Genomic DNA, 64,820 nt, shown 5'->3' on the forward strand with positions numbered 1-64,820 from the left:
CCCCGGGATGCCCCAGGGGATGGAGCAGGGCCGCTGCGGGGTTCAGCTCCAGCCCATCTTCCGTCCTGTGCAGGGGTATGTCCCCAGGGGACGGGATGCCATGCGATGCCATGCGGCCAAGCTGGCTGCAGGCACCGGCCCTGCAGCCCGGCTCTGCCACTCACCCTCCTGCGGTGGCTGGAACTGCTGCACCTCTTCCATCCCCAGTGCTTGGGCAGCACCAGGGCCTTCTTCCTCCACTTTGTCCATCCAGGCCAGCTTGGGCACTCTCGGGGGTCTCTGCTCCATGTCAGTGACTGGATTCATGGCTCCTGGCAGGAAAGTTGGCTTGGAAAACCTCCGAGTCGGCAAGTCCTGCAGTTGTGCCTGGAAGGCACCTGCAAGTCTGAAGTAGTGGGAAGAGTACAGGAGTCTTGCACTCTGGTCTCGAGGGCCCCTGCCACAAGGACAGGAGTCTCCTTGTCAAGGATTGTGCTCTGGTCTTGAGAGCACCGGCAGCAGGGATGGGAGATGCCTCGGAAAAGCTCCGGGGCACCAATTCCCACGGTCTGTACTCAAGGGTACCTGCAGAAGAGAAGCCTCGGGAAGGCCACGGGTCAGCAAGTCCTGTGGTCTGGTCTCGAGGTCACTTGCAGGAATAACGCCTCGGAAAAGCTCCGGGTCAGACACGATCGAGTGTGCTGTGGGGGGGCTCCTCACGACACGGCTCTATCCCGTCTGGTCCCGTTGCGTGCTCCGAGCACTGTGGCGTGGCTGCGTCGCCGCCAGCACCTATGTCACCACGTGTCACAAAGGGCCCTTTGACACCCTGTCCCATTCCATCCCATGGCAACCATGCTGTCACCATGTGTCACCAACGGCCCTTGCACACGCTGCCACCTGCACTGGGGCTGCCCTCAGCCCACCCAAAGTGGCCCAGGTTGAAAGGATTCCCTCAGCCCGGGTGTCCAAGACAGCCCAACAGGATCTTTAGGAGCGGCTCAAGCCAGCAGCAAACGCTGCCCTGCTCTGCGGGCTCAGGGCAGCAGAAGGAGCCCCCAGGGCTGCCGACGCAGCCGCCGTGGGAAGGGCACGGGGCCTTCCACAGAAGCTGGCACGGCCTCCTTGGGACACGTCCCGGCTGGTGGCCATCCTAAACCCGCGGGTGTGACACAGACACGAGGCACGTGTGGGCCGGGGCAGGAATGCTGCTCGGACCCCTGGGGCCCGGGGAGCACTGAAATCGGCGGGTGTGGCAGAGTCCCCGCCCAAGCAGACCTGCCACCCCCCCTGAGGCCCGGCAGCGCTGCTGTCAGCTCCTGCCCCAGAGACCTGTGCCCCGGGAGGCTTCTGTGCCGGAGGGAGCCAAAGCCAACGCGCACTGGGGGCTGTGCTCCTTCTCCTGGGGCTGCGGGCAGGAGCACCTGCAGCAACTGCTGGCAACTCTTGGTAGCTGTCAGATGATGTTGCTCCTTCCTGGAATGTTTGGGGTTTTTTTTTTCCATAAAAGGGAGTGGCAGTAGCACCAGCGCACCATCAGCTGCTGAGTTTCCCAGGACGATTAGATTGTACAGAGACACTGTCATGTTTCAATGTGACCTTCTGTCTGTTCTTCTGGGAAAAAAAAAACATTAGCCCAGTCTCTGCTGTTCAACACTCCAGTTGCTGCGTGTCTGTCGGTGCTGTCGCTGATGCAAGGCAAAGATTACCTTCATACCCAAAAGAGTGTTGTCTGAAAAGCCACTGGCCTACATCTAATTTTAATTCTTTGTTTTCTGCGTTCTCTAGAGCCTGCTGATCATTTTCAAGGTTTTCTCCCTATCCCTAGGCCACATTCTCTGGACGTTCTGCTCTTACATCCTTTTGCATTTAGTGAAAGTTACCTGCAGTGACCCGTCGATCAAAGCCCTGGGAAAACTTGAACTCCTGGGCGAAGCCAGGCAAAACATCGATTTCCCACGTCTGAAGCCATTAACTGCCAAGCACTGTCCCCAGTGTCACACCCTGTCCCCTGTAAGATTTCCGATGCCATTTAAAAGGGGTTCCCAAGGGAAGCAAGTGAAATATTTTTGCAATTTCCGCATCAGCATTAAAATCCTTGACCAGATAAATCACATGTCAACCTCTCCTAGGTTACAATGTAAGATGTGCCCAAAGGATGTATTCTATCGCCATCTACATGAGCTGTTGAAACTAGGCTGGGCAGTGTTTCTCTTGCCCCCTGGCTCCGGACTGTCTTCTGTTAATGGCCCATCAATGCCCTGCTGCATGACTCATAGATAACTGCCTCCAGGAGCTATCTCTGTTTAATGGGCAATCAAGGACTCATCAAGTGATATCAGCCCATTGTGAGATGCTCCCCCCAGGGGGAGGAGCCAAGCATTCCCACCTGGATAGAATCTGGGATTTGGGACAGCACAAGCAGCCTTACCCACTGGATTCCCAGAGGACAAGAGTTATCAGACCTTTCTGCGGGAACACTGCTTCAACAAGACCACTTCATCTGGACTGCTACCACCACGCTGTCAGCTTGTATTCTGACTCTGTCAGTGATCCTTTGGACTATTGCATGTGCTCTATTTTATTTCATTTTCCCTTTTTTTCTCTCCTATTAAATTGTTTTTTCTGACTTGGAGTCTCTCGCTGGTTTCTGCCTTCAAGCCAGCACACAAACTTTCTAGGATTTTTAAATACCAAAGCGGTCATTTTTCACTCTGGATTTTTGCATACACTCCTGATGATTACTTTAGGCAGGAGCAGCAAACCCAAGAATGAGCCTAACAGGCTATCCCTGTGTTCTCATGTCCTGCACAGCACTGAGGACTCAGGAGCCTCAGGGTGCACAGGAGGCCACAAAGACTTTGGGATGCTGAAATGGACCAACCTGGTGCCTGTGCCCGGGCTGCACAGGGCTGAACGGCAACTGGATGACCTAACAACGGTTGAATGGACATACCATGGCCCATTGGAGACTCCTATTCCTAGTTCTGTGAGCTACAATATTCAGCTGTAACCAGCTGGTTTTTTCATGTTTGCCTGAAATCCAGGAGAGGAAAAGGGAAACATGGAGAAGTGCTCTTCCAATTCTAGTGACAGCTGTGCCTGCCTACCACCTGTGCCCATGGCGGGGTGGTTGGAACTGGACGATCTTTATGATCCTCTCAAACAAAAAGCGCGCAGGGATGCTGTGATTCCCCAAGTGGAGAGCAAAACCGAGCCATATAAGTCTCTGCTTTTCTTCAGCGCCTGCTGCTTCTTCCTTTGCTCCAGGCAAGTCCAGGATTTAGTTTCCAAGCGCACGCATGTGTCTTTAAGGTGCCTGCATGGAGGAGAGGGAGGGCCGCTGCAGCGCAGGGCTCGTGCCCCGTCAGAGCCTCTGTCTCACGATGGCACCAATGCCGCTGCCTTGGGACGCCCGACTGTGCAAGGCGAGCCTGGCCTCAAGGACGGCCATCGGAGTCAGTCAGGGGCACAAGCTGCAGCTGAAGCTGCCAAGCGTTACCATGGGGCTGGCAGGTGGAGAGAAACTTACTGTGGCCAACTCTGCTGAAGCCTTTTGCCAACCCTCAGGCAATTGTGCCCACGTTCTCCTCCCATTTGGCATCCCGGCTGGTGTGGATGCCTCATTGCGCACGTGCTGCTGTTCCTGTGCACACTCTGGTGCTGTTTCCGTGGGGTCCAGAGTGACTTGGGCAGCAGCGACTCCGCAGCCCCGCTCGAGGGGACGTCGCCGCCCTCCCCATGGTGGCAGCAGCTCTGCGGCCCCAGAGCTCTGCGTCAGGGTGGCCTCGGTCACAGCACCGCAGCCTGGGCAGCCACGAGGGCCTGGGCTGGCCGCCAGCCCTGCCTCTGCCCGCTGCCCCTTATTGGCAGCACCCAGCGGCCGTGCCCTGGCAGCGTGCCCCTGCCTGCCCTCCCTGTGCCCAGTCATCCCAGCCGGGACACCTCGGGGGAGTCCCCACCCTTCTGGTGGGGTGGTGTCCCCGCCTCGAGGGCTTCTACTGTAGGCCCGCCAGGTCTGCTTTGGGGAAGCACCAGGGCAGCCGGGTGGCAGGAACAAGGCGGCTGCCTGGGGGCTGCTCATGGCCTCTGACACCCAGTTCCTCAGGACTTCCCACCACCCCAGCCCCTCAGAGTCTCCCCCAGCCCGGCCAAGCTGCCTGGCAGCAGCGCCGCAGCCCCGCAGGAGCTCCAGAGGAGCCCGTTCAAGAGGCACCTCGGAGCCCTCAGCCATCCAGCCAGCAACACAGGGGCAGGAGGACACAGAAGGCGCTTCCTGGCTGGCACAGGGCGTGTGACCATCTCCGGGCACCGGTCTCGCAGCGATCCCCGCAGCTCGGGCCGCTGCCCACCCGCTCTGTCGGCAGTGCAAAGGCTTCAGCGGGACCACCACAGCCCAAGGGGCTTCTGGCCATTTTCCCTGCAAGGCTGCACGCCTGGGCAGCTCGCTGAGTGCAAGCACCCTTTTCCCCCATCTTCCCCTCTGCCCTGCATACCCTGGGCAGCAAAAGAAATCTCCCTGCATCCTGTCTATTATAACACGTCCTATATTAATACGGTAAATAAAAATTAGAAGAAGAAAAGAAATGTCATGAAAAAAAAGAAAATCCCCACTGGCTCAGGTGGCCCCAAGCAGACAGAGTGTCCCGGATCAGCTCTCTGCAGAGCTGCAGCACCGCAGCCAGCCGAGGCGCGACAGTCGAGGCCGTGTCCTCCATACCCGACGGAGCTCATCTGCAAGGTTCTCGAAGATGGAATATCGAGATCTGTCTTCAGCCTTCAGCATACAGAAGGTCTGAACTGCCAAGTTTCTGACGGCAGGGCTGCTGTCATCTGCCATATTGTCAAGGGCTGGAAGAGAAAGGAACAGAGCCACGGTCGGATCCCACAGCTGCGGGGACCCGAGGAGAGCCCCCTGCCAGGGCCAGCCCAGTCCGCTCTTGCCGTGGCCAGGAGGGAGCAGGGACCAACGGGATCAGCCCAAAGCTGCTGGACACCAATGCGCCACGTGTCCCTGCAATCGCTGTGTGCTCTGCCCACGCCCTCCTCGTCCGCACAGGGAGCAGAGCCCCCGCAGCCGGGCCAGGGCTTGCGGCTTCCCCTGCCGGCCCCACTGACAGCCCGCTGCCCTCACTCACCATTGTAGATGAGCTGGAGCTGTTCCCGCTGCCTCCTCAGGCTCCGCCCGCAGATTCCTGTGAACACAGAGCCTGTCACGGTCCCAGGGGCACAGCTCCCTGCCAGCGGCACAGCTGCCGGCCCTGTGGCCACACGGGCTCCTGGCCCTGGCGCTTGCCGCCTGCTGCCGCCCAAGGGCACGGCTGCGAGAGGGCGGCAGCAGCCCCGAGGCCAGGCGGGGCTCCAGGGCGCCGGGCCCGGACGCCGCTGCCGGGGCAGCATCCGGGGCCGGGGCCGAGCTACGGCGGGCTGGGGAGGGAGCTGGGGCTCGTGGCTCACCAATGAACCTGATGGCCGCCTCTCGCAGGGGCTCCTGGGGGCTCTCCAGGTATGGCAGGGCCTGGCGCAGGAGCTCGGCCGCTCGGCTGCTGTTCTCTTGCAGCTGGAGAGAGCGGCAGGAGGGAAGGGTTGGTGCGGGCTCAGCCCCTCGGACGGGCTCTCGCTGCACCCAGCCCCAGCCTCCCGTGCACACACAGCCCTGAGGCCCGGCCAGCAGCCCCTGGTGCCGGGCTCTGGAGAGGGCAGAGAGCCGGGTGCTGCCCGGGCCCGCCTCGCCCATCGGCTCGGGGCCACAGGAGCCTGGAGAAGAGCCCACACGGGCCCTGGGTCCAGCACTGGGCAGAGCACAGCTGCCAAGCCCACACACCGAGCACCACAGTCAGGGGGCTTCTCCAGGCTGAGGCTCGGGCTTCCAAGTCATTCTTACCAGGCACTTGCTGAACTTCCACAACTTGTTGCTCTTCACCAGTTTTTCAAGATCCCTCCTCTTCAGGAACTTGGTGGCACAAAGCAGCGTTTCCAGAGAAGCCTGTGGGGAAGCCGAGACGCGTAGATGGCACCACAGCCCAGGGTACAGGAGCCGCGTCCCTGTGCCAAGTCCTGGAGGGCCTGCAGCCCGCAAGGCGCCAGGGCAGGAGGCAGCCGAGCCCCCTCCCAGCGGGACACACCAGCAGCCCACGAGTCCTCACCTCTGCCACACGCTGGTTCTCATCACAACAGTGAAGAAAGAGTGGGACCAGGCTCTGACACACATGTATCTTGAAAGGCTTTTTTGCCTCTTCCATTAAAAACTCCTGCATTTCTTGAAAGAGCATCATGGAGAGGAGCTGCACGACGCTATTGTCCTGTATGAAGGAAGAAAAATAGTTGTCTGCTTCGCCTGCTCAGAGCTCAGCTGAGTGTAGGCCAGAAATCTGCAGGGCACCAAGGGTCCAGGCAGCACCCAGTGGCAGTGGCTGGGGCTACAGAGCCTTACGTGGTCAAAGAGTGGCAGGAGTGCCTCAACCAGCTGCAGGGCAAAGGGGCTGGGTATCAGCAGGTCCTTGTCCAAGACTATAAAGCTGAGTACCATGCCTGTCATCGCAACTATGTCTGCATCTGTGTCCTGCAGGAGCTCCACAAGACTTTCAGTCAGGCTCCCCATTTTTTCAGTCTGTGCGGAACACAAGTCTGTGAAACGCCACCCTGGTGCTGCAGGGCCCAGAGGCCAAAGGCCTGTCCTGAAGCCCTCGGGCAGCTGAACCGGGAGGCAGGAGAGCTGGGAGCAGCTGCCTCGGTGCCCAAAACCCAGCGCAGCCCAAGCGACTGCGCTCCCCATCCCCACGCTGCCCGCACGGCTTCAGCCGCTGCTCCCTTCTCACCATCGAGGGATCGTCAGCGAGCACAAGGAGTGCCCTGAGCGCCAGGTGACGCCTGTCCCTGGACTCGCTCTGTAGATTCTTTGACAGGATCTCCATTATGCTGTCACTGCATTCACTCAAGTCCAGGCACTCAAGGACCTGAAAGGCACAGGGCAGTGACAGGAGACCCGGCTGCCAGGAGCCCAGGAGCGCACAGGGCCGGGCCCAGGCAGCAGCAGCAGCAGCGCGGGGCGCGGGCACCATCCCAGGCAGCTGCGGCTACGAGAGGGCAGAGAGCTGGGAGGCAGCTCAGCCAGGCAGCGCTGGCCTTCAGGCTCACCTCCACAAGGAACGCCAGGGCGGGCAGATCCCAGCGTGTCTGCCGTGTGCTCAGCAGGCGGAGCAGGTAGCGAGCGATCCGGGAACACAAGGGTGTGGAGACGCAGGACATCTCCCTGGCAGGAGAAAAAGTAACCAAGACTGTGAGCTCGGGGGACAAATCTCTCCCAGGGCCGACTCACAGAGGTCTGGTCTTTCACCACCATTCTGCAAGGGGACCTGAGCCATTTGAGAGACGGCTCCTTCTGGGCAGCCTCCTCTCCCAGACTTTTCCAGCCTTTTTGGCAGACCCTCGGTGACCAGGCCATCTGGCCCACGACCACGGGGACTGTGCGGGCCACCCCGGGCACAGGGAACAAATGCCTGAGGCAGCGGGGAGAAGGGGGTCTCACCTGGCCAGCAGACCCACGGCATAGTGGTGGGTGTCGGCACAGAGCAGCGTGTCCCAGCCACACTCGCGTTCCATTGCCACCACCACATGCTCACAGTGCATTTCACAGAGCAGGGACTTCAGGGTCTGCACTGCAAAGCTGTGTGCAGAGCAAAGCCCCGGTCACGCTGGGAGCACTGGCTGCTGCCCTGGGGACGTGGCAGGCACAGGAGGACTGGGATGGAGCACCTGTTGGGGCTAGTGGCAAGGCCATGTTGCTTCTGGCATGCCTTCCAGAAGATATCGACCTCCTCTGGTATATCCAAAGTGCTGAAGAACACTTGGGAGAGCAGATGCACAAAGAGGCAGTCAAAATACACTGACACCATATGTGGGACACAGGGCACCTGGAGGATCTTCCACATCACCACAGTTGCCTGCAAAGGACAAAGCATCCCGAGACAGCGCTCGCTGCCGAGGTGTCGGGGGCTCCTTTTTAGGAGCTTAAATTCCCCGGCATTTAGGTGGTTTTAGAGTTCTGGCCTTCTGCAAAGCTCTGTGCTAAATGCAGGAAAAGACGGAGTCTTCAAGGTTACATGCTTCGTTTATTAGTTCTTATCTTACAATTTTCTCAGTGTCTGAAAGATGTTTGCCGCGGCTCGGACATCTGGTGACTCCCCCCGTCTCTGGGCTGTTCTTATCTTTTATACTAATTGCTACGTATTCTTTATTTACTATTTATTACCAATGTCTATCACTATTACTAAAAAGGTCATCTTTACTCTGACTCAATCCTCACTAACTACTTTGTGCTAACGTCACTGCAGAAATGGAGTGAGGGAACAAGAAGGAAGAAGAAAGGGACAACGCCCTAAATTCTCCATCTTGCCCCATTCACTTCAATGCTAAGAATCCCAAACTCACTGTTTTTTCACCTTGTGATATACTAAACTACTATTTTTACACTCTTGTGGCCTGCAATGCTTCCTGCAGTGCAAGAAGCCTCTCCCATGGACTGAAATCAAATCTAGTGTCTCTTTGAGCTCTGGGCTCTGGGCTGGGGTCCCAGACCCCCCTGCCCAGGTCCCTGACCCTCCAGGGCAACCAAAGGAATGCCCTGGACTCCAACATCTCCCCCTCCTGTTTGAACCAAGAACACCTTCTTGGCTATTCTGTCTATGGTTTGTCGTATGCATGGAAACAAACACGGCAAAATCATGAGAAGGATTACAAGCCCTACTAAAATATATATAACTGTCTTTAAAATTTCTTTCCACAATGGTGAAAGGTTAAACAAATTGAAAACTCCATCTATCTATGTCTCAGTTACTTCTCCAAGTTTGTTTACATTCTCTTGCAATTGCCTGATGTTCTCATGAATGGATTTGGAATGATCTGACAAATTCATGCAGCACATTCCCTCAAATTCCTCGCACTCATGCCTATGGGTCAGCAAAAGATCATCAATCACTGCCCTGTTTTGGAGACTTGCTCGTCTTACACTATCAATGTGTAACAACATGTCACTCAGTGTAAGAGAGACAGCTCGGGCATGTTTGCTTAACCAACAACTCACGTGATCCAATTGTGTCAAGGCTGCTCCTGACGCTGCCTGTGGTGAAAAAATTGCAACTGCAATTTTCTGAGCCTCGCTCCATGTGTGAACATCATCATCACAATTTGGATCATACATCTGAATCGATCTTTTCCCTCTCTGTTTTAGTTCTCTCATTAGTGTCATGACGGGTGTTAGCAATGAAAGCATTCTAATGCTGCATGGATCACTTGTGGCATTTGCTAGGATTGTGGGCCAGATTTTGTCCCCACAAATGAAAAAGTTTCCCTTCAGCAACTGATCTGGAACATGATTGGATGTTTTTTCCAACATCTTAGTGTAATTACACTAAGACGATGGATTTTTGTAAAAATTGATGTCTGGAGTGACGTCTGTAGCTTTATTTTGTGTCACTCCGGAAAGGCCGAATTTCACACAGAATTGCATTTGGACTGACTCAAGAATTTCTAGTTTCTGGGGTTTAAAAGGAGCCACAGGAAGGAATTTCATCCAAACATCCCATTGGTCTACTGGATTTACAATGGACTTTGAAATCACTGGAGGGATGTTTTCAGGAATTGGTCATTTGCTCACTGGCAACTCTACTAAACATGTTGAAAAAGGTTTCCCTTGGCTTTGAGTGTGTCAGGTAGATGGTATCTAAACCTGATGCATTGCTTAGAGTTTCCCAAACATTCTCTTTTGGTTGAGCCGCGGGCAAAACTGCCGCACTGCTTAAGGCAACTAAGGAGAGAATGAGGCACAAGGATAATTCTTTCACTTCCAATGCTCTCTTTTTCCTGGGAATCCCTAAAAATGCAACACTACCCAAGCCCCAAAGAAAACAAGTCCCAAAGTCTCTTTTGCACGTAGAATGAAAGGATGTCTGCTGTCTTGACACTGGCTTCCGTCTGCTTGCCTACTTTTCTTCCTCCAGTCTTGTGGTCTGTCTCTGTTTTCTGGACTTGGTATGATTTCACGTGCTTTGCTGCTAGTCTAACTGCTGTGAAAACACAAGCAAATCCCTTGCCTTAAGTTATTAATTTGAATGGCCTTTCAATTTGCCCTGTTTCTGTGTTTCTGATCAGAACTAAAGGATTTTCTTTCAGTTTCGCTCTTGGATTGACTGCTCCCATGAATGCAGAAGACTGCACAAGCTCACAATCTGGGCAAGCACTAATGATTTCCTTTGCTTGACTTTTGGAAATGTGAAAACTTCCCATTAGTGCTTGAGCATTCTGATGAAAGAATGCATGAGTCAATTTTGCTTGTTCAAAAATGTTTGGTAAAGTCTTTGAAATTGTCATGGTCAATTTGTCTGCATGTGCATTGCCTTCTACTAAAAATCTCAGGATGGATGAATGTGCCCTCATGTCAGAGACAAAGTATTTATGTTTTCTGTTTTGCAACAATGTCCTCATGCACAGCAAATATGAATACAAATTTTCACTGTCAACTTTTCTCAAAAGTGAATCTCCAAGTCTCTTGACCACACTAGCTACACAAGCTGAGTTTGTGATCAAACCAAAAGGTTGCTGAAACAGCTCAAAAGCTCTGACTACTCTTGCTAATTCCACTATTTGTGGTGACCCTTGTACTATTCTTATATTTGATTTCTACTCCCCTGTGATGCTATCCTTTGGCTTTTCTTTGAAACTTACTTTTGCCTTCAACAATCTGTGACTTGGGAAATGAATAGTACAAACACTAGAGTGATCTAACAATGCAATCTGCAAGTTCTCTGATTTCTGCAATGTCTAATTAAAATATTCTTTTTTCAAAGGCAGGTAAATTGTTGTAAAATCTTTGCCTGCCGTTGTTTGCAGCTTGGTCTTAGCTTTGATGATGATCTGAGCTATCATTTTCTGACTTGTGAGGATCATCTTCGGAAACTTGTAAGATAAAAAATTCCACTCTAAAATCAACAATGGGTCTTTTTGTGATGAATCCCACTGAAAAATCAACTCATACAACGGCATTTTTTCTCCCAACACTGCAAGAAAGAATGGCAATGATGTTACAAAACAATCCCCTTTCAAGAGGTTCATCTGATCCCTGACAACTTCACGATCCAAACTCTCCTATCTCGGGTTTACATTCTGTGCACCATAACTCACTGGCATATCCATGCCTTTTGCACTCATTGAACATTTCTTTATGTCTGTCTAGTCTGTTGGACTGAATTTTGGTTTGGCAGAAGCTTGTGCGGTGTCTGCCTCCGAAACTGTCTCCTTTGTTTGTGGCTTTGCTGCTGCTTCATCCTCTCTAGGATGTTTTGGAAGCTGCACGTTATTTGGTCTTGTTTCTTTTTCCTTTTCTTTCTCTTTCTCCCGCTGAACAGGAACTAGAATTTGCTGAGCATCCTCAAATTTTTCTGCAGCTTCTTTCCTTGGAAATACCTGTAAAATCTGAGATATTTTTGGACGTGCCCCCGTCCGTAACATCCCTGCAGCTGCCCCTGACTCTCCATAAGCAGGAGATCCAGGGACATGGAAACTGCAAGTGGGCGGAGTCTGGCCCCGCGACGTCAGCCGCCTGGGGGTGGTAACTTCGAGGCTCTCCCCGCCTCGGCCACGCCCTGTCCTTGCCAGCTCCGTCTCCGCCCGTTCCGCCCCTGCCTGATCCGGCCCGGCGGTCTCCGGCGGGATATCCCGCCCCCTCTCATGCTCAGGACTCGTCCTATCCCTTTCGTCATTTGAATCTGCCCCCCTCTGAACAGAATTGTGCCTTGGGCCTTCCTCAGTCCCCGCCACGCCTGCTTTTGAACTTGCCGCATGGCTTTCTGGGATTTGTAGTTCTCGACTCTGTGCTTCCGTGTTTGGCAGCCCTCTCCCGGCGCTTTGCGACGCGGATGTGTTTTGAGCTTTGTTTCCCCTAGCTTTTGTCATCTGCGTGCGCCAAGCCGCCTGCTCGGTTCTCGGGTCTCCCCCCGCTCTAGCTCTGTTGCTCGCTGTTTCACACCCCCCGCACTGCGCAAACTGACTTCCCCCGCGGTCCGCCTCTATCCTGCTCGACGCGTCTTCCGTCTGCGCTTCCCCGCGCCTCGACGCGCTCCGACGAGATGAGTTAGGACTGGCTTTCTGTGCGCGCCGCTTCTCCGGCGCCTCGGCCGCCCCGCCTTCCCCCCCCGCGCTCTGTCCCTCTACGGAGAGGGAAAGGAACGGCGAAATGATGTCTCGCAGTGATCTTGGATGTGCAAAGGGACTCCGCGGTGGGTTTCTCCCCCCGCCCTCTCGGGAAGGATGTGGGGTTTGCTCTGAAACTGCCTGAAACAAAAGCATGTTCAATTTCCCTTGTTCTTTTGGGTGAATTAAAAGCTTCCCTTTTCCTGGAATTAATTTTGGGGTTTTTGACGAATTTTCTGACGAATCTTGAAATGCATGAGAGTTCCCCCCTCCTCTATACCCTGGAGGAGCTATTGACCTTGAAGATAGCATTCTTCTGTCTCCTGGCACTCCTTGCCCCACAGATAAAGCTCTGCTATCTTGCTTTTTACTACTATTTTCTGTTATAACTTCTAATTTAATTTTCCCCGCTGCGGTTACAAACTTCGCAGCTATCCTGTCTTTTTTCTGTCTAGAAATCTTTTCTTGTGAAATGTTTGACCCCATGGTGTGTGTTCTAAATCTCACTGTCTCACCAAAGCCGAAAGGCTTGCTGCAGCTGTGTCTAGTCTGTCTCAGGGTGTCTTGATCTCCGTCCAGCAGATATCAGGGTGACGGGTTCCTGGGCCCCTTGGAAAACCGTCGTCTGGGACGAATTGAAAACGAGCTGTTCTTCTTCTTCTTGGCCAGATAGGTGTTTCTTCTCCGGAGTTGTCTTGGTTTGGCTTTGATCTTCTGAGAGCTTTGATGTTGCTGTAGAGGTCTTATTTTTCTCGTTCAGGGATGCCAGATGTCGTGCATCCAGAGACGCCTGTGGCTGCCTGACCAGAGACGCCTGTGGCTTCTGTCCCATCTGAGGTGCTAGTTGTTTCTGTCCCATCTGGGGGACGGCAGTTGTTTCTGTCCACTCTCAGGGATGCCAGAAATTTCTGCCCACCCAGGGACGCCATTTGTCGGGGGCTCCTTTTTAGGAGCTTAAATTCCCCGGCATTTAGGTGGTTTTAGAGTTCTGGCCCTCTGCAAAGCTCTGTGCCAAATGCAGGAAAAGACGGAGTCTTCAAGGTTACATGCTTCGTTTATTAGTTCTTATCTTACAATTTTCTCAGTGTCTGAAAGATGTTTGCCGCGGCTCGGACATCTGGTGACTCCCCCCGTCTCTGGGCTGTCCTTATCTTTTATACTAATTGCTACGTATTCTTTATTTACTATTTATTACCAATGTCTATCACTATTACTAAAAAGGTCATCTTTACTCTGACCCAATCCTCACTAACTACTTTGTGCTAACGTCACTGCAGAAATGGAGTGAGGGAACAAGAAGGAAGAAGAAAGGGACAACGCCCTAAATTCTCCATCTTGCCCCATTCACTTCAATGCTAAGAATCCCAAACTCACTGTTTTTTCACCTTGTGATATACTAAACTACTATTTTTACACTCTTGTGGCCTGCAATGCTTCCTGCAGTGCAAGAAGCCTCTCCCATGGACTGAAATCAAATCTAGTGTCTCTTTGAGCTCTGGGCTCTGGGCTGGGGTCCCAGACCCCCCTGCCCAGGTCCCTGACCCTCCAGGGCAACCAAAGGAATGCCCTGGACTCCAACACCGAGGTGTCCGTGCGGCAGGGCCCGAGCCTGGCCGGGAGAGGCCAGGGGAGACGCAGGGGGAGCACCGGGCCTGGTGCCCCCTGGAGCTGCCCCTAGGCCAGGTTTCATCCCCACGCCTGAGGCAGGGAGATGCAGCAGGGCAAGGAGCATGAAAAGCTGCTGGAGAGGCAGCCTTGGGGTGAGCAAAGGCCACTTCCAGACACTCACAGCCAGGGCAAAGACTCCCGTTTTGTCCCCATCAGAGGTGCACGTGCTGTGCTCTGGCCAGTTCTCCAGCACGTCGACGAGTTTCAGCTGCACACGCTCCGCGGTCCTGGGCGAGCACAGGATCGTCTTCCACATGGACATAGCAGCTCTGTGGGGTCAGAACTCGGTCTCAGCGGGGTCTCAGACACAGCGCCGTGGCCTGGGCAGCAGCGGGGAGCTGAGCTGGCTGCCAGCTCTGCCTCTGCCCACTGCCCCTCACCAGCAGCAGCCAGGCAGCCCAGCCCTGTGGGGTCATGCCCCTGAGGGGCAGGGAGGGAGTATGGCAGCAGGCTCGGGGCCTGACATGCCAGGGCTGGGAAAGGGAGCAGCCAGAGGGCCCTGGAATTCTCCTCTGGTCACACACCTGGGGCAGGCTGTACAGGATGATGGGCTGGGGTGCCCTGAGCCCTCTGGGCAGGTGGGCCCCATACCTGTCACACAGTGGGGCCACACGCAGGAGAGTCATCACCACGTCATCGGGCTGCGCGTCGGTGAGATCCAGCAGGGTCCTGAACAGCTTGTGCTCAGAGCCCTCATTAGCCATGAGCCAGTGGTGGATGTACCTCACCATGGCGGGCACCTGGAGAAGGCACAGGGAGACTTGCAAAGCTGCCAGAGGGAGTCATGATTGCCCAGCTTCCCCAGAGAAGTGCTGCCCTTCCCACCACACTGCCATGGCCTCAAAGCTTCCCAGGGACCAGCAGGCGCTGCTTGGGAGGCCAGGAAGCTCCTGGGAGGATCAAAGCCTGGGCACAGGCTGCTTACTTGCTTTGGAGTGGAAAAACCCTCCTCTACAAGCATATCCAGCAGGGCAGCACTGGTCTTGGTTTTGAAGATGGGAGAGTATCCTCTGACCCCAGTGCCCATGGCGCTGGTCTCTTCCTCCCGAATTCTCTTGATGAATTTGCAAACCAGCTGGAGGAGAAGGGCAAGAAGCCAGGGATGTTCCATGGAGCGCTCCAAGCACGGTGCTGGGCTGAGCAGCGAGGGCAGGCCCAGCCCAGGTCGGGGGGATGGCCGCAGGTACCTGCGCTGTTGTGCGGAAGAGGCCACGGGCGGGGTCCTGCTCTTGTGTCCGGTCCAGGGCTGCATCTGGCAAAGAGCGAGCGCAGCTGCTTTGGCTGCGGGAGAGGCCGGAGAACAGAGCCCAGCCCTGCGCTCCCCAGGCAGGGAGAGCCCCGGGATGCCCCAGGGGATGGAGCAGGGCCGCTGCGGGGTTCAGCTCCAGCCCATCTTCCGTCCTGTGCAGGGGTATGTCCCCAGGGGACGGGATGCCATGCGATGCCATGCGGCCAAGCTGGCTGCAGGCACCGGCCCTGCGGCCCGGCTCTGCCACTCACCCTCCTGCAGTGGCTGGAACTGCTGCACCTCTTCCATCCCCAGTGCTTGGGCAGCACCAGGGCCTTCTTCCTCCACTTTGTCCATCCAGGCCAGCTTGGGCACTCTCGGGGGTCTCTGCTCCATGTCACTGACTGGATTCATGGCTCCTGGCAGGAAAGTTGGCTTGGAAAACCTCCGAGTCGGCAAGTCCTGCAGTTGTGCCTGGAAGGCACCTGCAAGTCTGAAGTAGTGGGAAGAGTACCGGAGTCTTGCACTCTGGTCTTGAGGGCCCCTGCCACAAGGACAGGAGTCTCCTTGTCAAGGATTGTGCTCTGGTCTTGAGAGCACCGGCAGCAGGGATGGGAGATGCCTCGGAAAAGCTCCGGGGCACCAATTCCCACGGTCTGCACTCAAGGGTACCTGCAGAAGAGAAGCCTCGGGAAGGCCACGGGTCAGCAAGTCCTGTGGTCTGGTCTCGAGGTCACTTGCAGGAATAACGCCTCGGAAAAGCTCCGGGTCAGACAAAACCGAGTGTGCTGTGGGGGGGCTCGTCACGACACCGCTCTATCCCGTCTGGTCCCGTCGCGTGCTCCGAGCACTGTGGCGTGGCTGCGTCACCGCCAGCACCTGTGTCACCACGTGTCACAAAGGGCCCTTTGACACCCTGTCCCATTCCATCCCATGGCAACCATGCTGTCGCCATGTGTCACCAACGGCCCTTGCACACGCTGCCACCTGCGCTGGGGCTGCCCTCAGCCCACCCAAAGTGGCCCAGGTTGAAAGGATTCCCTCAGCCCGGGTGTCCAAGACAGCCCAAGAGGATCTTTAGGAGCGGCTCAAGCCAGCAGCAAACGCTGCCCTGCTCTGCGGGCTCAGGGCAGCAGAAGGAGCCCCCAGGGCTGCCGACGCAGCCGCCGTGGGATGGGCACGGGGCCTTCCACAGAAGCTGGCACGGCCTCCTCGGGACACGTCCCGGCTGGTGGCCATCCTAAACCCGCGGGTGTGACACAGACACGAGGCACGTGTGGGCCGGGGCAGGAATGCTGCTCGGACCCCTGGGGCCCGGGGAGCACTGAAATCGGCGGGTGTGGCAGAGTCCCTGCCCAAGCAGACCTGCCACCCCCCCTGAGGCCCGGCAGCGCTGCTGTCATCTCCTGCCCCAGAGACCTGTGCCCCGGGGGGCTTCTGTGCCAGAGGGAGCCAAAGCCAAGGTGCTTTGGGGGCTGTGCTCCTTCTCCCGGAGCTGTGGGCCGGAGCACCTGCAGCAACTGCTGGCAACTCTTGGTAGCTGTCAGATGATGTTGCTCCTTCCTGGAATGTTTGGGGGTTTTTTTTCATAAAAGGGAGTGGCAGTAGCACCAGCGCACCATCAGCTGCTGAGTTTCCCAGGACGATTAGATTGTGCAGAGACACTGTCATGTTTCAATGTGACCTTCTGTCTGTTCTATTGGGAAAAAAAACATTAGCTCAGTCTCTGCTGTTCAACACTCCAGTTGCTGCATGTCTGTCGGGGCTGTAGCTGATGCAAGGCAAAGATTACCTTCATACCCAAAAGAGTGTTGTCTGAAAAGCCATTGGCCTACATCTAATTTTAATTCTTTGTTTTCTGTGTTTTCTAGAGCCTGCTGATCATTTTCAAGGTTTTCTCCCTATCCCTAGGCCACATTCTCTGGACGTTCTGCTCTTACATCCTTTTGCATTTAGTGAAAGTTACCTGCAGTGAGCCGTCGATCAAAGCCCTGGGAAAACTTGAACTCCTGGGTGAAGCCAGGCAAAACATCGATTTCCCACGTCTGAAGCCATTAACTGCCAAGCACTGTCCCCAGTGTCACACCCTGTCCCTGTAAGTTTTCCGATGCCGTTTAAAAGGAGTTCCCAAGGGAAGCAAGTGAAATATTTTTGCAATTTCCGCATCAGCATTAAAATCCTTGACCAGATAAATCACATGTCAACCTCTCCTAGGTTACAATGTAAGATGTGCCCAAAGGATGTATTCTATCGCCATCTAGATGAGCTGTTGAAACTAGGCTGGGCAGTGTTTCTCTTGCCCCCTGGCTCCGGACTGTCTTCTGTTAATGGCCCATCAATGCCCTGCTGCATGACTCATAGATAACTGCCTCCAGGAGCTATCTCTGTTTAATGGGCAATCAAGGGCTCATCAAGTGATATCAGCCCATTGTGAGATGCTCCCCCCAGGGGGAGGAGCCAAGCATTCCCACCTGGATAGAATCTGGGATTTGGGACAGCACAAGCAGCCTTACCCACTGGATTCCCAGAGGACAAGAGTTATCAGACCTTTCTGCGGGAACACTGCTTCAACAAGACCACTTCATCTGGACTGCTACCACCACGGTGTCAGCTTGTATTCTGACTCTGTCAGTGATCCTTTGGACTATTGCATGTGCTCTATTTTATTTCATTTTCCCTTTTTTTCTCTCCTATTAAATTGTTTTTTCTGACTTGGAGTCTCTCGCTGGTTTTGCCTTCAAGCCAGCACACAAACTTTCTAGGATTTTTAAATACCAAAGCGGTCATTTTTCACTCTGGATTTTTGCATACACTCCTGATGATTACTTTAGGCAGGAGCAGCAAACCCAAGAATGAGCCTAACAGGCTATTCCTGTGTTCTCATGTCCTGCACAGCACTGAGGACTCAGGAGCCTCAGGGTGCACAGGAGGCCACAAAGACTTTGGGATGCTGAAATGGACCAACCTGGTGCCTGTGCCCGGGCTGCACAGGGCTGAACGGCAACTGGATGACCTAACAACGGTTGAATGGACATACCATGGCCCACTGGAGACTCCTATTCCTCGTTCTGTGAGCTACAATATTCAGCTGTAACCAGCTGATTTTTTCATGTTTGCCTGAAATCCAGGAGAGGAAAAGGGAAACATGGAGAAGTGCTCTTCCAATTCTAGTGAGGGCTGTGCCTGCCCACCACCTGTGCCCATGGCGGGGTGGTTGGAACTGGACGATCTTTATGATCCTCTCAAACACAAAGCGCGCTGGGATGCTGTGATTCCCCAAGTGGAGAGCAAAACTGAGCCATATAAGTCTCTGCTTTTCTTCAGCGCCTGCTGCTCCTTCCTTTGCTCCAGGCAAGTCCAGGATTTAGTTTCCATGCTCACGCTTGTGTCTTTAAGGTGCCTGCATGGAGGAGAGGGAGGGCCGCTGCAGCGCAGGGCTCGTGCCCCGTCAGAGCCTCTGTCTCACGATGGCACCAATGCCGCTGCCTTGGGACGCCCGACTGTGCAAGGCGAGCCTGGCCTCAAGGACGGCCATCGGAGTCAGTCAGGGGCACAAGCTGCAGCTGAAGCTGCCAAGCGTTACCATGGGGCTGGCAGGTGGAGAGAAACTTACTGTGGCCAGCTCTGCTGAAGCCTTTTGCCAACCCACAGGCAATTGTGCCCACGGTCTCCTCCCATTTGGCATCCCGGCTGGTGTGGATGCCTCATTGCGCACGTGCTGCTGTTCCTGTGCACGCTCTGGTGCTGTTTCCGTGGGGTCCAGAGTGACTTGGGCAGCAGCAACTCCGCAGCCCCGCTCGAGGGGACGTCGCCGCCCTCCCCGTGGTGGCAGCAGCTCTGCGGCCCCAGAGCTCTGCGTCAGGGTGGCCTCGGTCACAGCACCGCAGCCTGGGCAGCCACGAGGGCCTGGGCTGGCCGCCAGCCCTGCCTCTGCCCGCTGCCCCTTATTGGCAGCACCCAGCGGCCGTGCCCTGGCAGCGTGCCCCTGCCTGCGCTCCCTGTGCCCAGTCATCCCAGCCGGGACACCTCGGGGGAGTCCCCACCCTTCTGGTGGGGTGGTGTCCCCGCCTCGAGGGCTTCTACTGTAGGCCCGCCAGGTCTGCTTTGGGGAAGCACCAGGGCAGCCGGGTGGCAGGAACAAGGCGGCTGCCTGGGGGCTGCTCATGGCCTCTGACACCCAGTTCCTCAGGACTTCCCACCACCCCAGCCCCTCAGAGTCTCCCCCAGCCCGGCCAAGCTGCCTGGCAGCAGTGGCGCAGCCCCGCAGGAGCTCCAGAGGAGCCCGTTCAAGAGGCACCTCGGAGCCCTCAGCCATCCAGCCAGCAACACACGGGCAGGAGGACACAGAAGGCGCTTCCTGGCTGGTACAGGGCGTGTGACCATCTCCGGGCACCGGTCTCGCAGCGATCCCCGCAGCTCGGGCCGCTGCCCACCCGCTCTGTCAGCAGTGCAAAGGCTTCAGCGGGACCACCACAGCCCAAGGGGCTTCTGGCCATTTTCCCTGCAAGGCTGCACGCCTGGGCAGCTCGCTGAGCGCGAGCACCCTTTTCCCCCCTCTTCCTCTCTGCCCTGCATACCCTGGGCAGCAAAAGAAATCTCCTTGCATCCTGTCTATTATAACACGTCCTATATTAATACAGTAAATAAAAATTAGAAGAAGAAAACAACTGTCATGAAAAAAAAGAAAATCCCCACTGGCTCAGGTGGCCCCAAGCAGACAGAGTGTCCCGGATCAGCTCTCTGCAGAGCTGCAGCACCGCAGCCAGCCGAGGCGCGACAGTCGAGGCCGTGTCCTCCATACCCGACGGAGCTCATCTGCAAGGTTCTCGAAGATGGAATATCGAGATCTGTCTTCAGCCTTCAGCATACAGAAGGTCTGAACTGCCAAGTTTCTGACGGCAGGGCTGCTGTCATCTGCCATATTGTCAAGGGCTGGAAGAGAAAGGAACAGAGCCACGGTCGGATCCCACAGCTGCGGGGACCCGAGGAGAGCCCCCTGCCAGGGCCAGCCCAGCCTGCTCTTGCCGTGGCCAGGAGGGAGCAGGGATCAACGGGATCAGCCCAAAGCTGCTGGACACCAATGCGCCACATGTCCCTGCAATCTCTGTGTGCTCTGCCCACGCCCTCCTCGTCCGCACAGGGAGCAGAGCCCCCGCAGCCGGGCCAGGGCTTGCGGCTTCCCCCGCCGGCCCCGCTGACAGCCCGCTGCCCTCACTCACCATTGTAGATGAGCTGGAGCTGTTCCCGCTGCCTCCTCAGGCTCCGCCCGCAGATTCCTGTGAACACAGAGCCTGTCACGGCCCCAGCGGCACAGCTCCCTGCCAGCGGCACAGCTGCCGGCCCTGTGGCCACACGGCCTCCTGGCCCTGGCGCTTGCCGCCTGCTGCCGCCCAAGGGCACGGCTGCGAGAGGGCGGCAGCAGCCCCGAGGCCAGGCGGGGCTCCAGGGCGCCGGGCCCGGACGCCGCTGCCGGGGCAGCATCTGGGGCCGGGGCCGAGCTACGGCGGGCCGGGGAGGGAGCTCGGGCTCGTGGCTCACCGATGAACCTGATGGCCGCCTCTCGCAGGGGCTCCTGGGGGCTCTCCAGGTATGGCAGGGCCTGGCGCAGGAGCTCGGCCGCTCGGCTGCTGTTCTCTTGCAGCTGGAGAGAGCGGCAGGAGGGAAGGGTTGGGGTGGGCTCAGCCCCCCAGCCGGGCTCTCGCTGCACCCAGCCCCAGCCTCCCGTGCCCGCACAGCCCTGAGGCCCGGCCAGCAGCCCCTGGCGCCGGGCTCTGGAGGGGGCAGAGAGCCGGGTGCTGCCCGGGCCCGCCTCGCCCATCGGCTCGGGGCCGCAGGAGCCTGGAGAAGAGCCCACACGGGCCCTGGGTCCAGCACTGGGCAGAGGCACAGCTGCCAAGCCCACACACCGAGCACCACAGTCAGGGGGCTTCTCCAGGCTGAGGCTCGGGCTTCCAAGCCATTCTTACCAGGCACTTGCTGAACTTCCACAACTTGTTGCTCTTCACCAGTTTTTCAAGATCCCTCCTCTTCAGGAACTTGGTGGCACAAAGCAGCGTTTCCAGAGAAGCCTGTGGGGAAGCCGAGACGCGTAGATGGCACCACAGCCCAGGGTACGGGAGCCGCCTCCCTGTGCCAAGTCCTGGAGGGCCTGCAGCCCGCAAGGCGCCAGGGCAGGAGGCTGCCGAGCCCCCTCCCAGCGGGACACACCAGCAGCCCACGAGTCCTCACCTCTGCCACACGCTGGTTCTCATCACAACAGTGAAGAAAGAGTGGGACCAGGCTCTGACACACATGTATCTTGAAAGGCTTTTTTGCCTCTTCCATTAAAAACTCCTGCATTTCTTGAAAGAGCATCATGGAGAGGAGCTGCACAACGCTATTGTCCTGTATGAAGGAAGAAAAATAGTTGTCTGCTTCGCCTGCTCAGAGCTCAGCTGAGTGTAGGCCGGAAATCTGCAGGGCACCAAGTGTCCAGGCAGCACCCAGTGGCAGTGGCTGGGGCTACAGAGCCTTACGTGGTCAAAGAGTGGCAGGAGTGCCTCAACCAGCTGCAGGGCAAAGGGGCTGGGTATCAGCAGGTCCTTGTCCAAGACTATAAAGCTGAGTACCATGCCTGTCATCGCAACTATGTCTGCATCTGTGTCCTGCAGGAGCTCCACAAGACTTTCAGTCAGGCTCCCCATTTTTTCAGTCTGTGCGGAACACAAGTCTGTGAAACGCCACCCTGGTGCTGCGGGGCCCAGAGGCCAAAGGCCTGTCCTGAAGCCCTCGGGCAGCTGAACCGGGAGGCAGGAGAGCTGGGAGCAGCTGCCTCGGTGCCCAAAACCCAGCGCAGCCCAAGCGACTGCGCTCCCCATCCCCACGCTGCCCGCACGGCTTCAGCCGCTGCTCCCTTCTCACCATCGAGGGATCGTCAGCGAGCACAAGGAGTGCCCTGAGCGCCAGGTGACGCCTGTCCCTGGACTCGCTCTGTAGGTTCTTTGACAGGATCTCCATTATGCTGTCACTGCATTCACTCAAGTCCAGGCAGTCAAGGACCTGAAAGGCACAGGGCAGTGACAGGAGACCCGGCTGCCAGGAGCCCAGGAGCGCACAGGGCCGGGCCCAGGCAGCAGCAGCAGCAGCAGCAGCGCGGGGCGCGGGCACCGTCCCAGGCAGCTGCGGCTACGAGAGGGCAGAGAGCTGGGAGGCAGCTCAGCCAGGCAGCGCTGGCCTTCAGGCTCACCTCCACAAGGAACGCCAGGGCGGGCAGATCCCAGCGTGGCTGCCGTGTGCTCAGCAGGCGGAGCAGGTAGCGAGCGATCCGGGAACACAAGGGTGTGGAGACGCAGGACATCTCCCTGGCAGGAGAAAAAGTAACCAAGACTGTGAGCTCGGGGGACAAATCTCTCCCAGGGCCGACACACAGAGGTCTGGTCTTTCACCACCATTCTGCAAGGGGATCTGAGCCATTTGAGAGGCGGCTCCTTCTGGGCAGCCTCCTCTCCCAGACTTTTCCAGCCTTTTTGGCAGACCCTCGGTGACCAGGCCATCTGGCCCACGACCACGGGGACTGTGCGGGCCACCCCGGGCACAGGGAACAAATGCCTGAGGCAGCGGGGAGAAGGGGATCTCACCTGGCCAGCAGACCCACGGCATAGTGGTGGGTGTCGGCACAGAGCAGCGTGTCCCAGCCACACTCACGTTCCATTGCCACCACCACATGCTCACAGTGCATTTCACAGAGCAAGGACTTCAGGGTCTGCACTGCAAAGCTGTGTGCAGAGCAAAGCCCCGGTCACGCTGGGAGCACTGGCTGCTGCCCTGGGGACGTGGCAGGCACAGGAGGACTGGGATGGAGCACCTGTTGGGGCTAGTGGCAAGGCCATGTTGCTTCTGGCATGCCTTCCAGAAGGTATCGACCGCCTCTGGTATATCCAAAGTGCTGAAGAACACTTGGGAGAGCAGATGCACAAAGAGGCAGGCAAAATACACCGACACCATATGTGGGACACAGGGCACCTGGAGGATCTTCCACATCACCACAGTTGCCTGCAAAGGACAAAGCATCCCGAGACAGCGCTCGCTGCCGAGGTGTCCGTGCGGCAGGGCCCGAGCCTGGCCGGGAGAGGCCAGGGGAGACGCAGGGGGAGCACCGGGCCTGGTGCCCCCTGGAGCTGCCCCTAGGCCAGGTTTCATCCCCACGCCTGAGGCAGGGAGATGCAGCAGGGCAAGGAGCATGAAAAGCTGCTGGAGAGGCAGCCTTGGGGTGAGCAAAGGCCACTTCCAGACACTCACAGCCAGGGCAAAGACTCCCGTTTTGTCCCCATCAGAGGTGCACGTGCTGTGCTCTGGCCAGTTCTCCAGCACATCGACGAGTTTCAGCTGCACACGCTCCGCGGTCCTGGGCGAGCACAGGATCGTCTTCCACATGGACATAGCAGCTCTGTGGGGTCAGAACTCGGTCTCAGCGGGGTCTCAGACACAGCGCCGTGGCCTGGGCAGCAGCGGGGAGCTGAGCTGGCTGCCAGCTCTGCCTCTGCCCACTGCCCCTCACCAGCAGCGGCCAGGCAGCCCAGCCCTGTGGGGACAGGCCCCTGAGGGGCAGGGAAGAAGCATGGCAGCAGGCTCGGGGCCTGACATGCCAGGGCTGGGAAAGGGAGCAGCCAGAGGGCCCTGGAATTCTCCTCTGGTCACACACCTGGGGCAGGCTGTACAGGATGATGGGCTGGGGTGCCCTGAGCCCTCTGGGCAGGTGGGCCCCGTACCTGTCACACAGTGGGGCCACACGCAGGAGAGTCATCACCACGTCATCGGGCTGAGCGTCGGTGAGATCCAGCAGGGTCCTGAACAGCTTGTGCTCAGAGCCCTCGTTAGCCATGAGCCAGTGGTGGATGTACCTCACCATGGCGGGCACCTGGAGAAGGCACAGGGAGACTTGCAAAGCTGCCAGAGGGAGTCATGGTTGCCCAGCTTCCCCAGAGAAGTGCTGCCCTTCCCACCACACTGCCATGGCCTCAAAGCTTCCCAGGGACCAGCAGGCGCTGCTTGGGAGGCCAGGAAGCTCCTGGGAGGATCAAAGCCTGGGCACAGGCTGCTTACTTGCTTTGGAGTGGAAAAACCCTCCTCTACAAGCATATCCAGCAGGGCAGCACTGGTCTTGGTTTTGAAGATGGGAGAGTATCCTCTGACCCCAGTGCCCATGGCGCTGGTCTCTTCCTCCCGAATTCTCTTGATGAATTTGCAAACCAGCTGGAGGAGAAGGGCAAGAAGCCAGGGATGTTCCATGGAGCGCTCCAAGCACGGTGCTGGGCTGAGCAGCGACGGCAGGCCCAGCCCAGGTCGGGGGGATGGCCGCAGGTACCTGCGCTGTTGTGCGGAAGAGGCCACGGGCGGGGTCCTGCTCTTGTGTCCGGTCCAGGGCTGCATCTGGCAAAGAGCGAGCGCAGCTGCTTTGGCTGCGGGAGAGGCCGGAGAACAGAGCCCAGCCCTGCGCTCCCCAGGCAGGGAGAGCCCCGGGATGCCCCAGGGGATGGAGCAGCGCCGCTGCGGGGTTCAGCTCCAGCCCATCTTCTGTCCTGTGCAGGGGTATGTCCCCAGGGGACGGGATGCCATGCGATGCCATGCGGCCAAGCTGGCTGCAGGCACCGGCCCTGTGGCCTGGCTCTGCCACTCACCCTCCTGCGGTGGCTGGAACTGCTGCACCTCTTCCATCCCCAGTGCTTGGGCAGCACCAGGGCCTTCTTCCTCCACTTTGTCCAGCCAGGCCAGCTTGGGCACTCTCGGGGGTCTCTGCTCCATGTCAGCGACTGGATTCATGGCTACTGGCAGGAAAGTTGGCTTGGAAAACCTCCGAGTCGGCAAGTCCTGCAGTTGTGCCTGGAAGGCACCTGCAAGTCTGAAGTAGTGGGAAGAGTACCGGAGTCTTGCACTCTGGTCTTGAGGGCCCCTGCCACAAGGACAGGAGTCTCCTTGTCAAGGATTGTGCTCTGGTCTTGAGAGCACCGGCAGCAGGGATGGGAGATGCCTCGGAAAAGCTCCGGGGCACCAATTCCCACGGTCTGCACTCAAGGGTACCTGCAGAAGAGAAGCCTCGGGAAGGCCACGGGTCAGCAAGTCCTGTGGTCTGGTCTCGAGGTCACTTGCAGGAATAAGGCCTCGGAAAAGCTCCGGGTCAGACACGATCGAGTGTGCTGTGGGGGGGCTCCTCACGACACCGCTCTATCCCGTCCGGTCCCGTCGCGTGCTCCGAGCACTGTGGTGTGGCTGCGTCACCGCCAGCACCTGTGTCACCACGTGTCACAAAGGGCCCTTTGACACCCTGTCCCATTCCATCCCATGGCAACCATGCTGTCACCATGTGTCACCAACGGCCCTTGCACACGCTGCCACCTGCACTGGGGCTGCCCTCAGCCCACCCAAAGTGGCCCAGGTTGAAAGGATTCCCTCAGCCCGGGTGTCCAAGACAGCCCAACAGGATCTTTAGGAGTGGCTCAAGCCAGCAGCAAACGCTGCCCTGCTCTGCGGGCTCAGGGCAGCAGAAGGAGCCCCCAGGGCTGCTGACGCAGCCGCCGTGGGAAGGGCACGGGGCCTTCCACAGAAGCTGGCACGGCCTCCTTGGGACACGTCCCGGCTGGTGGCCATCCTAAACCCGCGGGTGTGACACAGACACGAGGCACGTGTGGGCCGGGGCAGGAATGCTGCTCGGACCCCTGGGGCCCGGGGAGCACTGAAATCGGCGGGTGTGGCAGAGTCCCCGCCCAAGCAGACCTGCCACCCCCCCTGAGGCCCGGCAGCGCTGCTGTCATCTCCTGCCCCAGAGACCTGTGCCCCGGGGGGCTTCTGTGCCGGAGGGAGCCAAAGCCAAGGTGCACTGGGGGCTGTGCTCCTTCTCCTGGGGCTGTGGGCAGGAGCACCTGCAGCAACTGCTGGCAACTCTTGGTAGCTGTCAGATGATGTTGCTCCTTCCTGGAATGTTTGCTTTTTTTTTCCTATAAAAGGGAGTGGCAGTAGCACCAGAGCAGCATCGGCTGCTGAGTTTCCTAAGACAAAGAGATGCTACAGACACAGTATCATAGGTTCTTGGGCTTTTCTGCATTTTTTTCATGCATTCAAGGATATAAAAAAAAAAAAAAAAAACCTCTTAAGTTTAATGCAGCCTTTTTTGTGCATACAGCTGAGGTCAGCAGGTGATAGCAAGTTCATTGGGAAAGTGCAAAGGATAGAGATAACTCTTTGAAGAGAAGCTGTTCTCTGTCTGAGTATGGTGCAACAAGTAGCCTGAAGCAGTAGCCAAGAGAAGTGCTGGAAGCAGACTTGCTCTTCTACTGCACATTCCTGTGCACACTCTGGTGCTGTTTCCGTGGGGTCCAGAGTGACTTGGGCAGCAGCGACTCCGCAGCCCCGCTCGAGAGGACGTCGCCGCCCTCCCCGTGGTGGCAGCAGCTCTGCGGCCCCAGAGCTCTGTGTCAGGGTGGCGTCGGTCACAGCACCGCAGGCTGGACAGCCACGAGGGCCTGGGCTGGCCACCAGCCCTGCCTCTGCCCGCTGCCCCTTATTGGCAGCACCCAGATGACAGCCCGTAAAGGAGCCCCATGCTGTGCTTGAAGGTGCTGACACCAAATACTGGGCTCACTGGGGAGTCAGGGATCCACAGCACTGGGGCCAGATGCTGCTGCTGGGGCTGAGCTACAGCGGGCTGGGGAGGGAGCTGGGGCTCGTGGCTCACCGATGAACCTGATGGCCGCCTCTCGCAGGGGCTCCTGGGGGCTCTCCAGGTATGGCAGGGCCTGGCGCAGGAGCTCGGCCGCTCGGCTGCTGCTCTCTTGCAGCTGGAGAGAGCGGCAGGAGGGAAGGGTTGGTGCGGGCTCAGCCCCTCGGCCGGGCTCTCGCTGCACCCAGCGCTGGCCTCCCGTGCCCGCACAGCCCTGAGGCCCGGCCAGCAGCTGCTGGTGCCGGGCTCTGGAGGGGGCAGAGAGCCGAGTGCTGCCCGGGGAGCCATGGTGCTGCCTCATCGGCACCCAGCTCGGGGCCACAGGAGCCAGGAGAAGAGCCCATGCAGCCCAGGCAAGGGAGCGGCGTGTCGGGCGCAGGCTGGTGTCCCTGGGTTCAGCACTGGACACAGACTGACTCCAGAATTCCAACCTTAGAGAACATGTTTTCATAGTTACATTCACACAGTTATAAGAGAACAGCTCTCTCGCGCTATGGGCAATCATAGCAGTCATAGCAGGTTTTATACACAGAAGGAGTAAACTAAAAGCATAATTTTTACATCCAAGACATACAAATGCTATGAGAAAAATCATGTCTAGAAAGAAACCTTATCTCAAGACTTTATGATGCAAACTAACTGCCCTGTGACTTAATGAAAGCCTGACTCATTTAGAAACTTTTCAGCAGGAAAACAGACATGATTCCCCATGTAAACAAATACCACTGCTATTGTTAGTGCTGCATCCCCCAGGATGTCATGCACAGCATACACTACCATTGGGTCATGAGATGCAGGGAGAAAAGAGCAGAAACCTTTCTGAAGGTATCATAAAGATATCAAGATATGAAATGAAGATGATGAGGGGATGAGGCAAAGCTATATGAGGAACATCTGAGGTCAATTGTTTTGTTCAGCTTGGAGAAGAGGAAGATGACAAGAGAAAGGGAGGAGATCTCAGCATGGCCTGCATCTTCCTCCCAAGGGACAGCTCCAGTCTCTGCTCTCTGTGGCCAGGGACAGCACCCGAGGGAGCAGCTGGAGCTGTGCCAGGGCAGGGTCAGGCTGGAGATCGGGAAAAGGCTCTTCTCCCAGAGGCTGCTGGGCACATTAGAGGCTCCCCAGAGAATGGACAGCCCCAGGCTGACAGAGCTCCAGGAACTCTCAGGGATGCAGAAAGTGAGATTGTTGGGGTGTCTGTGCAGGGCCAGGGGTTGAACAAATGCCATGTGCAGTGCCTTCAGTTGGCTGTGCCCTCGGTTATACCACACAAAATTTAACAAAATTCAGCTGCTATTTTTGACAGAAAGCACAAATGGCCACCCCACCATATCAAGCATGCTCTATTTAAAGATTCCAACAGTCTCTTTTCCAAATGCAAACAGCAGCAAATACAGGATGGAAAAGTCAAATGAATTCCAACATTCCCAGGATACAAATTTTCACTCAAGAAATCAAGCAAGGATCGCACACAAGGCCTTTGGAAACACTTCCTAGATGAATTGAAGTCTCTCCCATGCAGGGCTGTGACAGCTGAACTTCTGCACTGCTGCACAGTTCCAGGTAGAGTGGGAAGATGTCCATAATGTTCATGAACAGTATGAAATAGGGATGCAGGGCTGGACCAAAGGCTTTCCGGGGGGGATGATGCCAAAGTCTACTGCGTTCTGGCACACCAGCATTCCAGACCCCAGCAGGTCTGACAGACAGCCCATGCAAGGAACAAGTGAGACCTGGCTATTACAAGATGGATAGGGAAGGGAGATGGATTAATTCAGACGAGCAATTAGTGCCTGAAGGAAACCCATGCACAGGCTCCTTCAAGTAAAATGGGAAAACAAAGGGATTTTGACAACAGCAGCAGAAGTCTTGGAAATAGGAGTGCTTTGCAACAGCAGCTTGCAAGGACTAATTGCTGCCACTGGACATCAGGGCAGATGAGACGAGCAGGTAACACGGGAATCATGCCAGGAGATAAGCAGTCATCTCCTGTTTCACCACAACTTCGCAACAAGCAGAAAGGGCTATTTGATCCACAAAAATAAAAACAGCAAGAAAATCCTGCTGACTCCTGCTGAGACATTGACACTGGTGCCTCCATTACCGCCTGCTTGGGAATTACTGCCAGCTTCGAGCAATTATTCTTCGTGAATTGGTACCTGTGTGAGCAACAGAAAAAGTTGGAAAGTAGAGCTCCCAGCCCACCTCAAGGCTTTGCTTTCATCCTCACCGCATCAGCTCAGGTTACTGGATGCTTTGTACAGGGGAGGGTTGTGAATGGCCATAGTCTGTAGTCCAACCCAGGCAGCTGCTATCTTCCCAGAGAGAGAGGTCTCACTGGAGACAGCCTTTCCGGGGGTCTCGGGCAGATTCCAGCTGCCAGGCAGCCTCAGCAAGGCACAGCCAGGGGCTGCAAGCTCTTAGCAGTGATTTCAACTCTGCCTTGTGAGGTTATCCCAGGCCAACTCGAGGGACAGAGAGAGAGAAGCGCTGTGTAGCAGTTCCACAGGGTAGCTTTTATTATCCTGCGAAGGGGGTGGCGAGGGATGGCAGCTCACTCCAGAGTAGGGTAATCTCAAGGGTATTTATGGAGGAAAGCAAGAGTGGTACCAAAAGGGGAAGAACCAATGAGTTTGGGAAGGTATATCAAAGCATTATGGGTGCCTTGTCCTAACCTGAGAAGAACTGCCTCATCTAGGTTCTCTCTCCTGGGGAGGGATTAAGATGAGCTTATCACATTCCATGTAAGGGACGTCCCTCCAGGGCAAGGGCCTGGGAGGCTCATCTCCCTCCAAAGAGGGTGTCCCTGCCCCTGGCAGAGGGTGGAACTGGATGAGCTTTAAGTCCCTTCCAACCCAAATAAGCGTCATATTCTAGGATCTATAATGAGGTCCCATTCCACAAGCTGTCCCCTGTCCCCAGGCTGCCTCACTATTTGCTATTTCTAATTACAACCTGTTTTCCAGCCACACTGCAGCTGTCTTTGATCTGAGCTGGAGCTGTTTGAGCAGCATTAGACTAAACAGCCTCCAGAGTTCCACTGTTCTACAGCCTATTTTTCAGGCATCCTAGAACCAGTCCAGGAATTAGTGATCCTTGTGGATTAAATTCAGTGGTTGCAAGTCATTCATGACTAAATGGAACTTAGGTCCAGCAAATATTCAGTTCTCCCAGGAAAATAATGAGCTGACTGGGGAATGCTTGGCACAGGTTTAAGTTCTCTTGGACAAAACCTCTCTGTGGAAGAAGGAGCCAGGCCCCAATGACCAGGCTGAACAAATTGTTCCAAATTATCCCACTGAACAGTTACACTTCTTAACCTGCTGTCTCTAAAGATGACAGTGTTCTCTGCATCCATTAGTATTCTATCTACCTTTCACACCCTACTGGTACTTTTGGCTACAAGCCAATTCTTCCTCCAAACTGGAGGCAAAAGGACACAAGGCTCACGACCAGACACTCAACTGGGACAGAGACTTTGGGTCAGCTTTTCACACTGCAGCTTATTGTACAGGACACAAGAAGGCTACAGCAATCCAGCCTAATACCCCACTTTGATAGTGGAAAAACCACCCCTATTCCTGCACTCCCTTCTGTCTTTTCTATTTGGGCTGCCTGCCCATCAGAGTTAAAAGGTACCAAGGGTAAAGGGAGCCAGCACAGCAGCTCCTCATTTTCTAGAGGGCCTCCAACAAAAAGACTAAATAACCTTGCGTTAGTCACTGTTTTTAAAAGGCAAGCGAGAAAAACAAGTTATTTTAAACCATGCCAAAATTGATAGAAACCCCAGATGGAAAACTCAATTTTTTCAGAAAGAAAAACACAAAGAGGAAGAGAATTTGTGTCTACTTTCTTTCCCAATCAATATCAGACAACATGAGTACAAGCATCAACAGTTAATACTAATTCTTCTTTTAAAGACACCACACTGCTGCTAACTTTTTTAAGGCAGAGAATGGATTTAAAGAGGGCTTACCCTGCTCCAGTAGCTGCTCTTGGATTTCAGCTGCAGTCATTTAATTTTATTGGAAATCTCTTTCAGAAGGCCTTTCAAATCAGAGAGCTTGAAAAAAAGAAGTTATTTTTGTGGAGTCTTATCTAGCTGAAGGAAAGCAATGCTAACAAGTAATGTAAGTAACAAGTAATTGCCTCTTCAAATATTACACCAAATGTGAGAGTGCTTGAAAGGACACTCCTGATTAGAGTTCATCAGGGCAATTAATGCAGCGAGCCCTGATGCCTCTGTATTTCAACTTGTTACCAGAAACAGTAACAGCAGTTACCAGAAAAGAAAAGCAAGACATGGCTACTTATTTTCAGGAAAGAAGATTAGCAGATCTCCTTTCACTTTCAAGAGCAGCACCACTAGCCACCATTCCCCTTCAGTCTGAGAAGCCAGCTATTATTTTGCCATCTAAATTATTTGACAGCAATCGAAATACTTACACTGAAGGAAATGCGGGTCTTTTCACCTGTGAGCTTCTCTAAAGTTGGTTCTTCATACCAAAGCCACTCCCCACTTCAGAGGCCAATTATCTAATTCAGTCAAGCCTCAGAAAATACCCACTGTGAAGGTCTTTTAAGCATCAGTCATAAAAAGATGATTTGTATGACAATTCTCATAATGTGCTCTCTGATAAATTAGTAGCTTTATATTACTTAATTACCCCATGCATACAGCACCAGAATTCTAAACTTGACAGACACCTTTGGGAAGGAGACGTTTCAAGTGTGTGATGCCCTTTCTTCCCATCGGTGTTTCATCGGCCTGTTACACACCAAATGTTGCAGTTTTACTCTAAGATAGAAATTACTTTTATTCTATTCCATCCCATAAGGAATACTGAGAAACATTCCTCCAGTGCTAAGCAAGTGTCTTTCTGCTTAATTTTCCAGCACAATATGAAGCTCTTGTGGCTTGGAACGGACCTTACAGCTCATGGTGCTCCATCCCTGCTGTGGGCAGGGACAAAGGCTGCTCCAAGCCCCATCCAGCCTGGCCTGGGACACTTCCAGGGATCCAGGGGCAGCCACAGCTTCTCTGGGGACCCTGTGCCAGGGCCTCGCCACCCTCACAGCCAAGATTTTCTTCCCAATTATTCCATCTAACCCTGCTCTCAGTTCAAAACCGTTCCCTCTTGTCCTAATCACTGCGCACCCTACATTCCTATCTATGGAATCAAAGCAGCGTGGTAAAAAATCCCAGTTAAAATGGGGTTCTGGTAACAGTCCAAAGATTGCACATGACTCTGGGAGGCTCATTTTCCCTGCCACAGCACACCCCCTGCTTTCCCAGAAAGAATCACATTCCCCAGAGCAATCTGAGACAGAAGTACCTTTGCATCCAGTTGTCTAAATCGATGCACCATCCTGGAAGCAGGCGAACACAAGAGCAAAGGGATCAGCCCAGATATCAAGGAAAACCTGGCTAATTACCACACCCCAACCCCCCGCTCAGTGCTCCATCCTTCCAGGGAGGCAGGACTGCACATGACTAGCACCATTTTTGGTACAAGTAAATGAATTAACACATGAATTTTTATTAGCAGGACGCCATTCCATTTTCCTTCTCATGACACTTTTGCTTCCAGTACTAAGGAGATGTTTTGGTATTTGTTTGGATTCTTATCCAATGCTCTGTGTGTCTTTGGGCAGTCTTAACCCAAACACTTATTTGTAGACAGCAATGTTCATGCCCACAGATATGGAAGGGTTTTTCTTGCCCATTCCTATTAACTCTTTCTGATTAAGGGAAATACTCAAGCTGCCAGAAGTTAGCAAAGTTAAGCAATCATACAGAGCGGGTTTTGTTCTCTAGCAGTGTTCTGTTTTCTTGCTTTCTTTCTGTTTCTTTTTTCTCTAAAAACACAGACAGATCCCAAACATAACGTTTCCATGAGCTGTCAGTCAAAGAAACATCCAAGTCTAAGTCTCCCAGCTTCAAATACCATGATTTCAAAGAGCCTCTTGCCCCTCCTCAGAGGTCGTCCCTGCTCATGTGGCTAAGTACAGATCTCCAAATGGATTACCACTGTGGGAGTGTCTGAGATGCCAGGTCTCATGGTAAACATTCTCTGCTGACTGCATAATCATAGAGTTACTTGGGTTGGAAAAGATCGAGTCCAACTGCTCCCCCAGCACTGCCAATTCCACCACTAACTCACGTCCCCAAGTGCCACATCCACACAGCTTTTAAACCCCCACCAGGAGATGGGGGTGCCACCACTGCCTTGGGCAGCCTTTTCCACGGCTGGACAACCCTTTCCATAAGGAACTTTTTCCCTAATATCCAACCTAAACTAATGCTACAACAAGAGTCAGCTGTGGCACTGCTTCCCATGATGAGATCTCAAAACACCACAGAAAGACATTATCTTTTCTGCAGCAGACAAAAAAGCACCATTTCACTTTAGAAATAAAAAACACATTTATATACTGAGTTTATTTACTTACTTGTTAGTTTGTAAACATCTAGAGCTGCTGAAAACCTGCCTTCACTAGAACTGTTTAAGAGAAAATTAAGAGAATGAAGACAAAGACAGGCAAACTTACTCTTCTGATGAATCACTTGCTTTTGTATTGATTTTGACAAGGTAGTTTTCTTTCATGACAGCTTCCCATGCCAGGATTTCATTGTCCTCATTTCTTGAGCCTGGGAAATGTATTTGAAGGAAAAATACTTAATTTGTCTTTCCAAAGCCAAGATGCAAAAAAGATTGGGTCACTGTGTGCATTCAGAGGTTAATGATTCTCTTCTCCACATCCTGAGCACTGGCAGCCCCACTGCCCACCTGTGACTCATCTCTGACAGATGTGACACTAATGCCTTTCACTGAATGCTCCTGGCAACCGAGTCACTTAAAAATACAAATTACAAGCAAACATAAAACCCCAAAACCTCCAAACAAACACAGAAACCCTCCCAACCTTACAAGCTCCAGAAGTCTTTCTAGACTTTTATGTGTCTTGGTTAACACAGGTGCCTCTGCTTCAACAGGTGTAGGACATTCCAGGAAGCTCAAATATGGGTTTGAGCTTTCTAGCTTTTTTTACATTATCCCATATTGGATCATTAAGAGTAATCACTTTTAAGAACCATAGTGTATGATTTTTCATTGAACTGAAACACTCCAGAAGGATAAAGAATGAATTTTCTTTTCTAAAAAGCATTTTGTGGTGGGGCTGTTAATTCAAGAGCTGATACAGAGGAGCAGCCCATTTTCAGGCAAAGTCCTCCAGGGTAATATTTCAGCATTTTTTCATGTTCCAAGAGGACAGCATAAACCACAGGTTTATAAATAAATTTTATAAATAAAAAAATAAAATTAACTGAGACCAAAGAAGCCCAGAGCTGGCAAACGGCTGAAGATGCCTTTCTTCCACGCAATGCTCCTTTGATGTCACGCAGCCCTCAGTTGTTCTCCGACATTCCAACAAGCATTTAAGCACTCAAATCCCAAGAGTTAAATGGGGAAGGCAGGATTTTACAACAGTCAATATATCAATGTGCTTCCTCCATGCAGTTCTAAGTTCCTATCATCAGCAAAACCACAATCATTTTCTTGCTCTAATTAACTCTCCTATTCTTTCAAAGCTGCAGCATCAACTGTGCATCATTTGAGTAGGACTTTTCTCCTGCCATCAAACAGTTTTCCTGGCAAGGAATCCACTCAGTGATTTGGACAGACCAAATGATTTAGTGCCAAGCAATTTTACACCCCAAAGCAGGCTCTTCCTCCTAAACTGGTAGCAAATCCAGCTTCTGCTGCAGGGCAACAGGCAGGTTGCTGATGGATGGGAACAAGCCTGTCAATTAACTGAACTTAGATTCTACCAGCTGAGAAAACACTACATTTGCTGGAGTGGAGGGGGAAGCTCGTTAAAACAATTCCCATCTGCGCCCTCTGACAGAGAAATCAAAGGAGAAATAACTCAAGAACTGACTTGCCACATTTTTGAGGTGGTTTGCTCTTTTGACTACATCCAGAGGGCCAGGAAACTGCTTATTCTCTTTGTCAATCCCTAGCAAACAGGATGAATTACAAAAAGTCCAAACCCACAACCTTGCAAAGCTGGGAAACAGCACAGGCAGCCTTAAACAGTTAGGATTCATCTGAAGTCTTAGTTGATTTACACACACAAGGCAATTCTACATCAAAATGGCTTGGATGAGAGAGCACTAGATAAAACCTCACTTGAAAACTTGAGTCTTACTGAAGAGATTTCCAGCAGCACAGTGGCTTTGGGTGACAGAGGTCTACACTGCCCTTGGAAATTTCCCAGCACAGCACAAAATGCCTGGAATAAGCACAGGATGTCACGGAGGAACAGCTATGCACCTGCTGCAGAGATGACTTTTGGGCAACAAGGAAAAATCCAACTCACAACAAATCGATGGCTCTTTGCTTTCTTTGTTACAGCAGCACTTGAAGCATTTCCTCATCACCATCAAGATGTAGGCAAAGATGACAAAGGGGAAGGGGATGGTCAGGCGACTGCAGTATTCCTGGACCAGGAAAAAACGCTGGAACTTCCACACCTGGTCGTTGTTCTCTTGCACTGATCCAACAGTGTAACTAATGGGAAAGAGAGAACACACCCAGGACTGGTCGTTCACAGAAGAGCTGCATCAGAGCCAAGAACAGAACATTCCTCTTGCTGCATCAGGGCATGGTTTTTACAGTCACAGAATCCCAGAGTGGTTTGGCTTGGGAGTGACCTTAAAGCTCATCCCATTCCATCCACTGCCATGGGCAGGGACACCTTCTGCTATGCCAGGCTGTTCCAAGCCCCACTGTCCAACCTGGCCTTGGACACTTCCAGGGATCCAGGGGCAGCTACAGCTTCTCTGGGCACCCTGTGCCAGGGCCTCCCCACCCTCACAGTCAGGAATTCCCTCCCAATCTCCCATCCATCCCTGCCCTCTGGCAGTGGGAAGCCATTCCCTGTGTCCTGTCCCTCCATCCCTTGTCCCAAGTCCCTCTCCACCTCTCCTGGAGCCCCTTTGGGTTCTGGAAGGGACTCTGTGCTCTCCCTGGACCCTTCTCTTCTCCAGGTGAACATGCCCAGCTCTCTGAGCCTAGGCTCCAGAGCAGAGGGGCTCCAACCCTTGGAGCATCTCCTCTGGACTCATTCCAGCAGCTCCATGTCCTTCTGATGTTAGGTGCCCCAGTCATACTGAAGGTGGTAATTTTTATTGACTTGGTTATTTAATTTATTTTCCTTCTTAGAGAGTAATTTGCAAATGGGAGGAACTAAGACAGTAGGAAAAAAACCCTTGAAGTTACAAATAAACAGGAAAAAAACAGAATAGGAAAAAAGTACTCTATGTGCTTTTACTACCTCAGCTCTAAGCAATCTTCTTCTAGCCTAGACACATGAGAACAGGGAGCTTCTTTACAAGGTATTATGTCTTACTAATTGAGCAGATAACTCATTTCTTAGTGGAAAAAAAAAAAACAACAAAACACACAACCCCCCACCCCTAAAAATAGAACACTTACAAAAAATTTACAAGCTCCTGAGATTTTTAGTAGAGGTATTAAGGACACTCCAGGCACAGATCAAACACATGGCACAAAACACCCAGCAAAGCACCAACCACAGGAGCAAGCTGCTCCCAGGCTGCCTGACCTTTCAGTGTGACATTAAATGGCAGATGGATGCTTCCAAAATGCCTCTGCTGAGAGCCTAATGGACCTTTTACATGAGATAAATGAGAACCTTCACCTGGTGGAAATTCTCTTTTTTTGTTTAAAAGATAAATATAGCTGGCAAAAACTAGAGGGATTTTTCCTGGTGTAACATCATAAACTAGAGCATTTAGCATTAGGTGCTGTTAAAGTAAGTGTTCTAGCAAATATTAAAGGTTTTATGGTAGAAGCTGGCTTACTGTTACACTTTCCTTTATTATTGTGAGGTACTTGCACCCCTTCTAGGGAGTATGAGCATGCTTGTCTGTCCCCAGACATGCTGTACCCATCCTGGCTGCCTTGCCAAAAAAAACCCCATTTCCAACTGTCTTTAGAGTCCAACTCAGCCTGGGGAGAAAGATTCAGAACTGAGGGGAGAGCAGAACCTAAATCTGAGGCATTCACAACTTATCACACACAAGCATCTCATCTCAGGCCAGGAAACACTGGCAGTTTTCAGATGAGAGATTCTCTTCAGCAGCACCAAGAGTCCTGACAATACTCTGTTGCCAAAGCAACTTCCTGCCAAGTACTATCAAAATACGAAAATAAATCAAGTGGTCCTCAAGAATGATGGCCAGAGGCTTTGAGTACTCTTGTTACATTGCAAGTGAGTGCAAAGCAGAAAAGGAGCAGGGCTGGGAATGGGAACAGAGCCACAGCACTAATCCACCTACATTCCCAAGTGAGACACACAAGGCAACACATGCCAAAGTCTGATATGAAGGACTTCCCATGATTAAATCAATTCCGTGTCACAGCTTGCAGTGCATGCAACCAAGATTTCTGGAAGAAGTTGAGGAAGATGTTCCTTGCCCTTGCAGGTCTAGAGGTGATGACACTTCTCAAGACAAAGTCCTTTTGCATGTCCCAAGGGGACGTGGCCCACTGCCAGTGGTCTAAGTCAGAACAATAAACGGCAGGTCCATCAAAGCAGTACAAGACCCATCCTGACCACATGGCACTTCGGGGTAAGAAAACCACAGTGTCCTGAGGAGTGATAATAACTCATTCATTCACACTAGCAAAGTAACTCGGGCAGCAACTCACACCTGTTAATGCCCTGAGCCACATCACCCCCTGTATGCCCCACAGGGGTTTGCACCACACCCACCATGCAGAGGATGCTTAAAGATGGAGGCAAAGGACAGGCAGCAATCCCTCCCCAGGATGCTGCACCAGCTTCCCCCAGGTTGCTGTGACAGATGCAGAGGCAAGGGCTGCCTTCCTGCTGTTTTAAAGCACTCCACTCCCTTTCCCAGAGATGTCAGAACAGAGATGACCAGGAAGCCACGGTTCCTTCGGTACGCACCCGAACATGGCCACAAGCAGGTTCACGAGGAGGATGTTGGTGGAGAGCATGTAAATGCACACAAGGGGAATGGTGATCCACTCTGGGAAGCGAGGTTGGTTGTTGGCATCCAACTCCACACACAAGGGCTTGGACTCGTTCCCAGAAAAAGTGCAGTGGTCAAAGTTGTAGGTGGTACCTCAAAGAGCGAGAGGGGAGAGCAAATAGTGAGCTCCTCCCCATCAGACTTGGAGGCAAGGGGTCAGCACAGGGCTGGACAACCTCAAGGAGAGAGCTTTCCACCCCACCCAGGAGAGATGCCCCCAGAAGATAAATACCATCAATATCATCAGGGTACTGGCCAAACATGGCCAGGTAGGGCTCGTAGATGACCGAGCGGAAGATCCACTCCCAGCGGTGCTCGTTCTTCCTCAGGATGCCTTGCCTGGCCACACCAAAGGCCACCATCCACACAGCAAAGAGGAAGAGGAAGAAGAAGACATCTATCATCTGAAAAATGACAACAGGCATCAATCAGTGCCCTGCTGCAGGTCTGTTGCACGCCACACATGGATGGCTTTCTGCTCCTAACTTCACCAACACACATGGTAATAATTGAGCACTCCCATTCAGAGAACTTCAAAAGTATTTAGGCAACTGTAAGAGCAAGGCATGTTTCTGAATACAGGATGATCCCCCTGGCAGCAGACAGGCTACACAAAAGCCAGAACCAGGTGAAAGGATGGTGGCTCACCTCTCCCCCTGTGAGGTGAAAGCTTCTGTAAGTGCCATCTGGATGGCTTCCAACCAGCATTTATAGACCAGACACTTTGGCCAATGGTTTCATGAACTTCTAGCACTGTATGAAAGGCTCCTCACCACCCTCTTCCTCAGGTACTCATGTGATGGATGCAGTGGAGGACCAAAATCATTCTCCTGTACCCCTTTATCCTCACTGTCTTGCTTGGGGAATACTCATGGAACAACAGAAATACCACTTCAGGCATGGAAGACAAAAGCTATCAAGAAGCAAATTTCCTCTGCTGTTCTTTAGCCTGATCCTTCTTTTTTCCCTTGACACAGAAAAATGCCCTGCTCTTAATTAGGTCCCATTTAAATCTTAATTCATCCTGTTTAGCAGATTTAACTTGCTGCCATCATCAGAACATGGGGATTTCATTCTTATGCAGGGAGGAGGAAAAAAAAAGTGTCACATCATTTATTTAGACTCTTGAATAGCTGCCAGAATCTTACCATTCTCTGCAGCATAATAATTTTGGGTCCTAGATTCCTGCTAACTGTGAAAATATGGATGAGCCTCAGGGTAAAAACTATGTAGTCCAAACAGAAAATTACTCTTCCGGAATACCAAGAGCTTTCATCAGAGTGAAGCCTGATGGAGACAGCAAAAGAAAACAAAGAGAAGCCTTGGGTGAATCATGCAGAAATCAGGTAAAAACACACTGAAACATTGAAATGGAGAGTGGAAAGCGAGTAATTGGAAAGCAGAGCACAGCCATCCAGGGCTCCATGGCCTCTCCCATCTAATGAGAGGTGACAGAGATGGTTAATATGCACACCTTGTTTACACACTTTCTTCCTGACATGCATCATCCCTGCTTTTTCTCTCTTATCCTTGAAGATATTAACAGCCAAGAAACTTGTACCTGGAGCTACTCCCACAGCCCTCCCAAACTGCCACAGTGCAACAACTGCTCCACTGCACTGAGGCAACAAGGACCAAGTTACAGACGACTGAACAATTCCTTTGGAAAATGTTTTTCCCATCATTTCTTTGCTATGATTTTTAACTCACCCCATTATGTAAAACAGCTTCTTGGAGATAAAGACATTGTTAGGCTGTTATAGGGACAATCACAGTCCTCTTAAATATAACACAAAGCCCAGGTGGTCATACTAAATAGTCAGTAACAGGAGCCACAGAAAATCCTAAAGATCTTCTGACCTTTTTTCAAAAAATGTCAACACTTATTTCACAATTTCATTAACATGCTGCTCCCCAAAATTTCATTACCAGTTGTAGTCAAAACCCACCAAGAAAGCAAAGGCGTAACATGGACACAAGAGACAGTACTACTCACCTGAACACAATCCCTGCTATGAAGTAGAAGATGGCAAGGGTATCCATAACATTCCACAGGTCTGAGAAATACTTGCTGCCATTCATGTACCACTGGGAAGGAAAAAGAACAGAAAGTAACCCCCACACAGCACAGTTTCCTTGCCCAATTAACTTTTTGTCACACAATAGGTAACATCAGAGTTCAAGTGGCCTTCTATTTCCCCAGAAAGAGGGGTTTAACATATCCAGCAATGCCACAAGTTACTGGCAACCTGTTTCTTGGGTCTTGGTGTGACCCAGGAAACACCGTGGGGGGAAGGGGGGATCACAGTTTAAGGGTAGCTAATTCATCCTGGCTTCTCTTCCTTCACAGAGCCCATTCACTAATCTGCCCCCAGCTAAATGCACATGGTTTGGATCCAAGATGCAGATTTAATTTATTCTTTTCATTACATGACTGTCTATTTCTGAATTGCAAGTCTAGTGAGAATCCCTGCTCATTCCCAGACTGACCAGCACAGCAGCCTGGATCCAAAGTCTGTGCAAGAACCAACTTCTGGAGTCAATTCAGAGGTGACTCGTAAGGACGAGAAGCTTAATCAGGACAAACCTCTGCCAGGCCTGGAGAAGTAAACGGTATCCCCAATCATTATTCTTTTAAATTTCAATTTTCATTGACATAATCAGAGCTTCAGAGAGTACTGCTCAGTGAATCTCTAAATGGCATATCCAGGGAAGGCAATTCTGCCCTGACTACTTCGATGGGAAACAGAAATAAAAGGGAGTTTTCTCCTAGGTGCTATCTCTGCCCAGTAGCTCCCTAAATCAAACATCTAAGACTGAGGTGCAGGTCAGTCCTCTGAATTCCAAGCACTTCCCACTGCTGAGAGGTGAAGTGCACAGAGGTTCTGTCCACACTCCTTCTCCACTGGAGAAAACAGGGCTTTCCTTCACACCCCACCAGTCTACCCACTCACCTGGCTGGAGGCTACCTCCTCGTGGCTAAGGAGACAGCAGGGAAAAGGCCTCTCCGATTTCACTATGGCCACGACAGCTCTAAACGGGACTGGGAACAGCTCCAGCTACTTACAAATCCCTGGGACCACCAGAAGTGAAAGCAGGGTTGAGTCAGTGGCTTACAGTTCAGAGATGGTTCTCAACCAAGAGCTGATTTCTCCCCAGAACTGATTATCTGACTGCAGCAGCTACAGTGGGACCCCAGGCAAACTGCTCTTACTTTGCCTTGGATATGAAAACAAAATCTGATACCCCTCTCTTTTTTTCCTTTAAATATAAAGGACGCTGATGCAATTTTGGTGCAGAGTGAGACCAATGCACACATGATCTATCTCAGGGGAAGCCAGGGAGGAACTTCCCTGAGAAGTTTAGAGGACTGGAACACCACTCTGCTCTCTGCTCCATTTCTCCTCCTCAGGAAAACAGCTCTGCAGCCAGAACACTGGCATCAGATAACTTTAAATCTTGAATAAAGTCTCTCTTTTAGCTGCCTCCACTGCCAAATTCGTGGTACAGTCTGGCCACCAGTTACTAACGGGAATTGCAGCAGTTCTACCTGCTCAGGGTAGTGAGAAAAAGGGCCATTGTTAGGAAAATAATGTTTTTATCCCTAAGGTTTTCCCCAGGACTTTTGCTGGGTATACACAGGACGTGCAAGGACAGGTCCAGAGACACCAGAACCTAAATCAGCAGAAACAAACACTCCATTAGTGTTTTAATGGCAAAAAAGTCTTACTTTTCCCCCATTTTCTTAGCAAGTAAAGTTGCCATAAACAGGGTTCCACCTTGACTATTAAAAAGGGAAAAAACCACAGTAACAGCAGCATCAGAAATGTCATCTGAGCTCACGTAAAAACCATTATTGCAGGGTGGGATGATCCAGCAGATCACCCACAAACACTTAGGAGGCAACTCAGCCCTCACAGGAGAGTCAGAAAGCAGCACTGCACCAAACTCACACACCCACTGCTCTTCTGACTTCCCCAGCATCCTCCCACTGCCCTGACCACAGACTGGCAGAGACCAGCTTTCCCCAAACCCAGATTTCATGTGAAGTGAGGAGAAGATACCAGCTAATTGGCTGGTTATAAAGGCAGTCCCACATGCTGTTCCCACACCACAGGTAACCCAAAGCTGGCCCCTGATTCTACACTAAACCAGCAAAAACTGTATGGATGATTAAAAGCTAAATAGAAATGCATAAAGATATGTGGCTTATTAGTAAAATAAAAAATAAATGGGGTGGAATGTAGAGAAGAGAGGAAGGAATGACAGTCTAAAGGTATGCACCAAGATAAATGTGCTAAATCTAACCCATTATTATCAGCTACCCTGGCAAGCCAAGCATTCCTGGGAAACATCTGCACTGGCATCAGCCTATCCTCTTGGTGCACAGACACTGCAGCTACAGGGGCACAAGCAGGAATTAAACATCTGAGGGAGAAAATCCCTCACTGAGCCCTGAGCACCTCTGCTAGGAAGTGGCTCCCCTGAGCACCAGCCTGCACTGCCTTAGAGTGGAAAAACCACAAGGCTGTGGCTCTAACACTGAACTCTCTGGGGTTGCAAGCGCTGCCTACTTGTCTCACTTCATCACAAAGCAGAATGAAGACCAGCACGTAAAGGATGATCTCCAGGGCCGTGGGTTCCTTCTGGAAATCCATAAGCAACACGTAGGCGAAGAGCAACAGGAAAGCAATGTAGAAGATGACGTTCCAGGAGAAGACCACAAAGGGGGAGGTGAAGAAAGACACATAATATAAGAACAGTTTCTTACTCTTCTCCACAGGCTTTTTCCTGAGGAAGTAAAAGAGGAAAAAGGTCTCAAAGCATAGCTTTTATGCCTGGAAACACGTGTGTTCTTCAAAGCGGAAGCGAGACGCGTTCAAAGTCTAGCTCAGGATGTTACTTTAGAGGTAAAGACATCCTGCATCCACTGCCCTCAGACACTCCAGAAAAATGGTACACCTTCCAGCTTGGATGGGGCTCAGAGACATCTGGCATAGTGGAAGGTGTCCCTGCTCATGGCAGGGAGTGGAACAAGATAAGTGTTAAAGACCCTTCCAACCCAAACCATCCTGTGATTCTATGATCTTAAATCTGAGATCAGAGCGAAACACAAACTGTTAAAAGCTCATCTGGCTTTTAATTACCTTTATCTAAGACTGACTGAACACTAGAACAGCTTCCCCACGGTGTGCTGTGGAGTCTCCACCCTTGGAGATACCCAAAACTGGACACAGTCCTGAGCAACCTGCTCCAGCTGATCCTGTTCGAGCACAGGGTTGGATTGGATGATCTCCACCCAGCCTGACTTGGCCTAAGATTCTACAATTAATTAACTTGCTTTCTCTCTGAAATATTTTCCCACTAATGAAAAGTCAGTTGGTTACCTGAATGAGATGAAACCACAGCCTATTAAAGGGAAAAAGAATAGGCACAGTATAATCTTCCAGTTCTTAGTGTCTCTTGAAATCTCTCCATACCACTGCTTGGAAAGGAAATTCTGCAGGGAAGAAGGAAACACTCTCACTTGGTCTAACAGCAACAAAATAACCTAGGAATGCTATTTTAGAACATTAGATTTGGTAAAAAGAAACCCCTAACTTTGAGCTTTCCATCAAAATACTAGAGATTTCTGCTTCAGCAAAGCAGAAAGCTTTCTGCATCACTAACAGCGTGCTGGCTCCTTAGGGCTGCCATCCTCCATCTACATGATGAGGAGTTAAAAATGAGGCTGAGCAGGACTTGACCTGATTGATAAAACACTTATAAACCATAGCATTATATGCAATGCTCATCCACGCTGGGTGTTAAATCCATGCTGTGCATGCCTAAAGCAGGAAGCACTTCAGGCAGTCTTTATTATCCAGTTCATTATCATTTATAGCCCCAAGTCAAGATTTTTTTTAATCTTGATTTACGTGTGTGGGTAGAAGAGCCACACCCCAATAGAGCACAAGAGGTACAGAGACATTTTCACCCTCCCTTCACTGCCATTACCTGCACACCTGGCTGGGCAATAAACTGCTGGTCTCTGGCTTCCACTGCTAGTTCCAGACAGTTGCTCCCTCCCCAGGCTTCACAGGAATAAGTCAGCAGCTGCTCAGCCAGGTCTTCATCGTTGCTGTAGCACTCGGTGAAAAGCTCTGGAACAAAGAAGCAGCTCCACACTGAGCTCCAGCTTCAGTTTCCCATCAAATTGGGTGCAAATATCTTTAGTGTAGTATTTGTAATGTCAAAGCAAGCAGACAAGAACCCTTTACATGTTTTCAGCACTGCAGAATGACTGTGCATCCCTTTACAACCCCACTTGCACATCTTCAACTCTGGATACAGAATTCACATCTGGATGGAAAACCATAACGCTACATCATACAGAGAGCATTTAGTTCTGCACTAAAAAGTGAGTAAAAAATGTTTCTCCTTAAATGACTCAGTAAATCTACTTGTTTCATCCTCTTTTCTCAAATTCCATTTGGCACTCATCTAATGAATTATAGTCAGTCCAAAATTAACAGGAGGGTTGAAATAGTCAGAATCTGATGCTTTTTCACTGGGAAATGCGCTGTTCACTCCTTACTGTCTTGCTAAATCATCAGGCCTGAGAGATATAGGTAACTTCTAAAAAGCCTATTTAAGCAGCTCTTGCTTTGTGGAATAGGACACACTCTCTGGAAACAAGCAAGATATTTCCAGCATGGCCTTGAGCTAGTCCTTATAAAGTCACAGAATCAATAATCTACTTTTTACCTGCAACTTGTTCTCACTCTCCAAAACCACTCCCACAAATCTCAGGGTTGGTTTTTCGCAACTCTGAATACTACCAGTACTCATGTGGAAAGTTTTCCATTTTCCATATTCTTCTTCCTGTTTGTGGGCACCCTTCTTCAGCCTTGCCAGTAGAGCTAAGTAGCTTTTCTTCCCCATAAAAAGTCCTCCACCTCAAAAAACCCCACTTCACGACACTTTTGAAGCCAAGCTTTTACGACAGGACACAAAATTGCTACTGGGAACAAATGGTGTGGGAGGAATTCCCAAGCAGTAAAATAATACGTTGACATAAAAGAAAAGTGTATTTCATGTCGTATATCTAGTTTTTAACTCCCTGATCTCTGACCCTTCCCACTAAATTTCTAAAGGACTCACAGAGCAGGCACTTACCTACTGCTCTTGTTTCATATTCGTTAGCGAGTTCCTCAGACTCACCAGCAGCATTTATATCATTCTTCACCTTGGCCATACTTTTCAGGAGCTTACTGGCTCCCAGGGCTGCCAAAGTGCAGCCCCTGGTCTATGGAGAGAGAGTGAAGTCATGCAAATCCCTCTGAGAAGGGAACAAGATCATAGAATCCTGAAACCACAATGATTTGTGCTGAAAAGGACCTTAAAGACCATCTCATCCTAACCCCATGCCACAGGCAGGGACACCTTCCACTATACCAGGTGGAAGCCTTTAAAAATTATCCTCCATTTTGCAGCTTCTCAGTTCCCAGTACAGAATGACCCATTTGATGCTACAATCATTAAATTACTGTCTAATCCAAATTAGAAATTGGATTTCAAACACCTGGAATCAGAACCCATCCATGATGTGGAATGGGTGGGAACTCAGCATCCCAGCTTGAGCACAGATGACAATGTACAATGGATGTGGACAGCTGACTCACACAAAGCCTGAGGAAATGAAAGTATAAAGTCCACACCCGGACACAAAATGGGCAATATAAAACCTACTGAGAGCCATCTAGCAATTATCTCTTGTATTTGAAGCTGGACATGGAGCCTTCGAAGGCCGATAAACCAAAGACACAGAATTCCACTGCACTGCCTGCAAAGAGGAATAAAGATCTCAACTTACTTGCTCCCAAATGACTTTGGACAACTCTTTCTTGTTCTGAAGAACTGACCAAATAAACAAAGCTTGCAACGGGTGCCTTGTGATAGGACACTCCTCCTGAAACAGAGAGAAAGAATTCGGACTTAAGCTCACCAAGTGTTTTCAACTGGAACAAATCCAAACTTGGACTCTCCTCTTTTTGTACTTTCTTCCTTCCACAGCCACCTCCCACCAATCCCTTCTCTCGGCTCTGTCAGTTCTCACACACTACTGTTATACTGTTACTAGGTTACATTAGATATTTCTATTAAAGCCTTGTATTTGACAAGGAAGAACCAGCCTCCCTATTTTTCCTGAAGCTGGCATTAAAGAGTATTTGTGTAAAAGGCCCTTCCTGCTTTAACCACGGCATCCCAAATAACCTCATTCACAGCAGGATCAAACTGCTCATCACTCACTGAAAGCTGTATCTCCATCTCATCCTTGCTGTTTTTGTAATCTCTTTTGAAACCTCTCCGGAAATCCTCCACCATTTTCCACACAAAGGTGAGGAGGGCATCGTTGTAGGAGTTCTTGGCAATCTGCAGGTTCTTGAACACCAGGCTGCTGAAGTTATTGGTGTACAGCTCCCTCAGGACCTCTGTGGTGAGGAACTTCCGCAGATTCAAGCCATTTTCCAGGAAGAGTCGGACAAATTTGGGCCTGTCTTTCACCAGGGCTGTGAACATCACATCCTGTAGGTCAGCAGACTAGGAAGAAATGGAACAGCAAATGTTAGGGATCACATGAGAAATGTAAATCTTATCTAAGGCCTGACACATGGTCATTGTCACATTTTCACCAGAATCAGAGGGTTTCTTCTATACACAGTTGCCTTGGCTGGATGGCCCAGAGCATTTCTGGCATGGGCAGATCACCCTCCAACCAGTGACGATAGACTGGATCATCGTGGAATGACAGATCCTGGCTTTATGGACTATCCTGAGTTAGCTGGAAAGGACCCACAAGGCTCATGGAGTCCAGGCCCTGCACAGACACCCCATCAATCCCACCCTGTGCACCCTTGAGAGCATTGTTCAAATGCTCCTTGGGCTGTTGTAGCCTCGAGGCTGTGCCGGTTTCCTGGGAAGCCTGGAGAGTGCCCAGCACACTCTGGGAGCAGAGCCTTTCCCTGATCTCCAGCCTGACCCCGCCCTGACACAGCTCCAGCCATGACCTGGGGTCCTGTCGCTGTCACTGCAGATGGGAGCTGCCCCTAGGGAGGAAGCAGCAGCTCCCAGGGAGGTCTGACCTCCTCTTCCCCAGGCTGAATGGAATGCGACAGTCAGTGGTGGAGCAACAGACACTCTCTTAACACAGAGGCTGAGGTGCTGAGACAGTGGCTCCTGCTGGGATGTGTCCCTCCCACAGCTCCCTGCACTCACTCAGAAGGGGCTGTACCTCCCAGTTTCGGTCATTGGTGAAGATCTCATCGCTGGCCAGGTCCAGCTGGTTCCACTCCAGCAGCAGCTTCAGCTGCCCATTCCAGTTATCCCTGTCGTGCTCGTTGGTGCTGAAAGCTGCACATGAGGAACAACCTCTGGGTAAAGGCCAGGCATTTTTATCATCTCTGCTTCTCACACTATCAGGACAAGACTCCTTCCAAGTGGCTTTCCCCAGACTCATGCACATCTTCCCGACTGGGGGCTGGAGGATGCTGGAGGCTCAGGGATGTGTTTCTGTCCAGCAGCATCTCATAACCAAGATCAGCACAACGCTTCCTTCAGGCTGCTCAGAGTCCTGCACCCTCTACACAAGAGAGATTCTGCAGGATTCCCAGTGGGGCCCTACCAGAATCCCCAAGGCTCTTCAAAATGCCTTCCCAATTACCTGGTTTGGATCTTGCTCACACAGAGAGCCCAAACTGCTGCTCTAGCCTGCCCACACCCCTTCAGAGGAAGACAGGCTCCACACTGTGGCTGCTCTAAGGAAATCTATTATAGAGAATAAACAGCGATCCCTTTTCCATTTATTATTTAATCCCCAAACAAACCCAGAAAAACAATTACTTGCCTTTGTACAGCGCAAAGGAGATGGCATTGCTCACAATTTCATCGCCAGCTTCTTCTATTTTGATCACAGTCAGTAAATGAGGGCTCTCAAGGACTTCTTTGATCTATTAAAAAAAAAAAAAAAAAGTCGTATTTCAAAGCTATCAAGGCTGTTTAGTAGCAGATCTAGATCCTTTTAAAAAGAAATTTGCCACCACATCACAGCAAAGCTGTTTCTCATCGGTCTTGGGTTTTAACAAATTTAAACAAGCCCAAATAGAAGCAGATAATGAGTTTGATTTAAAAGTCACCAAAGGACAACATTAATTATCCTCTGAACATGCAGCACATAACTGTGATTCCCCTATGCAGATCATCTTTAACAAGAAGATATAATCTCAGTAATTAGAAGCGACTCCTAAAGTAGAAAAGGTTGTGACAGCACTGTGTCAAGTAGTTTAGTTTGTTGGAAAAGAGTCTCTACCTCCTTGTGCTTTGTCAAAACCAGATAATTTCTCACATAACAATGCTTTATAGAGTTAATTTCATTTTAGCACACAGAAGACAAATAATCTTGGCCATTTCTGATGCAGGAGGGGGTACATGCCAAAGCAGCCCAGCAGAAGCTGTGGGAAGCGTGCAGAGAACACTGCCTTCAGCAGCTGGACAGGGCAGAGATCCTTCTGGAACCTTCTTAGCTTTCCTGTGACCAGACAGCTGCTGACTTGATTGCAGCCCGCCCAATGCTTTGTTCCAATCCTCGTACATTCTGAATTTTCCTTTTTTAAATCTGCACAGACACAACAAGGCAAGGAGCCCTGCGCACCCCATAGGTATCACCAGATAGCAACACCCCTGACTTGGAAATCCCCGGCTGCTCCCTCTACCCTCCTCCCACAGCACCCCACACTCACCCACTTGATCCAGCTCTCGGTCTCCTCTTCTGAGAGCCTGGAAATGGTGCGAGGCAGGAACCTGAGCAGGCTCTCCTTGACGCAGGAGGAAGCAAGAGTGCCTTCAGCCTCCACCAGGCTCGCAATGACATCAGCAATGCGCCCAGAGCCTTCCACCACCACACAGGGAATCTTGCTCTTGATGGCCACGTTGATGGACTAAGGAGAGAGAGCAGAGCACTTGAAGCATGACTCTCACTAGAGCCTGCTATTGAATAAGGAAGCCTAGAGAACAGAAACCCACGGTCCACAGCAGTATTTTTATTATTATCCACTGATACATTACCAGTGACAACCCTTTAAAGCATCATCCATCTAACGAGAGGGGGCTGTGAAGGGCCCACAGAGACTGAGGGTCAGAAATCACCATCTGCCTGATTTTCATAGACTCACAGAACAATTTGTGTTGGGAAGGACTCTCAAAGCACATCTTGATCCACCCCCTGCCACGGGCAGGGATGCCTTCCACTACCCCAGGCTGCTCCGTTTTAGAGCGGATCAGCAGATCAGGACAATTGCCAAGTGGAAATGGCATTCAAGTCATACAACAGTGCTGCTCAGCTACAGTCATGGCTGGTTTATAGCACAACACTGCTCAGCTGAGACCAAGGGCTCTGGATTTATTTGCTGGAGGCAGAAGCAGCAGTGTTTCGCAGAGAGATCACTTCTGTAGCATCACAAGAACATCAAAATCTAATGCTACTGAAAGTCTCCAGGTAGCCACTTACATGATTTCTCACACAGCAACATTGTATGCGGATTAACAGCAAGAGAAAAATCTGCTGAAATCATGCTGGAAGGACCATTACCCCTCCTGGTGCAGAGACCACCATAGGAGAGACTGACTTCATTTGCATCACCACACTGAGAACAGAGTCACACCATAAGCTGGCTGCCAGCAAACTGTACAAAGGGAGTTGATGCAAGTTATCATCAAGCACTGGAAAGACAGAACATCTATTAGTTAAGAGAGTTTCTTGAGAACAAAAGAAATAATCAACTTGAAGTCATCAAAAATCGTGTGCACATTCCTCCTGTCAACTGGAGAGCAGGTCTCCGACAAAGGCAAGGAGGCTTTTCTTATCAGCTAGATGAAAGTGGTTTTCTGAAAAAGGGTTCAGCTAAAGTGCACGTTTTACATCACAGGGAATTGAAAACAGAAGCTTGGAACAGTTTTACTTCTCCCTTGCTAATGCTTATTCTTGTCATCATGCACCAGTCACAGAAGCTGAGAAAGAGGGACCCTTGTCTGGTCAGCTCTAAGACATGGCAAGGACAGACATCCACACCATGGACTCTGCTGAGTCATTTGGGCTGGTCAGAGACTCAATCTACTCCTTGAAAAAAGGCTTCACCTACAAATGAGCAAGAGGGCAGGCACAAATATCCCAGTGCACTTACAACACTGAGAACTAAAATCTCAGCATGACATAAACCAGCCTCAAGTTGCAGCAGGAGAAGTTTAGGTTGGTTATCACAAAAAATTCTTCACTGAAAGTGTTGTCAAGGACTGGAACAGTCTCCTTAAGGAAGTCACCATCCCTGAAGTGTGCAAAAAATGTGTGGATGCAGCACCCGAAGACATGGTTAAGTGGTGAACATAATGGCGCTATGTTGACCACTGGACTTCGAGATCTTAAAGGTTTTTTCCAGCCTCGATGTTACCATGATCCTAGGAAATAGCCAAGAAGAGTGGCATGAACCCTTAACTGAAACATCATCCAGGTGCTTCCCAGAGGAATCTCTTGCCAGGAACTATGCATTTGATTTAGCAAGGCTTTTATTCATTCTTGTTAGGCAGCTACTATGTCTGTGTTATGTATTGTTGCTTAACAGTGGGTTTGAGGTCTCTCCAAAAAATGTGTAATCCTAAGTCTGCACAGCTACAGCACCTGGCAGCCAGTCAGCTCCTTCAGTGATGGCCAAATCCTTTCTCAAACATCAGCAATTTGGAGCTAAAAGGAAATGGACATATTCAACACAACCTTTTAAGCACAGCTTTCCTCTCAAACCGGAACGGATTCTTCATTTCATCTCAGGACCTCTGACTAACACTGCATCTGCATTCAGCTACAACTGGGCAAAGGTAAAATTCATCATATGAATGGAACCAAACTTCCAAGAAACATACAGGGAGGCTGGGATAACAATCTGGCATTTCACACACTGGTTCAGACCAATTGATTAACAACAGCAAGGAAGTGGTAGAAGAGACCATGCTTTGAGATCACATGGTTTATCCTCCTGACAAGCCAAGTAGTTTGATTAACCTTGACAGTAACAGCACAGCTCTGGTGAGAACAGGAAGTATCACGGTAACATCTACAAACAAAATAATTATAAATATCATGCTGCTTCAAGTTTATTTTTGCTGCATCCTACTCTCTTGCAAAATCCAGCCCCTTAGTACAAGCTAAATCAGCTTTTCCTGCAGATGGTCAGAGCTTGTCCTCACTGTTACAGGTCCCTTCCCACACAGCCTGACTCCACAACCCCTCACTTTGAAAACCCTGGGTCACTCATCTTCATTCTGGCAAGCTGAATGGGCAAGAAACAACCCTGGGTTTTAACCCTGAGAGAGATTTAGAAGCCATCTCCCTTTCCCCTTCCCTCAGTGTCACTTAGACATCCTGTTTCAATAAACTTCTTTGTTTTGTTCTTCCTCCACCTGCCTGTCATCTACTGGAAAATGATGCCCGGTCCTTCCCTGTGTAGGCTTAAGAGTCAGCAGAGGCCTCCTGCCCTGCTCAGCTGCCAAGATTTAAACCAGGTCTAGACCTAAAGTAGATTTAAAATGTGGCCTTTCAGTACTTAGAGGGGCTTATAAGAAATAGGGAAAGCAACTTTTTACATGGACAGAAAGTGATGGGACAAAGGGGTATGGTTTTAAACTACAAGAGGAGAAAGCTGTATTTACATTAGGAGGAAATGATTGACTGTGATGGTGGTGAGGCCCTGGCACAGGGTGCCCAGAGAAGCTGTGGCTGTCCCTGGATCCCTGGACACATTCAAGGCTGAGCTGGACAGAGCTTGGAGCAGTCTGGGATACTGGGAGGCATCCCTGCCCATCGCTGGGGTGGAACTGGGTGGTTTTTAATGTCCCTTCACATTCTGTGATGTGGAAGAACTGAGATAATTGAACTGTCCCAGCCAATACTTTTCCAGGATGTCAACCCAAGGCAGAAACTTTGCACAGAAATTTTAACAGAAAAAAACTTCATAAGCTTAAATTGCAAACAAGATCCTTCTGTAGCAAGTGCTGGGCAAGCTTCTGTAAATAACAGCACTGTCTACTTCATCAAGTTTCCTTTTAATCAGTCTTCAGTATTAGAGCAACATCCCTATTGTTATTTCTGGAAACAAATAAAAGAAATAAACTTACTTTCAAAGTCTCCTTCCCACCACCTTGGGCAAAACACACAATGGGAATCTTCCCACCATAATTAGATTCTGTAAAATATGCCAAAAGAAAGAAGAAAAAAGATTATATCAATTAATGCAGTTTGAACAACTTATTTTTCCTGAGTACAATGGAAGAATTTCCAGGCCATTCATGCAAATACTAGTTTGCTGTTGAATTTTGCCAGTTACTAACAGCTACTTTTAACAAAAATTCAGTTTTGCCTAGCATTCTGCATAGCTGATTTCAGACACCCTTCTCCAACAGAAGTTTTCCCTTCTAGAAATCCTAATTTTTGCTATCTCAGAAGTCCTTAAAACAGAATTTTATTGTACTTATCTGCTCTTTTGTCCATTTTGAGTATCAGTAAAAGGTTCTTATCACAAACTCAAGATAGAGAACCTCTGAGTTGACATTTTCAATCATAAAAGAAAGGTAAGAACTCTGTAACTCTAGGAGCTAGTGTTTGAGAGACATTTTTAAAAAAACAAAAAACAAACAAACAAACAAAAAAACAAACAACACACCTAAAAACTTTTTTAAAATTTCCTCCTAAGACTGTTGATTTCTTTTTTTTGCTCTGGTAAATAAGGGGGTGAAAGAAATTATTTAACAGCAGGTTGCAGGCAGATCAGTCACCCTCGTAAATAAATATTTTGGGAAAAGCCTAATTTCAACTCCTGTGTAACTGTGCTCCAGCTACCTGGAATTCAATGACAGGTGAGATGTACATAGAAGGGTCAGCTTCCAAGAAGAAGGGAGGGAAGGGCTGTGTGACCGAAATGAAGCATTTGCTGCGACACAAAGGACATGCAGAAAGGAAGACGAGGGAAGGTGTTGCTCTGGAGAGGGCAGGTTGCTCCTGCCAGAGCTTCAGATGCATTGCAGTTAACACACAGATCCCTTCCAGCTCAGCAGCCACAGGATGCTGCCACTACTTTCTTATTCCAAGAAAATCACTGTGGATCAGCCCCAAAGCATGCACAGACTCAGGGAGGAGGAGGAGGAGGAGGATACCTGGGATGACCCGCTCCGAAATGTACTTCTCCAGCTGGGTGCGCACCTTGGCCTCTACCGTGGGGTGCCCGTGGGTGCCGTTATCAACCAGCAGGAGATGGGTGTGGTTGTTATCCAGGCAGTACAGGGGGTCTCTCTTCAGGTCATCCATGATGTAGTGGGCCAGGTAGCTCCCCTAGAGGTACCAGCACAGCATTAGAGATTCAAGGACAAGGGCATGCCCACCTTATTTATGTGGTGGGACAGTTTTTTATGACATTTTTTGTGTTCCATCATGTTTGGTGGACAAGAGACAAGGGGGGCTACCCCAGTGCATCTGACAGGTAGGATGGCAGTGTCAACGAGGATCTTCAACAGCAGCAGCAGGTATCACGTGCCTTAGCTCATGGGAATCCCTACTGTGGGGGAATGCATGGGGATTTCAGAGGTAGATTAACCATGGGAGAGGTTATTCCCTAAAGCAATGCCAGGCATGGAGTTAGAACAGCTGAACTCCCACAAAGGCATGCCCAAATCTGGCACAGCTGAAATCCTCCTCCCCAGGCCTGATGTGCGTGACTTACTTGGGCAAGAGAACATTACTTTCCTCCTGTTCTGGGAACAGCTCCCAACGTTTTGAGCCCAAGCCTCCTCTTTCTTTCCCCACCAACCCATCATGAACGGGCTCATGAACGATTCCGTGAGCCCGTGCTCCTTACGTCACTGTCGGCCGTGCGGATGAGGGTGTCCCGGTTGGAGATCATGCCCCAGGCCGCGATGCCAATGGCCACCACGTTCTCCTCGGAGCTGCGACTGATGGTGTTGTCTCTGACCACCTCCCCAATGTACTTCATCAGCCCATAGTGCGTTCCCCCGGTGAAAATCCAGGCTCCTGGAACCACACCCACTCACCAGGGGGAACACAGCCAAACACCCACCCGCCACAGCATTAAAGACATAACCCAAACCCCTTTTGTGACCCTGGGGGTTTATTCTCCAATTAAGCACAAAAGAGATGCTACACAGCTCACCTTGCGTTACCACAGGCATCCCCTGATTACATCCCACTCCTGTTACTTCCAAACCACTAATGTCACACACGTCCCAAGTGCAGCAGCAAAATGAACACTCTGCTTCCCCACAGACCCTCTGAGCTACCGCACTCCTGTTGTGCAGCAGTAAAGTAACAGAGGCACAGAATGTTTACCCTTGGACTGGGCAATGTAGATCAGCCTGCTGAATATCTTGCGCATGCGGGGCTTGAGCGCGAAGTTCTTGGCACCGCCGGTGACAGAGATGACAAGGTTTGGGGTTTTAAGGTGCCAGTGCTGGGTCATGAGATCATAGAGTGTCTCTGAGTCCGTGTCACACGACAGGCGGATGTACTTGGGGAAGAGAAAAGAGAACAAATATAGCAGGAGATAAATTGAGATTCCTGGGAACAACCCAGGGATTGCATTTTCTTCTCTGCTGTACAGCCTCATTCCAGCACCCGGGAGATGAAAGGCAAGGTGATGATGAAATCCTTGTTTCTTCCTCTGAAGCACTTTTATCCTTCCCCTAGAGAAGGCAAGAGCAGTGACCTTGAGCTTCACTCTGCAACAATGAACACACCACCACTATTGCAACTAACTCCAAGGGTGCTATTTAAAGCTTAGAATACAAATCAGGGGCAGCATCACTGCTGCAAGTGAACTAATATTAATGACAGCTGCATTTGGATTACACTACTCAAATTCCAGGCACCACGTGGATGGTGTCCCTATCACAACAAATACCCACTCCAGGGCTTTAAGTATAACATAAAACAAATACATCAAGTTTGTAGTGAAGCTTAATCGCTCTACAAAGATGCCAAATTGCACATAAGAGATTATCTGGCTTCAGGTGGACTCAGCATGTCTCCATCTATGTAAAAGCTTCTCTGGCCTTGTCTTGCTTTGCTATTCAAAAGCCTCTTCACAGTTTCATCACTTTTGGAAGACATTCATGGCTGCACAAGCCAAATCAGGTGATGAAAAGGAGTAGCTTGGACCTGAGTCATAGAGGATTTTGTATCAATTGCCCAGTATTTGCAGGAGAGCAAAATGAAAGGATTACTTTGAGGAGGAAACGTCCCCACCTAAGAGACACTGAAATTGAATTAAAACATTCATGTGTTCCAGGACAGGTTTCCAGAAGGAGTTAAAGCATTCAGGACATCACAGGATGCTGAGCAGGCTCCAGCAGCTGCACAGGAGAGCTAAGGAACTCCCACAGCTTCTGCCCTAAGAAGCTTCAGCACATGAAGTTTTGGGTGCTCTTCTGGAGAGGATCCCCTATAGGTGAGGGGAGAGCTATCAAGAAAACTACCTGGTCAGCCCTGCCCACAGCAAACCTGGCAGCTCCACTGCAGCAGGTAAACTGCTCGGCTCAGCACAGCACCTCCCTCCTCCGAAGTACAATGGTGCCATCTCCTGGTACTGCGGGATGCTGCTCCCAGACCATGGCCGGGATTCAGGGAACTCTTTTTGGGGTTTGGGCTCCCAAAACATCAAACACGTGACTGGGATGCTCGTGGATGTTATGGGGTCTGAGCGGCACAGCAGAAACGAAGAGCTCAAAAGCTGGACTTACAGAGGGTGAGATTTTATAGAATCCCAGAGTGGATTGGGCTGGAAGGGAGCTTAAACCTCATTCAGTCCCATCCCTGCCATGAGCACCTTCTGCTATCCCAGGTTGCTCCAAGTCTCATCCAATCTAGCCTGGAACAGTGCCAGGGATCCAGGGGCAGCCACAGCTTCTCTGGGCACCCTGTTCCAGGGCCTCCCCACCCTCACAGAGCTGAATTTCTTCCCAATATCCCATCTAACCCTGCCTTCTGGCAGAGGGAAGCCACTTCCCCATATCCTGTCCCAAGTCTCTCCTGGAGGCCCTTTAGGCAGTGGAAGATCTCTGTGGAGGTTTCTCTTCTCTAGGCTTAAGCACCCCCAGCTCTCCCAGCCTGTCCTCAAAACTCTTTATGGGTTTCTGTTGACATCTCATTTCCGCTCAGAACTTTTTTGGACTCATCTGTCCTAAAAAGCACAATGAAGGGTATAAAACCTCCCATCCCTCATCGCTAATTGACAGCAATTCCTCAAGTTACCCTGAGTCTGAAAACCTCCCCGCTGTGCATCAGCAGAAAATACTTGGCAATCTTCAGGAGCAGCACGTGCCCAGCTGTGTAGGGAACTAAGAACAGGGTGTTGAGATGTGACTCCAGCCAACATTCCAATGGAATGGACTAGGAGAGTTATATGCATTGTTTGAACAAAATATGCTCTGACACATGCACAGCGGCCTTGAGAGCCCGCATGAAACAACTGAGGGCACGTGAACTGATTTCCAAAGTTGGAAGTGGGGAAGACACAACCTAAGGAAAGAACATTTAACCTTTGAGAGGTCTGGAATATTGCAACAGAGCAAAGCACTTCTTGTTCCAGTACAGTCACATAGCAGCTTATAACGAATTAGTACAAAGCTAAAATGTGCATATCAAAAAATATGTGAAGTACATGGATCTGTTTAACCATGATTTGAAACTTTTGGTCTCATTTCCCATTCAAATACCTCTTATTTGTGTTACTTTGCATGAACCAAACCAAATTAATTTACATAGCAGGCTCTGATTTTCCTCATTTATTTTGATTGTCCCAAGCAACCTGCACTGGTGTTAAATTATGAGCCATTTAGAGGAGGCAGATGAGCTCAACCACATGTGACTACTCACAAGCATCAGTACAAATCACCAGAAACAGCAACAGCAGCTATTTTCTTCTTCCCTCGCCTTCACTGTCCCCACTCCAAGCAAAGATACAAGGAAAAAAACCCCAACAAAAGGAATAAAACTTTTGAAGTTCCACAGATAAACTTACACACCCCCCCAGAACTCTCCACCCTGGGAAATATTCAGTTGTTTACAGGCCTGAGCAAGCTGGTCTATGTGGATATAAAATCATTCACCCATTCTCCTGCCATGCCTGGAAAGAGAATCTTTTTTCACTTGCATCACCAGCCTAAACAACAAGTAACACAGAAGGAATTAACCTTTGTTATCTATTTTCAGGGCTTGAGAAACAAGCTTGTGTCCCTTGTAGCCTATCTCCTGCCATTAGAATAAAATCCATTTCACCTTCCTTGCTCTTGAGGAGCTCCCACTGGTATTCAATAGGGGCCTCATGAATATCCTTTATATTTCCACTTACCTTTCCTTTTTTTCCCAAGTTTTCAAACTGAATGTCCCCGAAGGCGTCAGTAGGAAGCTCCTTCGTGTGCTTCTTGTAGTTCCACTTTTCGGTGGTGTTAACCTGAGTGCCCTCTATGTGCTGATTTTCAGGGTACCCACATTTACATAAGTTACCCCTGAAAGAAGAGTGAATAGACACGAGACCCATGAGGAATCCTGAGCACAGAAAAGTGAGCTCTAACAGCATGGAAAGCAGCAGGTGGAGCTACAGAACCAGTTGTGTGTGGGACCCTACTGGGATTTGCCACCTGACAAACCAGAGCAGCACCTCATCTTGCTTCCTCCCCCACAACCTGCTTCTGCCCAGCACAGCCCAGGAACCAGGCTGTGCTGAGGGGTTTCTCCCCCTTTTTGTGTTCTTAACCACATAGGACAAGTTCACTGCATCTCCTCTCCCTGGTAACAAATGACAGGAGAAGAGGAAAAGGCCTCAAGTTGTGCCAGGGGAGGTTCAGATTGGGTATCAGGGAAAAAAAAAAAAAGATGGCAAGAGCTGTCAGGCATCGATACAGGCTGCCCAGGGTCATGGTGGAGTCGTCATCCCTAGAAGTATTCCAAAATCACATGGATATGGAATTTGAGGACATGGTTTAGTGGTACTGCTGACTTGATTTTAAAGGTCCAGGGCCCACATTCCCGCTTCCTCAGAGGACATGGAGAAAGTGTAATTAATTGCTTGTCTCCTTTAGAAATATTTCTTCTACTCTGCTGTACCTTGCAAAGCTTACCTTAAAAGTACCTAGACATAAATAACCCAGCAAGTTCTGCAATCCTCTCCCAGAGGGCTTGCAGGAAGAGCAGCTGATGAGAACCAGCTCCTCCATCCTTTGTTGGTGCCTTGCCAGACATCCCATTTTTGGTGGCAGAGGAGGACCCTAAGCGAGACTTTCTGAAATGAGACTAATTTCCCTCCCTTCTTCTGAGGCATTTTCCCCCCAGCTTCAGAGCAGAGCGGTGTCAGAGAGCCTACAGAGCTCAATATTAGGATTTCTGCAGCTACATTAGTTTGATCACTTTTCTCCTGAAACTGAAAAAAAAACAAAAACAAAAAACAAAAACCACAAAGCAACGTTATGGTCCTCAAACTAGTACTGCACTGGTACCTGTGCCTGAAAATGGAGCCAGTTTAATATCCTGTCTTAAGAGAACATCAGCCTGAGCAAAACCTAGTGTTTGTGTAAGCTCTGTGCAAGAAATTTTTGATTTTTTTGTTTAAACAGAAAATTAAAATTATGTAAGCCTCTGACACATACCTTGTCATAACTTCAACACCAGTGCTGCATCCTTCAAAGCACCTATATGTTGCCCCAGTCATGCTTCAAATAGGGAATTTAATATTAAACCCTGTGACAGAGCTGCTGGAAGATCAGATCACTAGTTTTGCATCAAGTTACTTGTGCAGTAACTCAAAGGGACCGAGGTGAGATTGCACTGCCAGATCCAGACTCTGAACAAAAAACCCCAAAGCTTTCCTACCTGTCTTTGCAGACAGAAATACCCTCATTTACCAGCCTCCCATTCTTGAAAAACAAAAGTATCTCCTTACATCGACTTGGTGTCTTTTGTAAAAAAGACACATTCTCTCTTCTTAAAGTTTTCCTGGATGAAGTTGGCCAAATCCTAGAAAATAATTTTTAAAAGTTTATTTCTGATAACTCACGAAAAGGATGAGACTTCAGTAACAGCAGTCACTGTGAACACAAAGATACTGCTTAAAACACTATGGCAAGCATTCTTCCCAATGGTAAAAAAAGTAAAGATTAAAAAAAGAGAAGACAGTAAGGTTCTTAGGCTAGGGGCTGTTTTAATTCAACATTCCAAGACCCCAACAGGAGACCAGAACATCTTCAAGTCCTCAATTATGGGAGCACAGTGGAATTCTCTCCAGCTTGTTTAACCATTAACTCTCCTATTAACCTCGAAACTCCCTGGAGAAGCTTTCACACTCGGGGAACGCAAATTCATTCCTAATCTGCCTCTGGGAGCTAAGAAAGCAAAGAGGAATTCTCATTTGCTGATAAAGGGTTGGGGGTCTTTTGTTTGCTTTTAAGCACAGCTTAGATTTGCAGGGCAAGGTTTTGCTTGGGACATAAAGGGAAAACACGCAGCCATAGTTTAGTTTGCCTGTTAGATACAACACTTGTTGTTAAACAGCAGGTAGAAGTTATTCCAAGCAGAAAAAACATTACAAGCATTATATCCAAAACAAGGAAAATAAAAGGGAGCCCATTCAACCAGTAAAAGTCACAACGTGCAAGACCAAAAAAAAATAAAAGGACAGGGAAGCACTTGCTTAAGTCCTAAGAATCTGCCTTTAAAAGACTTTCTGCAAACCCATAAGGAGCAGGCAATCTGCCACACAATTGCTGGAATCAGCGAATCTTTCAGGCATGAAAGGACTTTTGACATAACTATATGTTGGCTGCCTTGGCCATCAAGCTTTGAGAAGAGTTTGGGGTGGTTCTTTATACAGACAGATCTGTCTCTTGCTGCAACGTGGAAAAGGGTTTAAAACCAGAAGAGATTAATAAAGCACAGTAAAGAGCTACAGGGTCCAAAATGAACACAGTACACCCTTAGAGTTTCACCGTGTCAGCTGCTGCCTGAAGGCCACTCATTCAGAAAACTTCTCCAGAAAGCGGAAAGTGACAAATTCTGCTCCTGACTTCATCAAATTCACCACCACTTTGGCCCCCTCCCAAGACACCAGCATGGTACCAGGTACTCACAGCATCGCTGCAAGCCACGTCTATGCTGCGAGACATGCTGGAATAGAGGAGTCTGGAACTCTCAAAATTGCCATTTCTTCGGTGTCTCATGCTGCCCATGGATACCTGGAAAAGCATGGAAGAGGGGGAGATGGAGGAGCACTAGTCAACAGCAAGGGCACCTTGCACATTAGCAAGGTGAGGAAGACGTTATTTAAATCCAGCATAAAAAATCAGGAAGGGTATTAGTCCCAAAATGTAAAACAAAAATTCAGAAAAAATATTTTCTGTTATTTCATACCACAAAGAGACTTTCTTTTATCTTTCCTCTCCCTAAAAGAGCTCCAAGTCAACATCTTTTGAGAAAGGAAGACACCTTATACACTATCCCGTTCAATTCATTCCCATATTTTAACTCTTTTGTCTCTGATGAGCAAGCTCAGGATGTGGTTTATATACATGAAGTGTCCTTAATCCAGTGTATTTACAAATTAAAGGGGATAAGAAGAAATATTTTAGGCACAGAGAAAAACTGCAGTGTTAAAGCCGTTGGCCCAACAGAACCCCAGGAGCTTAGAGGAGCAGCACCCACCACTGATCCCACTCCTGGAACAAGGACAACATGTGCAAACTGAAGAGCAAGTGGATTTAAAGGGTATTGGATCCAGAAGTTAGGAAGCGACCTGTAGAAGCAAACACATTTCAACTGCCCTCTAAAACAGATCCCTGTGTTGAAGTCACTGTCTTTGAAGGAGCATCACTGCACAGAACAAAATCATTTATTCTAATACAAATATTTCAATTCTCTTCATGCTACTCTGTGAATAATACTGGAAAAGGCCTTTTCCTGAAAGAAAAGCTGTCAGGCAGAGAACATGGGGAGCTCAGAGCCTACTTGTGCTTCCACCAGTTTTCTCTCCTGCCTTTTCCCTGGCTGCGTGCTGTGGGTTTGCCTCTGGGGTGACATTGCCACTGCATGGAACACAAAGCACCCCTCCCAGGCACAGCAACACTGAAGCATCGCCCTGTAAATATAGAACTCCTGAGAGCCAAGAACCAGCAAGTGAGAAAATTTCCTTGGGGCACTCAACACTGTAGGAATGGCACAGGCAGCGGGAAGCTGCAGCTGTAAAGAGAATGATGGAATGTGATGCGAGCAAGCCCCCAAAGCAGTAAGAAAAGGCAAGTTCCCACAAAGACATGTATATTTATGTGTTATAGTTATTTTAAAAATCCTTTGAAAAACATTTCGTGTTGATGGGGAGCATGATTGACTCAGTCTTGTTTACTGTGCATGGCAGAAGCCCTCAGCTACTTCCCCCAAATTCTGCAGCATGCCCAGGGATCTGTGTCACTCTATCACTGATAAGTGATGGAAAGGCACAGAAAAAAAAACCCCAAAAAATCTCTACCTCCTTCCCAGCTCCTGCATGATATAGGAACAATTTCACCAAGAAAAGGAAGGAAAAAACCAACCAACCAACCAAACCACCACATACACACACCAAAAAAAAAAAAAAAAAAACCCACCAAAAAAAACCAAACTAAACACAGGTTGGAAAGTGAACATCTGGAAGGCTGGGCCCAGAGAAGCGGGAACAGAATTAAATCCAGCGACCAGTGCTGTTCCCCAGGGCTCAGTACTGGGCCCAGTCCTGTTTCATAGTTTGATCTTTACCAAGGATCTGGATGAGGGGATCGAGGGCACCCTCAGGAATTTGCAAATACCAGGCTGGTAGATGTGGATCTGCTGGAGGGCAGGAAGGCTCTGCACAGCCCAGATCCACGGGCCGAGGGGCAGCAAGGCCAAGGGCCAGGTCCTGCCCTGGGGTCACAACAACCCCACGGAACACTGCAGGCTGAGGGAAGAGCAGCTGGAAAAGGCCCTGGCAGTGTTGGTGACAGGGCTGAATACGAGCCCAGGTGGGCAAAAGGCCGGCGGTCCTTGGGCTGTGCCAGCCATGGTGTGCCACAGCCCCAGGGCAGGGCCCGGGCCCTGCTGAGCCCCTCCAGGGCTGTGTGCAGCTCTGGGCCCTCACAAAGAGGGACACTGAGGGGCTGGAGTGTGTCCAGGGAAGGGGCTGGAGCATGTCCAGGGAAGGGGCTGGAGCCCCAGGAGAGGCTGAGGGAGCTGGAAAGGGCTCAGCCTGGAGAAAAGGAAGCTCAGGGGGGAACCTGTGGCTCTGCACAGCTCCCTGACAGGAGGGGACAGCCAGGGGCAGGACGGGTTCTGCTCCCAGGGAACAGGGACAGGAGGAGAGGGAAGGGCCTCAGGCTGGGCCAGGGGAGGTTATTGGGAAATATTTCATCACTGAAAGGGTTGTCAAGCATCAGAATGAAGGGGCTGCCCCACGCAGTGGTGCAGGCACCTTCCAGAGAGCCCCACCACTATCAGCTATTTGGGGTTCTCAGCCCAGAGGAACAACAACCACCACCCCTTTTCCTCCGAACCCCTTTGGTCACTTCTGGATCACACAACAAAGAGGAAAACCCGACTGACAGAGAATAAGGGACCCAAACCTGACCCCAAACCGATCAGCAACAGGAATTGATAATGGGGGACTGTTTATTGCAAAAATGTTAGCTTTGACGGGGCAGGCTTATCGAATAGGACACTAATAAAAGAGGGAAACTGTACACAAAACAGAGAGGCTCAGAGCTGGCACACATCAAAGACATGAAAAAACACCTTGACAGTCACAGGCGGCAAGAAACTCCATCAAACTGCAACTTGGCAGCTGATAAGGATGGAAGCCTGAGGTTTAAGGACACAGGCAACTCTGCACTGGGAGATGTATTCCCTAATTTCGTAACAACCCAGAAAGCAATTGTGAATATTTCATCTGATTAATGTTCAGTCTAAAGATGGTTTTAAAGCTGTAATTCAAGATAAAAGCCCCACGGAGGGAAATTACACTTAGGTCTGGATCTACACAACTTATTTATAGGCAGTTTTACTTTCATTGTTGATTTGTTTAATAAAGTTTAACACCAGAAAAGTGACTATGGACGTAACTGAACAGAGGGGAGATTAAAAGGAAACAAGGGCATTAAATTATTAATTCCAAACACTACAGGATTTCAAATTTGCTTCGCTGCTTTCGTAAATAATTGATAAGAACGAACATGCAGCAAACAAACTGAAAAAAGTTAAAGAGAGCGCAAAGAAGCCCTCTGAAAACCTGGTATTTAATTTTAAATTGTAAGAAGCCTCACAGATAGCACAGTGTTTAGCTGATACCAGTGAGCAACCCTCATTAACTCCAGGAGTGCTGGAGATAACACAGCAATTAAACATATTTTAAAGATGTGACGCAGCTGCAATCCAGGGAACAGGCAAGCTATTCTTTTTGTATCACATTTCCAACCCATTAAATGAAATATATAAGCTATTCAACGCATTGAAGCATAACTTTCTTAAAACAACACGTATTGAGGATAATAACCACTGGATAAACTCCAAAATAATCCTTTTAAGTGTAAGGCTGTAACTTCCACGGCAATTCACGGAGCATATCCAAGGTAATCTTCATCCTGAGGCAACATAAAAAAGGAAAAAAAACCCAAAAACCTAGTTCTATAGAGACAAATTAAGAGGCTTTTAGAAACTTGCCTGCAACTGAAAAAGCAAGACCAGCTCCATTCTCAGGAAGCCTCCAGATAAACGCAACCACTATTCGCATTAACAATTCCTGACATTGACTTTACGTAAAACCTCTCCAACAGCAGAAGATGTCAAAGAACTTCAGCTGCACCCACTCCCACAATTTCGGCAAATTCAAAGTATATTCTCTTAAGAACAGAAAAAACAACCTTTAATCAGTAGCACAGACTTACCAAAGTCTCCAGAATATGCCCCAGGACTCCTTCTGCAATCATGACTCCAAGAGGAAGGCTTTGAAATACTCGAGCTGACAAAGCCCCACCTTTATCGGTGTCATGCCTTCCTTTTAAAGGAGGGAGGGATCATGGCCAGGAGTGAGGAATTATTCACCAGTTCCTCACCAGTTCCTCAAGAAGGCTGAATTGCAGCAGGGTGCAGGGAATAGTAGCTGCAGGTTATTTCTAAGAGAGAAGTTGTCTCACCTGCTGCCAGTGGACTGCAGGAACAGATAACACCGCAGCTCGTTTGTGGCACCAACAGCACCAGCAAAAAACACCAGAACTAAAAGAAAATGCTTGTGGGAATAAATAATTAGATTTTAATGTAGCAGAAGATAATGAAGCAGCTGTAAAATCAACACCTATTAATCTAATTTACTACAAGGTTTTTGAAGCACTGTTGAGTGCAATACAGGATTTTAAAAGTGTTTTTACTCAACAAAAATCAGACACAGCTCCTTAATTTTTTGTTTGACATTCAGCATGGAGTAATCTGGTTTTGTCCTGCCTTTGACTCAAAGCTTTTCACTCGGGTAAAAACAATTTCTACTGCTGTGATATTCAGTGGCTCCTTGGAGAGATGGACTGTTGCCAGGCTACCTTCCTTGCAGAAAGCAGTGCTACCCCATTTGCTGCTGGAGAACCTTCTACTGCCTTTTAATCACCCAGTTTGGACCAATATTAGGCCAGGTTGCATGGGGCTTGGAGTAACCTGGGATAGTGGAAGGGTCCCTGCCCATGGAAGGGGAAGGGAAATTTGAGCTTTGAGGTTCCTTCAAACCTAAGTCATTCCAGGATTTTAAGTCTCAAAGTCATCTTTCTTTCTGTGATGGAAGGTCTTAAATCTCACGTTACCTTTGCATATACACATCTGCATTTTCATGAATTATCACTTAGGGGTTTCACCC

General features: G+C 50.4%; 1 protein-coding gene across 3 annotated transcripts; it reads right to left on the reverse strand.

Annotated features, from left to right (window-relative positions):
- Positions 1 to 27,211: 27,211 nt before the first annotated feature.
- On the reverse strand, positions 27,212 to 60,168 carry TRPM8 (transient receptor potential cation channel subfamily M member 8). 3 transcript variants are annotated; one of them, XM_040070039.1, is made up of 25 exons: positions 60,052 to 60,168; positions 58,869 to 58,942; positions 57,282 to 57,438; positions 54,263 to 54,440; positions 53,775 to 53,947; positions 53,077 to 53,251; positions 52,042 to 52,109; positions 48,621 to 48,818; positions 47,729 to 47,831; positions 47,117 to 47,235; positions 46,135 to 46,425; positions 45,698 to 45,793; positions 45,001 to 45,130; positions 43,840 to 43,985; positions 43,230 to 43,342; positions 42,417 to 42,633; positions 39,839 to 39,930; positions 38,991 to 39,129; positions 38,075 to 38,246; positions 37,758 to 37,935; positions 35,139 to 35,329; positions 33,306 to 33,405; positions 32,090 to 32,123; positions 30,730 to 30,816; positions 27,212 to 28,912 (listed from the first exon to the last, which is right to left on the reverse strand). In XM_040070039.1, exons 1-24 carry the CDS (start codon positions 60,166 to 60,168, stop codon positions 30,766 to 30,768), a joined length of 3,312 nt encoding a protein of 1,103 aa, XP_039925973.1. In that variant the 3' UTR covers positions 27,212 to 28,912; positions 30,730 to 30,765. The 3 variants fall into 3 exon arrangements, 2 of the variants coding, with proteins under 2 accessions (XP_039925973.1, XP_058277346.1); XM_058421363.1 differs by lacking the exons at positions 47,729 to 47,831; positions 48,621 to 48,818; positions 52,042 to 52,109; ... (4 more) ...; positions 58,869 to 58,942; positions 60,052 to 60,168 and having other exon boundaries at positions 42,426 to 42,633; positions 47,117 to 47,231; XR_009208037.1 differs by lacking the exons at positions 32,090 to 32,123; positions 47,729 to 47,831; positions 48,621 to 48,818; ... (5 more) ...; positions 58,869 to 58,942; positions 60,052 to 60,168 and having other exon boundaries at positions 42,426 to 42,633; positions 47,117 to 47,231.
- Positions 60,169 to 64,820: the final 4,652 nt, after the last annotated feature.

This window comes from Hirundo rustica, chromosome 7 (assembly GCF_015227805.2).
Source record: "Hirundo rustica isolate bHirRus1 chromosome 7, bHirRus1.pri.v3, whole genome shotgun sequence".
In the NCBI taxonomy this organism is placed as follows: Eukaryota; Metazoa; Chordata; class Aves; order Passeriformes; family Hirundinidae; genus Hirundo; species Hirundo rustica.

Coding starts and splice junctions, on each gene's coding strand:
- TRPM8 (XM_040070039.1), bottom strand. CDS start 60,168: ATGCTTTTCCAGGTATCCATGGGCAGCATGAGACACCGAAGAAATGGC. Junction 52,110..53,076: donor TTCGGAGCGGGTCATCCCAG/GTATCCTCCTCC, acceptor CATATTTTACAG/AATCTAATTATGGTGGGAAG. Junction 45,794..46,134: donor AGATGGAGATACAGCTTTCA/GTGAGTGATGAG, acceptor TCTCTGTTTCAG/GAGGAGTGTCCTATCACAAG.